Below are 72,089 nucleotides of genomic sequence, written 5' to 3'. Positions count from 1 at the left end.
TATCCTAGGTACTTTAGAAAAAATGTCCAAGCAGTGTACATAATTGAAAGCTGCTTATTTCCAAGCATTCGTTGTTCAGTCACCAAGTGCTGGCCATTGTTTAGATCCTGGGATAAGCGGAATGTTTGTTGCTTAAGAATGTGGAGTTAGACTACTTGATTGCGGTCTGTGTAAGGTGCAGGGCAATGGGAATATTTGTGTAAAACTTTAAGTTTATTTCTGCAGTCAGAAATGTGTTCCTCCAGCCGGGCGCGGTGGCTCATGCCTGTAATCCCAGCGCTTTGGGAGGCCGAGGCGGGTGGATCACGAGGTCAAGGGATCGAGACCATCCTGGTCAACATAGTGAAACCCCATCTCTATTAAAAACACAAAAAATTAGCTGGGCATGGTGGCGCGTGCCTGTAATCTCAGCTACTCAAGAGGCTGAGGCAGGAGAATTGCCTGAACCCAGGAGGCGGAGGTTGCAGTGAGCTGAGATTGCGCCATCGCACCCCAGCCTGGGTAACAAGAGAAACTCCGTCTGGAAAAAAAAAGTTTCTCCATTGGAAATCATTTCTTATTTTTAGAGGAAGTGAGAGAGATGTGGAAAATGTAGATAGAAAATTTTAGTATGATTGCTAAAAATAATTCTCCTGGAAGACCGCACCACTGCACTCCAGCCTGGCACCTGGCAACAAAGCGAGACTCTGTCTCAAAAAATAAAAATAAAAAAATTCTCCCAGAAAGCCATTTCAAGTAGAAAATGGTGTTATATGGTCAGGTTGGGGCAAGAAAAATGAAATACATCAAGATTCTGAAGAGAGCTGAACAGGAAAGATGAGCCACGATTCTTTGCAGCAATAGGAGGTGCTGGAAGTGTCCTGTTGTGGTCACTTTGTTTTTTGTGTTAATTCCACATCCCCCTGCACCTCCTGTCCCCTCCCACAGTTGCTCAACTCAGGAGCCCTCAGACGGGACTCAGTGTCTTCTGGCAGCTCTTCCCTCACTGCTGAGTGGCACCTTGCAGCACTGGCTGGCTCCTGAGCAGCTTCCTCCTGTCAGCTGTTGGCAAATGCTGCCCTTTGAGCAGGACTCACCTTCCTGCAGCGTGGGAACCGGGGGTGATGTCACCAACTGCTGGACTGTGACAACTGGCATGGCCAAGATTATAGACAGTATCCCCTGCCCTGTCCTGCTCTGCCCTTTAAGCCTGAGCATTTCCTCTGTTCTCCATCGTCCAAGGTCAAAGGAAGGGCTGGTTGACTCTCGGCAGTGGGATTCTTTGCCTGCCTGGGTACCATCCCAGCCCAGCGTCCTTCTAGGAGGTTGGAAACAGGCCCTGATGAGCCTGGTACCATGTCTTCATGGGAGTTGCTTGTGTGGTACACCAAGCCCAGGTATAAGAGAGGGACCAGAAATGTCAACCGTTTTCTCGGTCCAGGGTTTCTCCTTTGCAGTATCTGAAGGATTCTTTTATTTATTCTTTACTTTTTCTATTGAGATGTAACAAGCATAAAATGCCTAAAATGCAGTTGGGAGTGTACGGTCCTTCTATACCTGTACAACTAATAACCAGATCAAGATTTGGAACCCTGCTAGTATTCCAGAAGATTCCCTAGTTTCTTCTCTCAGTCAATAATTCCACAGGCAACTACCATTCTGACCTCTATATTCATCAGTGAGTTTTTCCTGTTTTTGCCATCCTATGAATGGAATCATGTTATACCCTTTTGTGTCTGGCTTCTGTGCTACTATGAACACTCTTGTATATCCTTTTGTATGGTGTGAACTCTCTCTTGGGTGCATTCTAAGAGTAGAATCACTGGGCCGTAGGTTCAAAGAATTTATTTTGATTATATTAACTTAAGCATGTTTGAGCTGGCGCAACCAATAACATAGCTATAAATAAAAACAGCTATAAATAAAACATAAGTGAGTGTCCCAGGTTTCAACCAGCTGCACATCCAAATGGAAGTGAATTCATGTCAAGGAAAGGTGACCGCTACAGGAAAGGTGACCGCTACCGATTGCCTGGCTTTAACTTTTTGCTCTGCCACTTCCCTGCTCTGCCACTGGGGAAGGCCACATCAGCCCACTATGCCTCAGTTTCCTCATCTGTAAAATGCTGATACTGTGGTAATACCCATTTCCTAGCAGCAGAGCTGCCTATTTGACATCCAGCCATTATTTCAACACATCCTCCTCTGTAGGATAAAAAGATTCAATATTAACTGTGCAGTAATAAAAAAATAACAAATTATTTGTTCAGTAGTTTTAAAGCAATTAATTTAAAAAGAAGAATTAAAATGCAATTTTAAAGATATCATTCAAGTTTGGTGAAACACTTTATGTATGAATTAAAATTTTTACTTATTAAGCAAAATAAGTATGCCTTGCCCTTTGCATTTGGTTTTGCTGTTTTAAATCTTAAACATAAAATCTCCAAGTGGTCACATGGGATTGAAGTGACTCAAATTCTGTCTTGGTCTTCACAATCACTGTGCTGTCCATATTAAAGTCATTTGTTTATGCACGGGCATTGGAGACACACACTGAGCTTCACGGCCCAAACATGAAGGATTCTGAATAATTAAGAACTTACTCCTGGAGTGAACCTGTCTCACTAATTCTGCATGTATCTGAGGCCAACTCTGTTATTGGGAATTCTCTAAATTAACTTCCATGTAGAATATAATGTTTATTAATGGAGAAGTAATGAGAATGTACCAATTTAAAGCTTACTTGTGTATTGCCAAAATGACGTAGCAATTACAGTAGTTATTTTTAACATAGTCCAACGTTTGAGTATTTTTTCACGGATGTTCAAAATCTCTGGTTCCTGGTAATGATTTGAGAGGAAGATGAACTCCTCATTGGTTTTCTTACTGACAGTGCATCTGCTGACTTTCTGCACTCGGGGTGGCGTGCTCCACTTCCCTCTTCCTGTCACCTTCCTGCTCCTTCGGGTTGCTTTGGAGTCATCCACAAATATCTGCTGAGTGCAACCATGTGCAGGGCGGCACTCCCGACAAGGAGGCTGGGGAAGTGAACAAAGCAGACTCCCTGACCTCATGGGACTTATGTTCTAGGGAGAGGAGCAGAGAAAATAACAAAGAATTGTGTCCTATGTCAGGGAGCAACAGGTGCTCTGGAGAATAGGAATACAGGTTAGGGAGGACAGGGAGGCGGAGGTGACAGTGTCATATGGATGGTCAGGAAAGGCTTCCCTGAAAAAACAACCTGCCAGCACAGACCTGGAGGAAGTGGAGGAGTGAGCCACGCAGACCTCCAGGTAAACAGAAGCCCAGGCTGAGGGTGCCCCGAGGAGAGGCTGGTGTGACTGGACCAAGGTGAGAGCAGAGAGGAGGAGGAGAGGGCCTCAGGTACGGGGGCGTGCCAGGAGGGCTAGGGCTTGCTGGCACAGTGAGGACGCTGCATGCGACCCTAAGGATGATGTGGACTCACTGGGGGCTGCATTTTGAGCAGAGGAAGGACAAGCTCTGAAATATCTTAGTGGAATCACTCTGGCTGCTGAGTCAAAGATAGATTTATGGTAGGATGGAGAGCAGGCAAGGGTAGCTACGGGAGAGGGCAACATGACAGCAACCCAAATGAGAGACGGAGGTGGCTCGGACCAGGCACTAATCAGGGAGGTGAGAGAAGTGGTGAGATTCAGGGAGAGTCAGCTGAGCTGCTGGAGTGTGTGCGTGTGTGTGTGTGTGTGTGTCTATGAAAGACACACACACACACACAGAGAGAGAGAGAGAGAGAGAGAGAGAGAGAGAGAGACAGAGACAGACAGAATGAATAGTTGAGGATGACCACCTGTAAGAGCGTTGGCCCGGCATCTGGGGAGTACTGGTGAGGAGCAGGTTTAGAAAGAAATCACAAGCTCAGTTTGTTGCACCTGGTTTGAAGTGCCTATTCGCATCCCAGCAGGGAGAGATCTGGGTTGGAGGTAAGAATTCAGCAGTTGTTACTGTGTACATTGTATTCAAACCCTCAGCTCAGCTGAGGTCATCTTGGAAGTGATGGGAAGAATGAAGAGCCTGGGGTCTGATGGAATGTGTAATGGACTGAGTGTTTGTATACAGCAAAATTCCTATAGTGAAATCCTCACCCCTGATGGGATGGTATTAGGTGAGAAGTCTCTTTGGAGGTGATTAGGTCACCAGAGTTGGGCCCTCATGAATGGGGCGAGTACCCTTAGGAAAGAGACCCAAGTGAGCCCTCTAGCTCTTTCTGCCGTGTGAGGATACACAAAGTCAGGAGGCTCAGCCTGCAAGAGGACCAGCACCAGAGCCCAGCCAACCTGGCACCCGGGCCTCAGACCGCCAGCCTCCAGAACTGAGAAATAAATTTCTGTTGTTTAAGTCCCCACCCTATGGCACTTTGTTAAAGCAGCCTAAGCCGACTAAGGCACGGAGACTACCCATTAGAGAATTAGGGAGGTGGGGAGAAACCCTTCGATGCAGGCAACTTAGAAGGAGCAGCCCGGAGATCGTGCTGTCCTGGAAGCCAGGGAAGGAAGGTTCCTCGGAGAGGAAGGTACGATCTCTGTGCTGTATGCGCTGATGGACTGGGAAGGATAGAGCGGGGAACTGGCCAAGGGACTCCTGAAGATGAAAGATATTCATGTACCTAGAGCAGGGCCTGGCCCCAGGAGCACTCAATGCAATAATCATCACCATCACCAGTATTGGTTGATACGTTTTATTGTTCTTAATATTAACTTTCTAACTAGTAATATGAAAATATTACTTCTTATTTACCAGCTCTGGGATATCAGAAGGCTGCTGGCTCTCAGGCAGCTGATTAAAAATCTTTCAACATTTTAAGCAGGAGAGAAGAATTTTGATTTTTTTCTTTGTGGGGCTTATTTCCAGTTTCATGTTGCACCCTCTCACTACCCCACTCCACTCCAAGTGCAGCTGCTGGTGTTGAAAGAACTTGTTTTCCGCCTTTCTAGGATGCTGTTGTTTAACCCTTCTATGTCCTGTTATGTAAAGGCACCGTGTGAGCACATTCTCGCGCTCTTTCAGTGTTGTAACAAATGCAGTGATGACGCACTCACCTTGGCAAACTGCCAAGTGCACTTGTCTTTCTGCTTTTTTCCTCAGCCACATCCTCTCAGCTCTGATTTCTCCTGCTAGATGAATAAGTTCATTTTTATTCGAGGATATTGACTAAGCTGGAGAATAACAGGAAGGAGAAAGTTTAGCCCTGTATGTAACCCTGACAAAAAATACCCAGGTGTCAATGACACGCATCACACAAATACTCCAAGGGCAACACCCCTCTGAGGGTCTAAGTTCCTTGTTTACATTGGACGAAGTTGCTCCTGATGCCTCACACCTTCAGGGCCAGAGAATGAACAGCCTGTGGCCAGTTATTTCTATCTGTCTGGAGCCGTAGGCAGGAGTGTGGCATAAAAGTGCGACCCGACATTGCTGCTGTTTTCTTTTGAATACTACGCACTTCCCTGCTTGGCTCTGCCTGTTCTCTCCAGCCGGTGTTCTAGCCACCACCTGTGCTTGGCAGCATCTCCATTACTGCACACTGAGGACAAAGAAGACAGATGAAGCTCATATTCACCTGGAGTCCTGGGACAGCCTAGAGGAAGGTGTGACACCTGGACTTTTGAATACAGTCCTCGGAGATGAACCATAGGCTTCGTGGCTAATTGAAAGTTGGCTGTGGTAGAACTTAGTTATTTGAGACAGAGGGACAGAAACATTGACTAATTTGAACCCAGTGTTGCAACAAAGAGAAGCTTCATGTTGTTTATCTGCTCATGTGTGCCTCCTGCACATAAAATGAACCTTCGAAATGCCTGGACCTCTCACTAAATACGACTTAATATCCAAATACCTGCAAGACATCCCGACTTGGATGTTAAATAATCATCTCAAAACAGACATGTTTGTCTTATTATGTTCAGGCTTCTATAACAAAATACCATAGACTGGATGGCTTGTAAGCAACAGAAATTTATTTCTTATAGTTCTGGAGACTGGGAAGTCCCAAATGAAGGTGCCAGCAAATTTGGTGTCTGGTGAGGGGCCCCTTCCTGGTTTACAGCTGGTGCCTCATTGCTTTGTCTTTAGATGGCCGAGAGAGCTGTCCAGGGCCTCTTTTATGAGGGCACTGATCTCATTCATGAGAGTTCCAACCTCATAGCCTAATCACATCTGAAAGACCTCACCTCCAAATACTCTCACATGGGGGATTATATTTCAACAGATGCATTTTGAAGGGGATGTAAACATTTAGTCAATAACAATATCTGAAACCAAACTTGTGATCTCCTCTACCCCCAAAATTCTCTTTTTGCAGCAACGCCTGGCTCAGTAAATGGCAATGTCATCTTTTCATTGGCTTATATGCCAAAACTCGGAGTCAAATTTTGACTCCTTTATCATTTTTATGTCCCACAAAAATAAATCCATAATCCAATCATTTCTCAAGACCTCCACTTACTGCTGGGTCTGGGCTGCCTTTCTCTCTCATCTGGAACTTTTGGTGGAAGGATGACTGCTCTCCTAACTTCCACCCTTGTGCCTGCCCCTCTCCGCACGCCACAGTCTATTCTCAGAAGCAGGAGTGATTCCTCCCAATATAACAGGCCATATCCATTCCCTGCTCAAAACTCTCTGGTAACTCCCATCTCACTTAGACAGCGTCCAAAGTCCTCAGCCTGGCCTCAAGGCCCTGTACCACCTGACCCTCTTACTCCCCATCTCTATTTCTTCCCCTTTCCCCTCATCAACCCTGCTCTGGCGGCCCTGGCCTCTTTAGTATTCCTGGAGAATGTCAAGCACAGCCGGCCTTGGGGCCTCTGCTCCTGCCACTCCTTGCTGGAGGAACTCCTCCCCACTACTCACGTGGCTCTCTCCCTCTCTTCCAGTGCCATCTTCTCAGTAAGGACTTCCCTTACCACCCAGTGTGAAATCCAGCCTCCCAGCCCCCTTCCCCTCATTACCTGCACTCCTTTCATCTCCCTGCTTTGTTTTCCGCTGTCAGGCTTACACTCACTCATCTGACATTCTGCAGCATGGAGCAAAATGATTAACAGCAGAGGTCCCCAACCACCGGGCCACGGACCAGTCCCAGTCATGGCCTGTTAGGAAACAGGGCACACAGCAGGAGGTGAGAGGTAGGCAAGCAGGCAAACCTTCATCTGTATTTGCACCACTCCCCATTGCTTGCATTACCACGTAAGCTCCACCTCCTGACAGATCAGCAGCGGCATTAGATTCTCATAGGAACACAAATGCTCTTGTGAACCGCACGTGTGAGGAATCTAGGCTGCGTTCTCCTTATGAGAATCTAATGCCTGGTCTGAGATGGAGCTGAGGCAGTGATGCTAGAGCCGTGGAGTGGCTGCAGATACAGATGAACATTAGCAGAGAGGTTTGACTGCACAGAGCTCATAACAGATCAGTTGCTTGCAGATTCATATCAAAACCCTATCAGTGAATGGCAAGTGACAGTTAAGCTGCATCTGGGCTGCCTTTATAATGGCAGACTTTATAATGGCGGGTGAGTTGACATACTTCAGTTGTACAGTTGCATCTGGGGCTTTAAGTCAGAATTCAATGTTTATTTTAGTCTGCGTGTGGCCTGCCCGTTATTTCACTTAGCACTTCCATCCGCACCTCTTTCCTGCACTGTGCACTTGTCTCAGTGACGATTTTGGAAATTCCAAAGCTAACCCAAGCCAAAGTGAGTAAAAAACGAACATCATTAGAGAGCTTCTTTGTAAAGGGGGAAAGGCCCAATGATGAGACAGCAGAAGACTCTTAGACTGCCAACAAAAAGAAAGCTGCATTTGAAAGAAAATATTGAGACCTACTTAAATTACAGGCTCAATGCAACAGGCGATTCACATTCTCCATGCTCACTTTGTATAATATGTGGCAACCAGCTGTCCAATGAAGTCCTGAGACCTTCAAAACTGCTTCACCACATAGAGACCAAGCACTCTGGGTTAAAAGACAAGTCTTTGGAGTTAAAAAAAAGAAACTCAAACTTGAAGAACAGAAGCGATTATTGAAGGCCATCACTTCACCCACTGCGTCTGCGCTGAGAACACCATTCTCAGTGGCCAACCACATTGTTAAAGCTAAGAAGCCCTTTACTGTTGGTGAAGAGCTGAGCCTGCCTGCTGCTAAGGACATGTGTTGTGAACTTTTAGGAGATACTGCAGTTCAAAAAGTGGCATGTGTCCCTCTTTCAGCTAGCACCGTAACTAGAAGAATTGGTGAAAATAGTGAGGCACAATTGTTAGAGAGGATTAAGGAATCATCATGGTATGCAATCCAGGTTGATGAGTCTACCAATGTTCACAACCAAGCAACAATACTTGCTTTTATGCAATAGATTTTTCAGGAGGTTGTGCATGAGGATATGTTATGTGCATTTTTGTTGCCAACCAACACCACAGCTGCAGAACTATCCAAGTCTTTAAATGATTACATATGAGGAAAACCGAATTGGTCATTTTGTGCTGATATATGCACAAAGCAGCAGCCATGACTGAATGGCTTTCTGGTTTCACTACTACAGTCAAAGAGGTTGCTTCTAAAAGTGAGTCTATGTACTGTATCATCCATAGAGAAATGCTCGCTTGCCAAAAAATGTCCCCTGAACTTAATAACGTTTGCAGAAAGTGATTAAAATTATCAACCACATTAAAATACACACCTTTAACTCACATGTGCTCACACAGCTCTGTGAGGAGCTGGACACAGCATATACATATTCTTTCGTACCTAGAAGTGAGATGACTTTTTAAAGGTAGATCACTGGCCAGAGTTTTTGAGTTACAGGAGCTGCTCCAGAGATTCCTTTTACAAAAACGGTCACCACTGGCAGCACATTTCACTGATGCAGAGTGGGTCACAGAACAGTGGTATGAAGTATTCAACCTGCTCAAAGAAGTCAGTCTGTCACTTCAGGGGAGAACGAGAGTGGCAGGTGTGTTCCAGTCAGCAGACAAAGTGGCTGCCTTTAAAGCCAAACTGGAATGATGAGGGTAACAAATGAACATTGGGATTTCTGATGTGTTTCAAACATTAGCAGAGATTTTGAAAGAGAGTGAACCAGGGCTTCTTTCTCCCAGCTGGTGCATGATCACCTATTTCAGCTTCCAAAAGAGCTTGAGCATTTCTTTCCAACAACAAAGGACCCCCAAACTGGGAAGGAATGGAGCCATGACCCATTTGTGAATAAGCCAGGGGAATCGATTTTGTCCATACTGGAAGAAGATCAACTGCTTGTGATTGCAAATGATGGTGGCCTTAAAAGTATGTTTGAGAAAACTTCAAATCTCCTTACGTTCTTGATGAAAGTCAAGAGTCAAGGCAGAATATCCTGACATGGCCAGAAAAGCACTGAATAGCCTGCTTCCATTTCCAACATCCTATCTTTGTGAAGCAGGATTTTCTGCGGTGATAGCAACCAAAATGAGATTACAGAGTAGACTGGACATAAGCAACACATTCGGGTGTCACGTCTCCATAACCCCCCAGATGGGACTGTCTAGTTGCAGGAAACAAGCTCAGGAATTCCGCTGATTTTACATTATGTTGAGTTATATAATTACTTCATTATATATTACAGCGTAACAATAGTAGAAATAAAGTGCACAATAAATGTAATGTAGTTGAAACACCCTGAGACCTGAAATCACACCCCACCCTACTAGTCCATGGAAAAATTGTCTTCCTCAAAACTGGTCCCTGGTGCCAAAAAGGTTGAGGACCACTGATTAACAGCATGGACCCTGGAGGTAAACCAGTGCAGTGGTTGAGTGACCTTCGGAAAGTCGCTTAACGTTCTGTGCCTCAATTTCCTCATCTGTAAAATGGAGATAGTAGAGCCTGCTTCATAGTGAATTAATAGATATAAATAGTGTTATGCCAGTATTGAGTAATATTATTATTATCTGCATGGCCTATTCCTACTCATTAGAGTGTAAAATACCATGAAGGCAGATAATACTGTCTATTTTGTTCATGACTGAATTCTTAATGCCTAAAATAATACCTGTTACTTAGTTGGCGTTCAATTAATATGTGAGGAATAAATAAATGATGAAAAATGCAGCCCTCCTCTGTTACTTCGAAAATAAGAGTCTACTTTAAGGATGTGTTTTTCATGCTTTTAAAAACTCCAAGTAATAAGAGTAGAACATTCTAATTGAAACGCAATTCAGAAAAATGAACAATACATGTATGTTTTTTGCAGCACTAGTCACAATAGCAAAGACTTGGAGCCAACCCAAATGTCTATCAATGATAGACTGGATAAAGAAAACGTAGCACATATACACCATAGGATACTATGCAGCCATAAAAAAAGGGTGAATTCATGTTCTTTGTGGGGACTTGGATGAAGCTGAAAACCATCATTCTCAGCAAACTAACACAGGAACAGAAAACCAAACACAGTATATGTTCTCACTCATCAGTCGGAGTCGAGCAATGAGAACACGTGGACACAGGGAGGAAAACATCACACATGGGGCCTGTTGGGGATGGGGGACAGGGGAGAGACAGCATTAGGAGAAATACCTAATGTAGATGGCAGGTTGATGGGTGTGGCAAACCACCATGGCATGTGTATATCTCTGTAACAAACCTGCACATTCTGCACATGTACCCCAGAACTTAAAGTTCAATTTTAAAAATTATAGCTGGGCATGGTAATGTACAGCTGTGGTCGAGCTACTTGGCAGGCTGAGGTGAGAGGATCGTTTGAGCCCAGGAGGTCGAGGCTGTAGTGAACTGTGATTGTACTGCTGCACTCCAACCTGGGCAACAGATAAAAATTATTTCTATGCTCTCCCCATGCTTTTTCTAGAGGTATGTTTTGTTAAGTTTGCTATCAGTTTTGAGACTTTTTATTTAATTACATATGTCGCAAATGAATTTCGTTCCATTTTAGATTTAATGGTACACTATAAGACTTTTAGTCTTTATGTAGTCAAATATTTCAGTTATTTCCTTTACAGCACTGGAGACTTGTGTCTTGCATAAGAAGTTCCTTACAGCCTTTATATTCTCATTTTTAATATGTTTTTGTAATTGAGAGCTTTTGGAGTTTTTTCTTTATCTTAAAGTTTAGCAATTCATCAACATAGGCCTGTGTGTGATTTTACAGTTATCTTTACTAGTTTTTTTAACATCTCAAGATGCATGACTTTCTTCAGTACAGATCAATTCACGTATCTTTGATTATCTCTGCCTTTCCCTTTTTCCTGATCCTTCCTTTTGGATAGCCTGTCAGAGCAATGTTATTCCTTCTCCATGTGTCCTACAAGTTCCTTAATGCTTCTCTTGTAACTCCCGTCTTGCCTGTCATGTCTTTATTTTGGTTGGAGAGCATCCGATAAAGATAGTCAGTCAGGAAATAGAAACATTGTTTTGCAACATGGGCTATCTGCTCACATACAATGAGTATGCACTTATTGAAGCAAATGGTCATCTCTTCATCACACATAAACCTTATAACAGCTGGGGCCTCCTGACCCTTCAAACATATATAAAATTTCCTTGAATCTCAGTCCAAGTTTGTGACTTGCTGAAGTCACAAACCTACCCTGAGATGTCTGTGAGTTCCAGAAATGCTCAGTGCTGATGGTCTCCCTGATCTGGGGTCAATTGCTTTGATGCATAAAGTATTTTTCCTCTATGTGTTTTTTCAGATGAGAAAATCTCTAGTTCAGTTTAAAAGTTATCTTCAAGCAAAATACTGTGAGGTGTAACTAAAGATCTGGAAAGAGATTGTCTAATGGATCACATAAGAATCAGCTTGATCCTTCATATATTAATCCCTTCGCTTCTAAGTCTTTAAAAAAATTTTTTTTTGAAATGGAGTCTTGCTCTTGTTGCTGGCTATAGTGCAATGGTGCGATCTCAGCTAACTGCAACCTCCGCCTCCCGGGTTCAAGCAATTCTGCTTCCTCAGCCTCCCGGGTAGCTGTGATCACAGGTGCCTGCCACCATGCCTAGCTAATTGTTTGTATTTTTAGTAGAGATGGGGTTTCACCATGTTGGCCAGGCTCCAGGCTGGTCTTGAACTCCTGATCTCAGGTGATCCACCTGACTCTACCTCCCAAAGTGCTGAGATTACAGCCATAAGCCACCGCATCCGGCCTGTTTTTTATCCTTACTGTATTTTCCAATGAATTTTTACTTTCGTCATCAGAAAAAAAAGACATTTAAAAAACAGGAAAAAAGCAGCAAAATCCCTGCTCATCATTTTGAACCTACCCTCTCTTCTTACGGCACGCAGAGCATTCCACTGTGAATTAGCATTGAGCCTCAGTCCAGATTCCTCTTCAGTGCTGGGTTTGGGCTCCTTAATGGTGGAACCCACGTCTTGGTTCTTTCTGACCCCTGCCTTGTACATACTTGGAATCTGATGCACACTTGTTGAGTTGAGCTGCGGTGCACCACCCAGGTCTGACACAAAGGGCCACAGCAGGAATAGAAATGGAGAACAAAAAAGAGCTGAGAAGTCACTCTAAAGAAGATGTGCAGGCAGGACGTGGAGAGTTCTGCTTGACTTCTTCATGTCTCCTTTATTCATTCGTGACATGAAGATTCACAAATCTTCTGAAGTTAAGCATTTATTAAACTTTAAATTTCTGGCTGGACACGGTGGCTCACGCCTGTAATTCCAGGACTTTGAGAGTCTGAGGCAGGTGGCTCATGAGGTCAGGAGATCGAGACCAGCCTGGCCAACATGGTGAAACTCCATCTCTATTAAAGATACAAAAAATTAGCAGGGCATGGTGACATGCACCTGTGATCCCAGCAACTCAGGAGGCTGAGGCAGGAAAATCGCTTGAACCTGGGAGGCCGAGGTTTGCATGAGCCGAGATCACACCATTGCACTCCAGCCTGGGAGACAGGGCAAGACTCTTGTCTCAAAAAAAAAAAAAAGAAAAAAAAAAGGCTCTATATTTCCTTCAATACATTTCACCTGGCAGATACTAAATAAAACATACTTAATTAACTTTAAAATAAAATAATGTGTTTATTTCTCTTCCCAGGTGCCCTGACTCATTTTTCTTTTTAAATCATCGTGTTTACTCCAATTTAGATGTCCTCTGCTCTTTTTGGAGCCAGTTCCTAGAGAGAGGCATCCTTAGCTTTATCCTGCCTTTGGGAATGAAGCTGAGGATGCTTTTCTCTAGGAACTGGAAAGACAGAGCTCTGGAAATGGAAGGAGATACCATGGGTCTCAGCACATGGCAGTGCAGTAGTAAAGACATACTCCGACTCACATCCCCTGTTAGGGTCTCCTCACTGCTGTGCCCCAGAAACGAATGTTCAAGGTTGACAGGAAGGGGTGCACTTTGCATTTGCCATTTCCAGGGATGTGTGGGTGGATAACCCATGCGTGTGCTCAGCTCCTGGGCACCCTGCAATGTTCCAGTGGATGATTATTTATTTATCATTACATTCACCCACAGTTTCAGGCGGCTCAGGTTGCCCCAGTTTGTTGGCAGGTAGGGGACTGAAGCCAGTTTTTAAATTATTCATAGTTCTAGAGTTCTATTCACGTTACTCTCAGAGTAAGAGTGAGGAGGAGGCCCACATGCACCTCAGAGCTGAGGGAATCAGCGGATGCAAGGGTGGTGGCCTCGCTGGGAGGTTGGACACACCCATCTCTGCACCCGGCACCAGGCTCTGCACTGGGCACCTGGCTCTGCCGCATGGCTCCGCTGGAAGGCTCCAGCTGATGCAAGGCTCCTCGCCGGCTCTCCCACCTGAAAACCCGCCCAACAACCCGCCAACCAATAGCGACCCGCCCCGTCTCAATCCCGCTCCCCTGGAGTCAGTCAGAGCACCCAGCTGTTGCTCCTTCCTCCTAGCCATAAAAACCCCACGGCCCAGGAAGTTGGCACGACTTCCCCGGCCGCTTTTCCCGGGGACCATGGAACCTCGCCCGGAGTTAAATAAATTGACATTTAATTTTCTTATGCTGGTCTCAGTTTCCTCATTTTAAAACTCAGCAATAATCCTTACAGTGCCCATCCCTTAGGGACCAGCGCTCAACCCTAGGGAACATAAATCGCCATTTGGGAGGTGTTCCGAATCACAGGGCTGGCCCCAAATTCGAATTCTGTCTATGGAAGTCACTTGCTGGGTTACATTAGTTAATGAGTTAACTCCATCCACTCTCTTGGTCTGAAGGGTGTCCGATGGCAAAGGGAGAAGCCAGTGGGCTGCCACCTGGACCTGGGGTCTTCCCCGGGGGGCCAGGTGACAATTCACGTGGAAATGACTGCTGGCGTTTTTCAGGTGTAAATGCTAATCGGCAGTAAGCAGTTGCAGCCCTGAGGTAGGAGCCTCAGGAGAAAGCTTCCTGTTTAATCTGCAAGTAAGGCTTTTGGTGTTTGTTGGGGGCTGGCCCTTGGTAATGGTGCTGGAGCATGTGACTTCTGGCTTTGGGCTCGCAGGCTGCCTTTTCCTGTCCCTCTTCAAAAGAAGAGGGATGCTAGCGGCAGGGCTCAGAAGTGATTTTTTAAATTAAAAACCTTATTTATATGTCCTCCAGAACGATCCATTCCCTTCAGGAGGAGAAGCAATGCTCTCTGTTTTGCTAGTGAGTCAGAGGAAACAAAAACCACATTATGGGTAATATCCCTGAAGCCACATTACATTATTTACCTCCACATGTTAACTTGACGTGGGTAATTATCGGCGCTTAGAAAATGGAAGAGAGGGTTCAACGAACAGCCACCTGTGCATTGTGAGCAATATTGTTCCAACAGAAACAAAAGTTGAGGGGGAGGATTGAGGGAGGAGGGAAAAGAAGGTGGTACTGGAACTGCCTTAGGAGAGGAAGGAGAGAGGGGGAGTTGCTATTGTGTGGGCAAGACTTCAAAGGCATGGCCTGGCGCCTGGGATCTCCCTTATCCAACCCATTGGTGATGGGACGGTGTTGAACAAGTGAATCATCATTCCCCCCTCCGAACTAGCACTGGTTTTCCGAGTGATCTATCAAGGATAAGGAGAGAACAGATTCAACACAGTGAGACAAGGTCAGTGAGCATCCAGCATCCAATGGAAAGAATTAAGGTTAACTCTGCGGAAGGCACCACCATGGCCTTGGTGACTGGCCCAAGTTCAGCTGGGCTGGGCTGTGCCCGTCGCAGCACAGACGCAGAGCTTTGCCCGCACATCCCCCGTCCTGATGAGCTTTCATTCCCAGCAGCCAGCACCTCTGCCTCTCTTGTGGTAGGGTACTGCCAGTGGTTAAAGGCACAAAGAGATTCAGACGGCCCTGGGGATTTAACTCCTCCAGGAGCTTTCTTGACCAACAACAGACGGGTGTAGGAGTGTAGACAGTCCAGCTCTGTTACCTTGCTGTACCCCTGCCCTAAAATACTCTTCAAGTGCATAACTGATCATACTTTTTTTTTTTTTTTTTTTGAGTTGGAGTTTCGCTCTTGATGCCCAGGCTGGAGTGCAATGTTGTGATCTCAGCTCATGGCAACCTCCACCTCCCAGGTTCAGGTGACTCTCCTGCCTCAGCCTCCTGAGTAGTTGGGATTACAGGCACCCGCCACCATGCCCAGCTAATTTTTTTTTGGTAGGGACAAGGTTTCACTATGTGAGTCAGACTGGTCTCGAACTCCTGACCTCAGGAGATCTACCTGCCTCGGCCTCCCAAAGTGCTGGGATTATAGGCATGGGCCACCCAGCCATAACTGACCATACTTTGTATATAATCCTGATGTTTGTCTCTGCATGGTAGAATTGCTGGCTGTGGGAGGTCATGGATTTCTCACAATCCTTAACGTGGCAGAGTTTGTGATTCCACTTTTGGCTGCACACTGGCATCCCTGGGGTCTTCAGAGAATACTAATATGGAGCCCTACCTCCAGAGACTCTGGTTTGAATGGTCTAGGGGTTGGCCAGGGGCTGGAATTTTCAGATTTTAAAGGGAACTCATGGCCTACTATTAAGAAGTGGGACTTGGCCAGGTGCAATGACTTATGCCTATAATCCCAGCACTTTGGGAGGCTGAGGTGCACAGATCACTTGAGGTCAGGAGTTCGAGACCAGCCTGACTAACATGGTGAAATCCCTTCTCTACTGGAAATACAACATTAGCTGGGGATGGTGGCGCATGCCTGTAATCCCAGCTGCTCGGGAGGCTGAAGAGGGAGAATTGCTTGAACTGGGAGACAGAAGTTGCAGTGAGCCAAGATCATGCCATTGAGACGGTGAGTCTCCGTCTCAAAAGAAAGAAGTGGAACTTGCTATGCTAACTCGTTTTGAGGGCAGCTTTTAATTTTAGGTGGCGAGAGACTTTAGGCAGCTTGGGGTCTCATTACCACTTTGTTGATGGCTTTTGAGTCCCGCATGACCCTTATAGTCAAAGTTGTCCTGGAAGAAATGACTCAGGCCTGAGTTTCTAGAAGCACCTACCACGTCCCCCCAACCCTCTCCCACCAGATCAACTTCTGGAATCTTGAGAGTATCCATTCTTTTCTGGCTGGCCACACAGAGGACAGGATTTATAGAAAAGAAGCTCCCAATGACCCAGTTTTCAGAAGAGACTCTGCCCTAGCTCCAAGCAGTTAACAAAAGAATGATGGTGACTCAGGGTATTAGCAACCAGGGGACCTATTAAACCAAGGCAATGGCCGTGTGCATATATCCCCAGAAGAAGAAACCTAGTTGCTCTAAGTTTTGACAGTGTATAAATGACTGATCTTTAACTCTGGTTTGAGTATGGATTTAAAAAATAATATTGCCTTAAGACATTGTCATCAGGACAGTGCCGTCAGAGAACTATGAATTTTTGCTGCTCTACCCTCGTTTCATACTTCATCCCATTTCTTGAAAGCAGGCCCTGAGAACAGAGGATCTAAAATTCTAACAAAGCCTAGAGATTAGGCTCGTTTCTCTCTGATTGGAAACTGATAATGCTGCCTGTGAGAGAGAGAGAGAGAGAGAGAGAGAGAGAGAGAGAGAGAGAGAGAGAGAGATGGGGAGGATATGGTCTCTTAAAGGCAAACCCAGCTAATGCTTGATGAAGCTCGGTCCCCAATCATCTTAGGATGCTGCCCTGGGTGGCAGACTGTAGTTTTCACACTTGTCTTGCTTCCCAGCTTTGCAGTTAACAGCTGGTTGGCATAGCCCACTTGGGGCTTACCCACAATGCCCGGCCTCTCAAGACCCAGCTGCTGGGCATGATTCTAACTGCTGAAGTGGGCATGTAGCAGCTCATGAGAAGCAACTGTTAAATATTCAGGAAATCATGAGCTAGTTGTTAAACACAGCCATTATTATTCATTAAATTATATAAAGTTAGTTATAATTAAATACACTGTATTATAAATACATAAATAGTATGATTCATCACTTCCTTGTTATTTTACTACATTTTCCTGTTTTCTGTGATTATTTATTGTCCTTTGTCTTTATAGAGTGGAAATACTACACAGTATACGGTATGCTACCCCACACCCCCTCCCAACTGTGACATCACTTTTACGTCTTGAAATTCACCACAGTGGGAGTATTTATACTTGAATATAGGAAGTGCTATAAATCAAGGTATTTTTGTCTTCTCAGGGTGCTGGTTGTTAAACTCTGAGTTGGGATGATTAATTGCTCCAAGTGTACACTTGGGAAATGCCCATGACCAGGGTCAGTATGACACAGTGGCCTGGCCTTATGGGCAGTCAGAGGCTACAGAAGTGGGTAGCAGGTATGTCTAAGCCTGGCATCAGATCAGAAACCAGGCAGTTAGAAAGTGCACAGAGGGTCGAGGTCAAAGCAAAAAAAAAAAAAAGAGGAAAAACCAATCAGGAGGACAGCCAATCAAAAGTGCCCACTCCAGGGAGACATCTAGCCAAGACAACCGTGGTGGATGCGATGCTGCGGGCATCCCTCCCGTGTCTGCCCACTGTCCCACAGGTGCTGACTCATCCTGTGATGACTACCTGCAGCCCTCACCCAGAAGTGCCGGGAAGTTAGTGTTCCTGGTATCAGCTGGTGATGGACAGGAGTTGGAGGATAAACACCCTCACTTTGGTGCTGTACCTGAGATAAATTCCACCATCTTCCAGGGGTTCTCTGGCTGTATATTTAGAGAAACAGCACTTCAAAAATAGTTGATATATCCAGCAAGAGAGAGACCCATTGTCCACTCCTGTAATCTGTTCTCTAGCACACCTTCCATTGGTTTTTTTCTTCTTCTTGTACTTCCCTACTTACCTGTTGACGTTTCCCGGGTTTACACCTAAAATAAAGCATTTGCACTCAAATCCTTGTCTTAGTAAGACCAGGAAAAGTCTTACCTGCTCCTGCTGAGGCCAGGGTCCCTCCTGGCATGGCTGGCTAGGAGGCGCAGGGCAGATCTGCTGATGTGCCAGGGACAATGGTTCGGAGAGGAAGCGTGAGCAGATCTGGCCACGGAGCCACCCTGAGGCAAACCTCCTTGTCCTCATCCTGTGCTCTGGGAAAAACCTTGCTCATGGGCCTTGCAGGTGACATTTCAAGTGGTAAGTGGGGGAGGCGCCCATCCTGAAATCCTGGCCCTTTCCAGTTCACCAGGAGGTAAAGGCACCACTGCACTCCCTTGTTGGCTTAATCTGGAATCACTCCCCCACTTGAGAGCCCTGCACGGTTACTTGATTCTTTGGCTGTTTCAGCAGTTCATGGTGCTGCTTGTACTGGCTGTATATTTAGAGAAACAGCACTTCCAAAATATCTGATTGTTCTCTTTATCTCCTGCAGAGGCATCAGGTTTTCATAAATGAAGGATCTACTAATTGCCACAAGAATTCAACTGTTAAATATAGAAAATTGATAAATGCAGGTCCAGAGATACTATGGCTTCATATTCTTCTCATATACACACACGTGTACGTATATATAAAATATGTGTGTGTATATAATACACACATATATGTATTTTGTATATATATACATAAGCATGTAATATATATAAATGCATATATATACATGTATATGTACATATATAAATATTGCATGCTATGTAATATAATATACTATATGTTATATGTACAGTATATAATATTTAGTATAATGTAGTATAGTATGATATATAGCATAGTATATTATATAGTATAGTATAGTACAGTATATAATATATAGTACAATATATAATGCTATGCTATATATACATTATTTATATATACTATTATATAGTATATTATATATACACGTGTGTGTTTATGTGTGTGTATTTATTTTTAAAGTTTGATTGAAAGAACAAGTGATAAGTGGTGTGTCTCAGAGGACTGTTGCCTTTGCCTTGAACAGATGTCTGCTTCGCCCATGGAGTTGTGCCAAGCTCAGTTCCACATCTGCAGAATCCAAGCTGACTTGCTGAGCAATGGCCCGGTGGGCATGTGCATAGTGACTCAGCAAAGTGTCCCAGTGTATGATTATTGTATGATTCTTCTTTTCATGGTCTGCAGTGTTTTTGTGCTGTGTTCTTGCACACATTGTTTTTGGATATATTAGGGTATACATAAATTTAGCATCGGTACCATTGACAGTAGTAACAATAATGGTGTTTAAGTAACCAGAGCCAGGCTGAAGCAAAACTGTTACTGGCAAATTGTTCAAACTCATAAAGTCAGGGGTCAGTCCTCAAGTCAGAAATTATTCTGAGTCTTTCAGTGAGAGAATATTTAGTACAGGGAATTAGTGGCACATGTGACAGAGGCCAAGAGACCACACAGCCTGTGAGGCAGCCTGGAGGAAGGTGAGACCCTCATCCTCGGACTATAGGAGAGAGGAGGAGAAGGTCAGTACCCAGAAGCTAGGACTGCCCATGGGTGGTGGGACCATGAAGAAGATGCAGGGAGGGCAGGAGGGAGAGAGACAGAGACAGAGACAGAGACAGAGAGAGACAGAGAGAGAAGAGGGAGGGAGGAGAAAAGGAGTGGAGAAACAGCACATTACCTTGTCTTCATTCTCTCTTCTGACCTTCCACCAGGGCTATCACTGACAAAATCTATCTGAGAAACCATTCCCAGCAATACAGGGTGGGTCAGGGCAAGGGCAGAAGATGGGCACGGCAGAAATCTGGCAGTTAATCAGCATGAGCTGCTTTCTTTACACATAGACACAAATACCTATCTTTTCTTTGCTCCCCACCGACTTCCAGTCTTTCTGCTTCTGCAATTTTTTTCTTTCATTTCAATTTACTCTCCCTGTGAAGGCTTGTAGTGTTTTCCACTCCTCTTGTCAGTCAGGAAGGTTACTCTGATAATCCTCCCACACCAAGGTGGTAGATGCATCCCATGCTTAATTTTGGGGGTGGTGGTCCTTGGCCACAAATAAATCAGAAACCCACAGAAAAAGACTTTATTAGAGGAAGTGGATGTTCCCATAAGCTACACACAGACAAGAAAGCAAGGTTTGGGGCGCCTCCCCAAGGAGGACACCCAAGTGGCACCACAACCCCACTGCCATGCAGACAAGCTTCTGCAGGAGTGCCAGCTCTGGGCTCCAGCCCTAGATGTCCGCTGCTGACTCTCCTGGAAATGGCCGTATTTGCCTTTGCTCTTGCCAGTTTGAGTTCCAAGCACAGCCTGACTCTCTGTGTGGCTGTCATTCAACCCATGGTCCCAGGAGGGCGAGTCTGCTCTGGAGCCCAATCACATGATGTACCTTAGCATAAAGGAAGCTGGAATGTGGGATTCAGAACTCATCCTGGGGAGGCAGGAACTCTTACCAAATTCCCCTAATGCACTGGCAAGTGATTAGCTGTGTTAAACATTGACAAATTCAACACATATACCATATCGCCTATTGAGTTTAAAAATATAGATAAACTGCTATTTAATATGGAATCTGAGGCTAGAAGGCAGTGAGTGAGGGAGGTGAGAAGAGATATTTTGGGTTACAAAGGGAGCTTCTGGGGGCTCCTCAATGTCCCTGCATGGAAGACATCCTTCTTCACCAGCCCCCGATCTGCCCCTGTGAAATATCATGGATTTCAACAAACCTCAAGGTCTGGTCTGTGAAACTTCCATCTGTGCTAATTTGCAAGTAGGCAGGAAGGAAGCACCTTGGCACTTTTTATAATAGGCTTTGGGCAATTATTTGTTTGCTTGTTTCTTTTTTTCTTTTTAGTTTTAAATTATTTGCATTAAAAAAAAATATTCTTTAATGTTTCTACTTTGGCCCAGATCACCACAATTTGCAAAGCCACTGCTCTTCTACCATCTCCTTTCACCCTGACAACAGCCTGGCTGTGAGCAGACCAGGTGTGGCCTCCACTTTGCAGAGGAGGAAACTGAAGCTCTTAGTGTTACACAGATGACTGTGGCCGAGACGAAACCCAAATCCGACCTTTGACTCCTTCCCAAGTGGCCCTTCCATACCCTCAGAGTTCTGAGAGACAGGGAGTTCACAGAGGTGGCCCTGGAAGGTCTCTGACCAGCCAGAGCTTGCTGCCTTTGGGGCAGGTGATGTGTGTTCAGAGCGCCTAAAGGCTGAAGCCAAGGTAGACGGAAAGCATTCTGCTTGCTGCTGGCTGGTCTCTGAGCTCACTGTGGGCAGGGCCACAGCTCACCTTCTGCCCCCGCACTGGCCCTAGCTCAGGGTAAGTGTGCATTAGCTGCTGACTGAATGACCGATGAGCATGTGCTGACAGAATGTCAAAACTAGAAGCTTCCCCGAAGGCTGAGGTTCCAGGGACAGCATTTTCTGGCTTTAGAGTGACTTACGATCAAATTAATAGAAATTCTACATTGCCTGTGACTTCAGAACCCTCTGCTGTTTGCTGTGTCCTGAGACTTCAGAAGCCTCTGTCACACGCTACCCAAGAACTTTTCTTACTTCTCATCTCTCAAGAAGCATCAGGCACAGACAGCTTTCAGAAATGTCCAGACTGGCAAGGTTCGGTGAGCACAATCCTTCAATGAGTTTGGCCTGAGCTTCTTTGCCCATTGTTGCTGATACCAGGGCAACTACTAAGGGAGGCGCCAGGGGCCGAGGGAGGGTGTCCAGAAACGTGGGGCTTGGTAGGGCAGGAAGCACAGAGTCAGATTGCAAGTCACTTCCCAAGAACGTTTCTACTTTCGGGTGGGGCGTGTGTCTTTACCGTGAGCCAGGTGGGTTCCTGCAGGCTTTATTCAAGTCTTCTCATTTAAGGAGATAAGAAGGTAAGTAACATTTTAATCTCTATTTTATGGATGAGGAAGCTGAGGTTTAGAGGTTGAGGCCAGGCATCTCAGAAATGGCAGAGTTTGTATTTTAACTTAGCCCTGTTCCTTCAGAGTCCTTGCTCCTGCAGCTCCCAGGGGTTTTTGGGGTTTTGCTTGCCCCTCTTTGGACATCGTATCACTGAGTCCTCACCTAAAACCACTGACAGTGGTTCTTATTTTGCTTACTGTACAAGAAAGGAATTGAGTTTCCAATTGGTTGGGTTTTATGGATGACGCCGGTTAATTTTCCATAACGATGACAAGGCAGTGGCACTCTAGGGATGGGGGGACAGAGACACAGGGAGGAAGTGCCATTTGCTAAGGAAGAACTGAGTCTCCTGAATCACAAGCCAGGCCTCCATGTCCAACACCCCAAAGGTTCCCTGACTTGTGGGAAAGATGAAAACAGCCAGAAACCCTGCACAAGCAAATCCAGCAGGAAGGCGGTTACCTAAACAAGAGAGCAGGTTCACAAGAGTCAGGGGCCATGCCATGTGGCCAGCCTTAGCAGCTGGGCCGTGTGCTCTGTGAATGCTTTAACTTGTCCTAACTTAGTAAGATCCTACACACTGCCCTGGCCTCTTTGTGTTGCCTTAAGCTAGTGCCTTTCAACTTGGGATGATTTAACACCCCAGAGGACATTGGAAAGTGTCTGGAGGCATTTTGGGGACATGCTACTAGCATTTTGTGGGTAGACACTGACACGATGAATCATCCTACATTGCACATAGTAGCCCCACTACAAGGAATTAACCAGCTCCAAATGTCATTAGTGCCACTGCTTTAATTAGTGCCCTAGTGCCATTAGAGTAGTGTTAAGAAACACTGAGCTAAGCAAAGCAGATGACACAGGGTCAGCCCACTTATCCACAGACCATGAGCAGGGAAAGAAGGTCCAGCCCAGAGCATAAAAGAAAGCAGCTTGAAGCAGAACTACAATTTCTGAGTTGTCCCACTGGGCAGATCAGAGGTGTGTTCCTCACTAGGGGAGTATTTTCAGAAGTGCAAAAGTCATTTATAGCCCAATCACCATGCCCCATTCTTTATCCTTTCCCAATAAAAGGCACATAAGTTCTTAATATCCAGTTTCTTTGACAAAGCCAGAAGCAAAATCTGGATATATTTCAAACTTCTTCAAGTAAAATCCCATTGAGTGTGGAGCTGTTGGTCACTGTGGGGAGCTGGTCAGGGCCACCCCACTGGACAGCTCTATGGAGGTATCTCCAGTATAGTGCTTTGGCGACACAGGCACTGTCACGTGGGTCTTAAACAGCTCAAACTTCAGGTTGTCATCTGCAAACTTGGCCCCTAAATCTCAGCCTTGGAGATCTTTTCATGAAACTCTAATTCAAATTTTAATAACAAACCTAGATTTTTAAAAATCACAGTGCCAAGCACATGGCCTATCTGACACATAGCAGGTGCTCAGTAACTACTTGAATGAATAAATGAATGAGTGATTGAATGAGTGAATGAAGCCCAGAAATAAAAGGTGACTTTCCCCGCGTCACACAGTGAAATAGCAAAGTGGTCCTACTCTCCCTCCTTCTGTTCTCTGGTGGTACTTAATTTGGGGTTGATAGTCTTTCAGCACTGACCTCTCTTGTCGGCAATAAGTATCTGTAAGAGGTGATTTATCTTTCCTGTTAGATTATACACTCCTCAAGGACAGGTGTGTGCTGTAACACCGCTTAAGGAACTTAGCCAAGAGACTTGCACACAATAGGAAGTCAATAATTTGTGATAAACAGTGTGTTCTCTCTAATGCTGCATGTTCTGGGTCTTCGAGTTGGTGTATAGGGCTTCTTGCAGCTTCCTTCATTGTGTCGCTATAAGTTGTCAAGTTTTGCTCTTACTGGTGCTTGCTTAATCTGTGGCTTTCTAATTTGTGTCTTCAAAGTTGGCATAGGCAAGGAATCAAAATCAAAACTGAGTATGTACACACAAACACCATACACACACAGAGAGTTGATGCTTATTATTTAAGGTACTTATGTTCTATAAAGTCATTGCAAACACTGAATTGGTTGATGCTAGACCATTGTCCTGGAGCAAATACAGGGTTAAATTCCTGCAAACCTCTGATTTCAACACAGAGCAATCCAGAGCAAGGGGCAAGGGATGGGAGCAGGGAGCCAGGGTCTGAGTCCTGACCACTTTGTCCAACCCCGTTCTATCCTTAGACATTCTAAATTTGCAAGCCAGCAAACCAAACCAGTTGGAGTCACCTTTTTGCCATTTTCATGTGAACAAGTTCTAATTAACTTATTTGTTCAATAAAAAATGTCTTTTATTATATTTTAGAAATGAAATACAACTGATGCCACCTTATTTCCCATGACAGAAAATTCTTTATTTAGTGAGGCACTTTACAGTGTTTGTAAAAACACTTCCCGGACACACAGACATATGGAAACATTCGTTAAACACCAATGCTGTCCCAGACGATAAGTGGGCTTTGGAGATTACAAATGCATATGGCAGTCTAAACCTTCAGTGTCTTCATAGGTTAAACTCTTTTCAACTTTAATGAAAGTATTCCTTGTAATGGGGGAAAAATAACTTTCTTCTTAGTTTTTTTTTTTTTTTTTAAACAAACTTACTTTTGTTATAATAATACTGTGTAAAAAACAACTAAAAACTCTCAGTGGCATGCAAGAGCATGCACAAGGGCTGGGTGGCATGGAGGTTCTCAACTGGGCTCACTCTCCGGTCTGGGGTTGGCTGGGGTTTGGCTGATCTGGACTGTGTACGACTGGGTGGCTCAGCTTACTGTTCCACGTGTGCAGGTTGACTGAGATGGGGTAGCATCAGGCTGTGATGCTAGAGTGTCTGTTCCCCATATTCTCATACTGCTTATACCAGTGGGCTAGCCAGGCATATTCTTCTCACAGTCATAGTGGAGCTGTAGCAAGACAAAAGGAAATATGTGAGGTCTTCTGAGGCAAAGGCTAATTTCTACCTCATTCTGTTGGCTAAAGCAAGTCACATGGACCAGCCCAAAGTCAAAGGGCTAGGGAAATGATTGCCTCTTTCTGTGAGAGATTGCAAAGTCGTGTAGTAAAGGACATGAATACAGAGAGGGATGAAGAATTAGGGTCAATAATCCAATCTTCTACATCATGCATTGGCCTTCGGTCCACCTTCTGGAAATCCACTCTAGCTAAACACAAGAAACAATCACTATCTTAAAGATTACTTCTACTTCTGTTTTTGGTTGCTCAACTGGACTTGGGCATCTCACCATGGGGATCTCAACAGTTTTCTCTTATCCACATGCTCCATTTGGCAAATGAATCTTTCTCCCCTCTGGACCTCACTTTCCTCAAATGGGGTGCATGGTAGGGGCCATCTGTCTATGGAAGGGCCCAGAAAGCTGGAGTTGGTACTTAAATGTTGTGCTTTATTCATGAGCTCTCTGGAGGCAAGGCTCTGTAACATTCCAAGTTGCACTCTGCAAATTGCTAAGTTCCAGGGAAGCCAATATTAATGGCAATGCATTAGAAATGAGGTTATCTTGAATTTGTGTACCTGTTCCCAAAACTACCCTGAGAAACTGTTTGCATTCAGGCTAATTTTGTTCATTCCTTTTGTAGTAACATGTTCTGGTAATAGAATTCAACAAGCTATGATATTTCCTTTAATGCCTTAATGCCTTGCTAGAGAAAGATTGATTTTCTCCATGCAGAGTACAATACATCCCTTCTATTAAACAAATTAAACTGCTTAGGTCAAAAAGGCTACAAGAAGGAGCAGTGGTGTGCTGATAAATGTTTAACAATCATCACTCTGGAAGAAAATGTCTTGATTTGTAGTATTTGACAACTTCCATGGCATAAACATTGCCATCATGGCAGACTTTAAGCTGCCGACGTGATGATGTCTCCAAATGAAGATTCAGAAGAAGTGCACCTGTATGAGCCTGCTTTACTACCCTCTGCCCATGCTGCTGTCCTGTTGAGAAGGATTCACTTGCTGAGTATTCCTAGGGGAGAGGGCATGACAATTATGTGCTACATAGAGTTTCTTAGAAGTTCTAATCAGCACCGGATCAATCAGGATGAATCCAAAGTGCTAATGGAAAGGACTTTCTCTGGGACGGTGCTGTTTAAAAGTAATAATAACACTAGCTACCTTTCCCCTCTATGGTTACTCCATGCCAGGCCCTTTTTTCAGTATTTAACATGCATTGACTTAATTACATCTTACCCACACTCTGCGATTAGGCTCTATTGGCATGAATAGTTGAATAGCGAGTTTTGGGCTACTCTATACATAGTTAAATAATGAGACTGAGATTTGAACCTAGATGTTTTGGCCCAAAGCCCATGACTTCAAAGTCATGAAGCTATCCTGATACCCACTCAGAACCAGGGGAGTTCAAAATTAAGATCAGTATCCCTACTCATTCCCATATGAACAGCTTCCCCGAACAGTTTTCTCTTACCCACATGCTCCATTTGGCAAATGAATCCCCTACAAGATGCAGCAATGAGCATCCCTGTCCCCACAGCTGAGTGTGTCCCACCTACCTGTGTGATGACGCACACTGAGGCCCCAGTCAGAGGCTCCATCCAGCGATGGGCAAGCCTGGCTTTTACTGGTTAAGAGCTGTTTTTAAAAATCTTCAGGAATTTCACAAGCCATTATTAAAAATTAAATTGTAAGGACTTACAACTAAATCTATCATATTGAAAATAAAGGACATAAATACTCATCACTCACTACTTCCTAATTATTCTACTATATTCTGTGCTCTTGGGGTTGTCTATGGCACCTGTATGGTGGAAATATCTATGTGATGGTGACCACTGAGCTTCTTTTCCCATCTTCATCACATCAGAAGTTTGAAATCATCCATGGTGGGACTATTTATACCATGAAAATCAGCAAATGCTGCAAAACAGATTTTGATTTATTGTTTTGTTGATTAGCTAGACATAAGAAAATGCCAATAAGGCATATTAAACTTAGAAGTCCAACATGTCTGTATTTGTTACATTGCAACTAGCACAAAACTTAAACATATTCCCAATATTTAAAAACTATTATTCAAGTGAGCAAAGAAATCTCTCATTGATGAACACAATATGCCAACATATAGCTTTGTGTCACTTTTGTCTCACTTGTTAATGTAAACAAAATTATCAATCAACATTCATAAGAGAGGTACACTCGTTTGCCAATTACAATCACCAGTTGGCTACAACCGTCAGAGGAAAATCAATGAAAGCAACTTCCAGTCTCAGCTAAGATGGACTAGATTTCCCCTGCCACCTGAAACAACTACAAAAATAGATATAATATGAAAAATGCTTCTCAAGGCATTGGACACCAGGAAAGGCTGGAAATAGATACAGTGAGATCCGTTCTTACCCCAGCTTACTGCCTGAAGAAAGTTTCAAGGCAGCAAAACCAAGGAAGGAGTCACTCTGAAGGATGAGGGATGGCTGGAAAGTTGGGAGACAGACAGACAGTCCGGTAGACTCCCAGAGTTGAAGAGATGAGGCTGGAAGTCTACAGAGATCAAAGTGGCCATAGCATCACAGCAGAGTATCAGAGAAGAGACAGCTGCTCAGACGGAACACTTTAGAGCTCTTCAGAAGTCCCCCGTATTCAGCTGAGTAGTCATCAGCATGATAGCTGTGCATTACCTGCTCTTTACCCACCTCCATCAGGTTAAAGCCTGCAGGGTTATATATAAATAACTGTTACAGATCAGATTTATGCATCAGTAGGCACCCCTTTAAATTAATTCACCTGGACAATGAAAGAACGAGACTTGATTTATTCACAGCACGTCTAGGGTGAAGCATTATTAAGGTGGGGAGATAGAATGGCATGCAATGCTTTGCAATGTACCAACAGCTAATGGAACTCTGCAAGTGGCTGTATACATACAGATGCAGATGTCAGCGTGGGTCAGGCAGCTGGAGCTCAAGTTGCTACATCCTCAGGATTCAGAGTCGTGGGCAAGCTGGAGGGAATTACTATTTCTTCATGGCCTAATTTTTTAAAAGCATTTATTGAGATGTGTGATGATGAAGTCAGTGTGCTATTACCAGGCTGGGTGGTGGGGTGGACAGGAATGGACACCACCGCTCAGGTTGGAAACACAGAATCCCAGTGCGGCAGCATGAGCATGAGAGGGAAAAAGCTGACTTTTTCATTTAGCCAAGGTATCACTCTGGGTGCCTGGCTGCTAGAAATTGTACTAGCAGCCAGTACAATAATGCCTCTAAATGCCAGTCATCAAACTTGTGTATGAAGCCACAGAGGTACACAGGGTGGACCTGGGTATTCCAATGTGGAGAAAATCCTCAACCTACTGGTACTGCTACTAAAACTACCTTTCACTTGGGATTAACTACATGTCAACTGTGCTACAAGCCTTTACACACATCATCTCACTTAACAGGGGCTGGGGATTTCCTCGGATGAAAATGTGGGCTCAGAGATAAAGCTATTTCCCAAGGTCTCCCGAGACTTCCCAGAGACGTTTGGTTTTCTCCAAAGCTTGCTTGCATTTTAACCTTACATGTTACAAAATGGTTCTTCAGGAACCATACTATAAAACATAATTGTTCATAGGGTGCCCATGTCTTTCTTAGTTTTTAAATTTTAAATGTAAATAAATGCAAAATAATTTTTACAATAAGAAGAACGACAAATGCATGAGATCCTATATGCACCACCCAGATTCAGAATTGGAATATTATCATTTCCTCTGCAGCCCCTGTGGGCCTCCACTCCCTGCTGTGATCCCCAGGATCTACTTCCACCCACAGTTAACTACTGTTTTGGACATCGTGTTTATTGTGATCTTGCTTTCATTTATAGGTTGTTTACATATGTGTGTGTCCCTCATTAGCATGCTCAGTCCTGTTCAGTTCAGTGCCAATGCATCCTAACCATACCCCTGGATGGCTGATTGCAATAGGCAGAATATCGTCTATGAGGTTGTGCTGTGTACAGAGGAGACACATGCTAACTTTAACATTTGATTCCTACTTGACATATGCTTTGGGTCTTACTTTTCCCCTCAGCATTGTTTTTTGAGAGTCTCCCATTTTGTTCGAGTGGCTGCAGTTCATTCGTTTGTGTGGCTGTATGGTTGTCTGCTGTTGACGATGCCATCTACAACCTAATGTCATGGATACCGCTTGTCCGGTCTTTCTTTCTTGATCTTTTGTTGCATTTTTTCCTGTATTGCTTTTCTTCATCTTTTAAAAAATTCCTCCAATTGCTTTGGAAGTTTTACACTCTATTTCTTCTCATTTTAGTGTACATTACAGAAATGTTGATTAACGTACTTAGTGAACTTTAAAATGTCTGAAATTAATCAATATCTTTACTTCATCTGGAGCAACACTAGACTTTAAACATGTTAACTCTGCTTATCCCATTCTCTCTTAGATGCACTTAATTTCTAGTATTTTAATTCAGTCTTGATTTTTAGTCCTCCAAAATTGGAGATTTGAAAAAAAATCATTATTTCATGCAGTGTTTGACTTGATTTACCCACATTTTCATCACATTTGTCCACTATCCCTTTGTATACTCCAGACCTTTGTTCTGGAATCTTCTGCCTAAAGCATGCCTCAAGGGTTTCTTGTATTTATTTATTTTTTACTGTACTTTAGGTTCTGGGGTACATGTGCTGATCATGCAGGTTGCTGGATAGGTACATACTTGGCCAGGTGGTTTGCTTCCTGCATCCCCCTGTCACCTGCAACTGGCATTTCTCCCCATGTTATCACTCCCAGCCTCTCCTCCCCCTGCTGTCCCTCCCTCAGCCCCCGCAACAGACCCCAGTGTGTGATGCTCCTCTCCCTGTATCCATGTGTTCTCACTGTTCAACACCCACCTATGAGTGAGAACATGTGGTGTTCGGTTTTCTGGTCTTGTGTCAGTTTGCTGAGAATGATGCTTTCCAGATTAATCTATGTACCTACAAAGGTCATGAACTTGTCGTTTTTTATGGCTGCGTAGTATTCCATGGTGTAAAGGTGCCACATTTTCTTCATCTAGTCTATAATTGATGGGAATTTGGGTTGGTTCCAAGTTTTTGCTATTGTAAACAGTGCCGCAGTGAACATATGTGTGCATATGTCTTTATTGTAGAACAATTTATAATCCTTTGGGTATATACTCAGTTTAGTGAATGTTTACTAGGTGTCTGTGGTCCTGAAAATGTCTTTATTTGGATCTTATTCTTGAACTATTGCTTCACTATACACACAATTTTAGGTAGACTTTTTTTTTCTAGGCATATGGGAAAGTTTTTTTTTTTTTATCATTTAGTTGATGATGTGAAGTTAAACTTCAGTTTACAGGTGATTTCTCGTTTCTTCCTGAATAATTTATTTTCTTCTCTATGTCTTGGATGGTTCTGCAACTATGCCATCATGAGTGATTTTCTTGTTATTAATTTCTGCTTGGAATTTATTCTCCCTTCTTTCTTCGTGGATTCTGGAAATGTTCGGTTGTATCTTCTCTGTCCTCCCCCGGTGGGGCTGAGACTAAGCTCGAGCACTTGCTTTGGGCACAGAATTGAGGAGCAGCCAAAACACTCAGTAATTAAGATAAATCATATTTTAAATATTTTTTAAAACAAAAATCTAATGCAAAGAAACTTGTGACCAACAAAATATCAAAATTTTCAACAAAGAGAGGATCTGGCAGTGCCGTGTTGAGATATTTAGAGCCTGAGGCAAAAGAAAAATCTGCACTGTGATGATTTTTTTCTATAACATTAGTATTTTTCTAGAATATTAAAGTAGTTGAGAAATATAAAAAATTGAAAGTAGGTGTATTAAAACTTGACATTTTAAATTTAAATGTTTCATTTATACCCAAATCAGAATTTATTATGAGTTTACTTTTCTAGTTCTAACGGAAGCAAACACATCAAAAATATTTGTATTAAGACCACTAGCCATTTAAAAAATACATAACAATCTGTATATGGGTGCATATTTTTCTTTTGTAAACTGTATTTTCTCTACTCGGTGTTATTTTCCACTGCAGATTATTATATTTTTAAATAGTAGTAATGATGGTGATGATGATGAAACATAGTTAGATTTGTCTAAAACTCTTCTGCTGGTTAAAGGCAGAGTTAGGCCTAGAATTCTGATCTTTCCTTTTGAGCAGTGCTTTTTCCAATCATATTCCACTTACTGAAGCTGATATTCTCATCTTATGACCAAAATCTCTATAAGAGGTGAGGCCACATCAGGACCCTTAGGCCAGGCAAATGTTGGAGAAGTGACATGCCCACTAGAGTGAATGAGCAATTTCTGGGTGTTTAACTGCTGAGTAGGGATATGACATGTGGGCACTGTGTTTATGTCAGGTCACTGGTTCTCAGACCTATCAAGGGGCATGGCACTAGGAAATTGTACCAGTCTTTGTGGTTCACTATAACATGTTGAAATATTACTTTATCCTTTGGTTCCAAATCCAATGCCATCTTATATTAGATTCAAGTTGAAATAAACGTGGCATATATCATACATTTAAGAAACATTTCTAAGAGAAAACCCTAAAATTGAGACAATCTTACTCATTAACTTAGCCTTTTTCCTATGAGTCCTATTATTTCGTTTTAGTAGCCGAATGCCAAGTCTAACTGGAGTTCCCTGGAGGCCTAGCTTGAAATTGACGGCCAGGTATCTCCTTCAGGGTAACTCTTTGATGAGAAGTAAAGCAGCTTTGCTGGCTGCCTGAGTGGAAATTTGATCCCCAAGGCTTACATCCCCATAAAAATCTTTTGTGTGGTCTCAGAATAACAACTCTCTATTATGTCTCAGCTGCCAAATGTATTGGTGTGCCTGTGGCAGGGGGGTGATAGTCAACTTTGTATAGATTATCTTCAATACCCCCGATTTAAAATTTTAAGGATGCTTGTACAAAATAGCCAACTATTAGCCTTCTTGGCAATTGGTTCTGTGGGAATATTCCTCCCATACTGGAAAATCATGTGAACCATGGCTTACACGAAATCCTCAGCTATAGCTTTTGTGGTTACTGATGTATGCACCGCAGATGACTAGAATCTGCTTGAGTTAGGAAGTGGCCCACCATTTTACTACCGACTTGGAAAGAAGGCTCCACCAACCCCCAGACCAAGGATAATACTTTATGTTTTCTTTTTTCTGTGAGATTCACGGTTTATGAGATACTTTGTATGCATTAGGAGTTCAGAAGCCAGTTGGGATGGAGAGAGGAAGGTGTTACTACACAGAAGGAAAATCAGACAGTGGTAAAACATCGTTTCTGGACACAGGGCCAAGTTTTAGAGAAACTATTGTGAGTCTTGGTCGCGTTCACCTCTCCTATTGCATCTGGATCTTCCAAATAAGCTCCCACAGTCTAAGATTTTATATTGTTGGCTACAATAAGCAAATGAACTTCCCTTCAACTTCTTTGCCTTCCTAAGTAAAGAAACACAAACTCTCTCAAGCAGTTGCTTGAGAGAATTTCTAGACTGCTATCTCTTGAAAAGTTAACCTGTAGCTCCTAGTGGGAAGGAAGTTGGGCAAATTTACTGGTGATATGTGCTCTAAATGGTGATAATTCATATCCATGTCTCCTCAGTTAGTTCTTCAAGCAAGATGATAGGTCGCCAGGGATGTTGTTCACCCCGACGTTGAAAACAGGTCCACTTTGGATTTCTTAGTCTATCTTACCTAGTACTTGTCCGATCTAGAGCCACACTGCCTGATTAAAATATTACATTGAAAAAAGTCTAGATATGTCTTTTCTGATACTGTGGTCAGTAGCCACATATAGCTGTTTAAATTTAAGTATAATTCAACATTCAGTTCCTGAGTAGCACTAGCCACTTTTCAAGTCCTCAGCAGTCACCTGTGGCTAGTGCCTGCCATATTGAATCGGGCAGATATGAAGCATTCCATCATAACATAAAGTTCAACGGAGCAGTGCTTGTCTCTGGAGCACATAGTATTTCTACCAGTTTCAGGCAGTGGAAACAATATTTTGAAGTTCTGATTTTCTGGCCTTGGGCTCTTACAAAGTTATTGCTTATCCTCATTTAATACAGTTATGATAATAACTTTATGTGTTATATCTTCTTTTACTAAGTAATTATCATATCTTTTATTCCTTCTAGGTCTGACACCCAAAATTTTCTGAAGATCTGCTGTGACTTTGGTATTTTTACTTCTTTGGTGAAAATCATAACTTTAGCATCTCTGAGATTTTTTTTTAATGGAATGTATCCTACAGCTAGTTTAGATAATGTTGGATGAATTTCCAAATCCCTGGGTTTGGGTTTTATAAATAGCCACAGTGAGTCCTGCCAGTTGGCAGAGGAACGTCCAGGGCTGGCACTAGGTGCCAAGCAGGTGCCGTGGTCCTCAGCTGTGTTGGTTGTGAGGTGATGGGGAAAGGAGTGCTGCTGCCTGGGCGCCCCTTTGGTGATACAGATAGCTGATCATGCCTGGTTTCCTAGAGTCATTGTATAGGTTGTATACAGTGCTGTTGTATACAATCCCATTGTATACAACAACTGTTATTGTATAGATTGATTGATTACAATAAGGGGCAGAGACTTTTGAAAATTAGCTGGTGGTAGTTTTGAAAAAGGGCTACAGAATTAATTGGCACTCCTCTGATTGAGAGTTGGGGATCTATGTTCCCTGCCCTTGCATCTTGGTAGGCTCCTGTGTGAGTTTTCTTTCTATTGCTATGAAACAAATTACCATCAACTCAAGAGCTTAAAACAATACGCATTTGTTAGGTCTTAGGTCTGGAAACTCTGAAGTCCAGCACTGCTTGGCTAGATTTTCTGCTCAGGGTATTACAAGGCTAAAATCAAGATGTTGGCCAGAATGCATTCTCGTCTGAAGGCTCTGGGGAGAAATCTGCTCCAAGATCCTTCAGGCTTTCGTAGGATTCAGTTCCTTGTGGTTGCAGGACTAGGGTTTCTGTCTCCTTACTGGCTGTGAGCTGGAGCCCTCTTTCAGTTACCAAAGACCACGCATTCCTTTTTTCATGTGGCTTCATCCATCCTCCAGCTAGCAGTTGTGCATTGAACCTCCCTTGTTCTTCAAATTTGCATGACTACCTCTTCTTCCATTAGCCAGAGAAGGCGCTCTGCTTTGAAGGACTCATATAATTAGATCATGTCCACCCGGACAATCTTCTGATCTTAAGGTCGCTTCTGCTATAGAACGGCACATTATCATGGATACTCATAAGTTCTGTGGATTAGAGCGGAGAGCCTTGGGGTGGCACTTTAGAAACTATGCCACAGCTCGTGACAGTTTAACTGATAGAATAGGTAGGAATGACTCTGTAGATTCTGAGGCTGGGTCATAACAGGTGACACATCTTTGTGCACTGGAACACTGCTGCTTGAAGCCACGCCATGCCATAGAAGTCAACTACTCTGAGGCCATCATGCTGTGAGGAAGCCCAGATGCACATAGCAGCCACAGACAAGCACTCTGGTTGTCAGTCCTACACTCTGAGTTAGCCTTGACCAGGCTTCAGACCTGAGAGTGAACTGACCTTAGATGATTCTAGCCCCGGCTGTGGGGTCACTCCCAGCCTGCAAGTCTTTCAGTTGAAGGCCCAATCACGGAATGGGAAACAGGCCATTCCCACTGTGCGTTCCCTGTTCAAATTCCCAACCATGATCTAGGCCTCTACATTTCAAGGTAATCTGTTATGCAGCAGTAGTAACTGGGGCAACTCTGAAGGTAAAAAAGAGTGAACATTTTTTCACTGATATTTTTTGAAGGTCTCAGGTGGAGGTGGAATGGTGGGATCTGCTAACCACCCCTGCCCCAAGGAGTTCTAATAGGTGATAAAAAAACATGAAGAATCAAATTAATTCTAAAAATATTTATTGTTCATACTTATCCTATGCAAAACACTAGGCTGAATGCTGGGGACATGGGTGCCGAATAAGGGGATAACATCCCTCCCTTCAAGGAGCTTAGAGGCTAAGGAGAGTGAATTCCAAACACATGTCGTGGACTGTCCGGGACGGGTAGGCACGTCTGCCGGGGGTCTCTCGACCTGCAAGAGGGTCCTAATACCTGGAAGAGGGAGTGCGCCTGGAAAAATAATAAAGACAGAGAGAGAGAGAGAAAGCGAGGCGTCCGGAGGGCTGATAGGCTGTGCCTAAACAGCAAATTTTATTTTTCAAAGGCCAGGAATAAATACACTTTCTTGGCTCTGGTTTATGTCATAGCAAGAGGAAATGCAAATGTATGCCTCACATGGCCTATACAATAAAGAAGTCAGATATGCAATCAGTGGTTGTAAAAAGTAACAGAATTTCCTGTAATCACAAAGCTTGTTTGCATCCAAACATTATTCACAAAGCTTGTTTACATCCAAACATTATTCACAAAGCTTGTTTACATCCAAACATTATTCCTCTTGGCTGCAGGTATCTCTGGTTTGACCTTGTTTTAGAACTGAGATGTGAAAAGATTTTCTGGTTTTGCTCATCAGAATATCTTTTAATCAGATTTTCCTTTGTCTGCTCCTGACTCAACTTAACTCAACTTCCCCATTCAGGAATCTCTGAGTCAGGAATCAAAGCCATCCCTTATGGTGGCATTTGCTTTGCAAATATTGACAGTTAAACCATTATCTAGGGTACAAGGCAGTCAGGTAAGGTTTAAGGCTTATTCTTAAAGAGTCATAAAAAGGTTAAAAGCAGGAACCGGTTGCAGGGGGTCACTCGGTCTAGGGACAACGCATAGTTTTAGGCCCAAACAATATTGTGGTTGATATTAGAAACTGATCATTCATCTTTAAGTTCCTATTTTTCCGGATAGCTCAACTGCCTCCAGTAGGAAACTGTTTGGGATCAAACTCACCGTATAGTGAGACTCACGCCTTTTGGGGGTCTCACACGGGAATGTTCCCCACAAACACATACATATGCAAAATAATTTTAGATAAAGATAACTCTTACAGGGAAAATAAAACGGTATTGAGTTGGAGCCCGATGGTGGTAGAGGAGAGGCCATTCCTGACTGGTCCCAAGTGAGTCCTGTCTAGAGTGGTAGCAGCTGAAATCTGAATTGCAGTCAGTTCTGCTCGCATGCTTGTTTTGAAAATGTGAATTTGTTCCAAGGAGATTGCTATGTTAGGAAACAAGTTTTGCATTTGCTTATGCATGATTTCATCTGTAAAAACACTAGGTAAACAGAAAACTGCACCCAGCTGAACTGAGCTGTTTAGGAATACACAAAAGGCACACGCAGGGCCTCACACATCTACCCGTGACCTCAGCTCACCATGAGTGTTATGAGACACCCCTGTGCCTCCAGTGACACAACCTTTGCCTAACTTCAGATCACCTCCTGTTGCAGTCATCATATTTCACAAGCTGCAACCCCTCAGATGTCCACTTCCACAAGCAAGCTTAAGACCTTTTCAAGGCCAAGTGACACATTTATTGTCATATTTATTTCTTTTTCATTCACCTGGATAAAATTCTGCTACCATTTTTATTAGGTTCCTGTTTTTTTTTTTTTTTTTTTTTTTTTAATGTGTCACATGTTTTTGAATGCTGGGCCCCTACCCTCATTTTCCTTATGAGTCCTATCATTTTTATTGCACAATTCTGCATGTCATGGTGATTTTTAGAAACACATAGCAATGGACTGTTCAAGATCTTGTGAACCATCCCAAGCGATCAGTTAATCACACATTAGACTTTGTTTCCAGTCCCAGCTTTGCCACTGCGAACATATTCTCATACCATCCCAGAGGCAGAAATTCTATGTCGCCACCCAAATTCACCTTGAATTGTAAAAAGGTGACATTACTACCTTGAAATGATCCCTACGTGTCAAGGGCCAGGTGTAGATAATTGAGTCATGGGGGCAGTTTCCCCCATACTGTTCTCATTATAGTGAATGAGTTCTCACGAGATATGATGGTTTTATAAGCATCTGGCATTTCCCCTGCTGGTACAGTCTCTCTTGACTGCTGTGATGTAAGACATGCCTTCCACCTTCCATTGTCCTTTTCCAACTTCTGCCTTTTACCTTCCATGATTGTGAGTCCGCTACAGCCATGTGGAACTGTGAGTCTATTAAACCTCTTTTTTTCTTAAATGGTACTTTAGGTTCTGGGGTACATACACAGGTCATGTAGTGTTGTTGCATAGGCACATACTATATCTGGCATTTCTCCCCATGTTATCCCTTCCCACCCTCCCCACCCCCTACTGTCCCTCCCCTAGCACCCCCCAACTGCCCCCAGTGTGTGACGCCCCTCTTCCTGAGTCCACGTGTTCTCATTGTTCAACACCTGCCTGTGAGTGAGAACATGCGTAAACCTCTTTTTCTTTTCAATCTTGGGTATGTCTTTATAAGCACTATGAAAACGGACTAAAACAATGTGTCTGAGGAACTGTGTGGCCACCTGAACATGGCAGAGGTCCCAGAAGGAGGGAGGAGAGAAAGCCATGAAAGCTAGGTCACCTGGGGCCTGATAGTAAGGAGTTTAAATGGAATACCATGGAGGGAGTAACATATAGCATTGCCTCATTAACGGCGGAGTTGGACTGCAAAGGAGCAACAGAGGGGAAGAAGAGGCCATGGTTCTCTCCTATGCTGCCTGCTATGGTTTGGTGAGCAGAAGTGCCCAGAGAAGCTTAAGGATGCAAAATGGGTTTCCTCCAACTTAACTCATGTTCTTTTACGTTGCACCAGGCTGTAGCACAGCACTGGGGAAGGCTAGGAGAAATGTGAGGTTTGTCCTGGAAGGTACCTTCACCATTCCCTCATTTCCTCTCACCCTGGAGGGGAATGCAGTGTTGCGTTGTGTTGTGGAGTGTTATAGTGTTGTATGAGAATATGTTCACAGTGGCAAAGCTGGGACTGGAAACCAAGTTTAATGTATGATTGATCGATTGGCAGTAGATGAAAGCACATGGTTTCAATCTCTTGGGGAGCATATGCCTTACATTCTTAGATACTTAACAATACTCACATGGAAGGGATTTAAAGAACTTGTCTTTTTTCCTACCAGTTGTGTTCACAAGCATCATGAACTTCCTTGCCTGCACAATGGAAACTCTTTATTGTGACATTAGTGCTACGCAGAAATTTTTGAGCCATTGACTTTCTAATGCTTCCAAGGACAAAGTATTACTGCCCTCTCTGACCTCCCTTTGATTCCTCAGCAATTCTGGGAGGCTTTTTCTTGGTATCAGGATGAGGTTTTAACAGGGCTGATGTGTAAGTAGTGAGGGAACTTCAGTTGATCTGCACATGATGTAAGAGAAACAACACTGGGTATATTCTACAGGGAAGGAAACTGAGGCAAGGGGGCGGTACACTGTAACACAGTAGAGCTCCAGGTGTCCTCATATGGCTCAAACTTAATGTATTACACCCCTATTCTCTTTTGTTAAGTCAGAGTCCCACTGTGTCACCCAGGCTGGAGCACAGTGGCACTGTCTCAGCTCACTGCAACCTCTGCCTCTGGGGTTCAAGCGATCCTCCTGCTTCAGCCTCCAGAGTAGATGGGACTACAGGCCTGCACCACCACACCCAGCTAATTTCTGTGTTTTTAGTAGTGACAGGGTTTCACCATGTTGGCCAGGCTGGTCTCAAACTCCTGACCTCAAGTGATCCACCTGCTTCGGCTTCCCAAAGTGCTGGATTACAGGCGTGAGCCACCACACCCCACCTATACCCTTAGTCTTTTCTCCCACCACCTCACTTCCTCTGCTACTCCTTACCTAACTGCAAAGAGGCCAGTGTCCTCCAGGCCTTAGCTAGTGGTCCAGGAGAGCTGGTGGTGGTACTAAGTGTGCTCCCTTGGGCATTTCATTTCCTCACGTTCTGTGGCCACTCTTTAGAGATTATCTGTTGACATGAAAGCTCTCTTGGTCTTTCTTAAGGCTTTCCTCCTTGAGTGTCAATTACCCTCCCTCTTCAGAAAGGGACTTGATATGGGAATTCACCAGGATCTTCCCTCAGACTTGCCAGGCTTACTCCCCCATCTTTCACCGTTTACCCTCACCACCATCATCGAATATTCCTCTGATTATTCTGGCATTTACCAAGCCCTCCTCTCCTATCTATGTGTTCCTGTAGCTTTTACATGTCTATGGCTTGTACAGAATCTATACATTTCAGTATCCTTTAATTGGACTGACCAATTACCGTAGCCTTGGATTCCCAGTCCAAGTCGGGAACCTTTTATTTGTAAAGTATATACTGACAGAGGAGTTCACGTTAGGAAGACCAAATGAAGGTGGTGTATGGAAAAATTTACTCAAGAATAGAGAAAGGTCTAGAATGACTGAATAACTAGGCTTCTGGTTAGAATGGATTGGTCAGTTCCAAGAGTGGAGCTGGCCTCTGCTGAACGTCCAGCTAACACCATCATTCTTGTTGACGCTGTCTATCTCCTTCTTTGCTTCTCTCTGCTATTTTAATCCTGTCTTTCTTTCCAAACCTGCATCCTCTGGGCTTTTTCTTCATTTAGTGTGCAAAATGGCCCCAAATGGCCCTCCTGTCCTCCACTGTCTATGCTCACTGGCACCCAGAGCTGACCCAAACCTTTTCTTTCTGCCTCTTAGTTCTAATTCCTGGATTATGAAGACTTTGGTGGACCCATTCACCCTTTTGAACCACGGCACATGAACCATAGGTCTAGCCAACTAATGGGTGAACTCTCCTTGGGCCTCCTGTTCACCATGGCCCAAGCAACTGTGACCGAAAAGTTGAGATAGGGTTGGACCCGGCATAGTGACTCATGCCTGTATTCTCAGCACTTTGTGAGACTGAGGTGGGCAGATCTCTTGAGCTCAGGACCAGCAACCAGCAGAGAGAGAGAGAGACATACATAAATACATACATTAGTGGATATAGATACATATATATATACATACATTATTTTATATATTATATATAATTATATATATAATTTTCTATGTATATAAAATAAAAAATAGGTAGTATATTTATAGTTCAAAAATATAGAGAGAGTTCAAAAACCTCTTTCTAGAAGCAGAAGTATTTTTCCTGCTCTAAAGATCTATGAATTTATAAAAACAATGCAGAATTATACCCATTTAATGGAAATATAAAAAGAGGTTCAGTTGATGATCTTATTGTAACAATAAAGGATTTATATGTTTAGAAACGAGGTAAGGTGACATCCTTTGGTGCCCATTCATCTGGGGTGCATGAATGGAGGTCTCATTAAAGGCATGCTGGCAGGACAAATTAAAAATGGGCATCTTTAATACAACTTATGTTCATTTCCAGAGTTTAATACTTAATCGTCCTCGTGGTACTTCAGGCGTTTGAATCTTGTCTCCTTCATGAGATGGACCTCTGCTGGCCATCTGCCAAACAGTTTCTATTTGGCCACCTTCTCCAACAATTTCCTGTTGGGAAGATCAAAAGAACCAGTGTCTGTGATGGTGATGGTGCTTTAAAAATTAAATGTTAGCTTGAGTGTCCAGCGATGTGCAATTAATTCGATAATGACACGACTGTGCAAGGGAACGCTATTTCACCATTAAAATGAAGTTGTAGCAGAATATTTATGTGGCAAGATGTTTAAGACGTTGCTAAACAAAAAAAGTGAATTCCAAGCAGTATACACATTATGATTCTGTTTTTGAGCACACAAACACATATTCCTTCTTGTATTTGGAAAGATGTTACCAAAATATCAGCAGCAATACAACCTGCATGACAAGGTTATTGATGATATAAATGTTATCCTGATTTTTGAGCTATAAATTCTACATTTTCTGCAATAAGCATTTATCACTTTTAAAACAAGAAAAAGAAATAAATTTTACTAGGAAAAAAACCCCTAAAATGTAACGCAAGGCTGTAATTTCCTTTTTTTTAGATCCCACTGCACTAAGCATATATAAATGTTCAAGAAATCATTTTTGGCTCCCTTAAATCCTGTGTGAAAAGGATGTGTGTAAATGCACAGGTGTCCTTGCCTGCATATGTGACCATGGGAAGACGTGATTACCTGTCTCATGTAATGAAGTGGCTTTCTTAGGTTGAGCTCTCTTTATCTGAGAAGTGATCCCAGGAAGTACCAATCTGAGATCAGGGAAATGAGACAGAGAGTGGAGGAAAGCCGCTGCTAGGTCACCGGGGCTTCATCCCACTGGGACCTCTGTGAGAAAGAGAAACAAGCTGCATTATTCTCCCTGAGGAGCGAGGGAGTTGGGGGTATTTCTCCACCATCTGCCATTGGTTTAAGGATGATCCCAAAGGGTGTCAACTCTGACATTTCCAGACTCCATGCCCAGGCTGAGCAGGCTCCAGGGACCTGAGAAGCTCCTTACCTTGGCAAAAACAGAGTACTTGCCACTGGAAGGCACCGGGTTGACACACACAAGTGTGATGAGTGTAGAGGGGATATGGGCCAGGTAACAATAACACCTACCGCCATAGCATTCTGCTTTTCTTATTAAGCACCGCCCACCAAGCTTACCAGTGATTCTGTCCTGGTAGGGCTGGGACTGTGGCGGGAAGGGAGCCCGAATGGTAGGTCCCTAAGGGAAATCCTGTGACTGGGCTTGTTGTTATCTTGTTTCCCATCAAATGCCCTAATGTTCATTTAGAAGGCTGACCCTGCCTGGTGACTCTGGGAATATTTAAAACAAAAGTTGTGAAATCCAGGTTTCAACATTAACCCAGTATGACCAGAGGAATTGAAGAATGTACCATGAACACATGATATCAAAACTCAGAGATGTTTATTTATGAGTTTGGCAAGGTTTTAATTTTTTTATGATGCGTTTGAGTTCTTCTGCATACAAGGCAAAATTCCATCAACCCGACAAGCCTATAAAATCCCTCACAAATCGTTTTATGATGTGTTTGAAATACCTCAGGCTGAGTTATTTGTTGACAATTTGTCCTTTATTTTTGACACCTTGACTGGGGATTATCTTCCTCAAAATAGAATTGCTAACTTCTTGGAGACCTGTGACCACTATTTGCTAGAAACATCAGTCTACCAGGTACATAAATATTCATTTATTGGTGTCAAGCAGGTAGCAACAGAGTTCTGGACCTTACTTGCTGTAGAAGGAACAAAGACTTTAAGAACTAGAATCACAAATTTTTAATTTTATAGTTGAAGAAATTGAGGCCCAGGGTCACCCAGTCAACTGGATGTGGAGCTGGAGCAAAACTCCACCGTCTCGTCTCATGAAGCAGCACAAGGTTGATTGGCAGCCTGTTCTGGTTGGCTGATGAAGGACACTTGTTCTGTAATTCAGCAGTTCATTCTAAGTGCCAGATCAGGCTCCCCGTGGTGGGATTTGATAGACTCTCCCTCTTATTGGCTACTGAGTGCTTGGCAGTAATTTCACCCCTTATGGCTTTCCTGGGCCTTTCAGTTTCTTAGATTCTAGATTGGTCAGGACTGTGTGCTTCAGAAAAGACTGACCAATTATCTAAAAATATTGCCAATCAGCTAGAATGAATGGTCATGAGATCCTAATATAATATTTTGGAGTGTCAGGCACAGAGAGAATTGATGGCTGGGAGCTGGCACACTTAAGTTCTCTGACCTGGTCCTCTTCGCATCCTGGTGGAAGCAATTCTGAGAAAAAATTAAATAAAGTATGTGAGCAAATCGCCCTATGGTGTGGTTAGGTCATTAGGGATTAAATGCTCAGAGGGAAAAAGGAAAGTTGGTTTCTTTGAGGATTCAAAAAGAACATCAGCTGAAGTCAAAGTACAACATGCTAGGACTATCTGCTGGCTGATGGAGGAAGGCATGGCTTTCCCACCGGGCAAGGGCAAGACAGACAGGTCATTACAGTGTGTGCTTTGGCAGTGCCTGTGCAAACAGGGCTGAGAACTTGTAGGTTATCAAGCCAAGAAATAACTTCTCTGCCTCCATGCGTTTATTAGTAAAATTGGAATAATTTTAATTTCCTTTTTATTTTTTGGAAAGATTAATTAGGATAAAATAGAAAAAGCAGTAGATATTATCTATATATCTGTCATCTATCTATCTTATATACCTATCCATCCCATCTATCATCTATCCATCCTATCTTATCTATCTATTTGTCTTTCTGTCTATCTGAGACAGAGTGGAAGAAATTATCTATCTATCTCATCTATTATCTATGTATCTATCAATCTCATCTGTCATCTATCTATCCATCCTATCTGATCTATCTATCTATCTATCTATCTGAGACAGAGTGGAAGAAATTATCTATCTATCTCATCTATTATCTATCTATCTATCATCTATCTATCTATCTCATCTGTCATCTATCTATCCACCCTATCTGATCTATCTATCTATGTATCATCACCATCAATGATAACAACAGATTCACGACCAATAAACATAGCCACCTATTCATCTCCTTCCTGAAGCTTTGTGGTTTTATCTTCACATCTGCCTCTGTGCTCTTGCTTTGGAAGACATTTTGAGCCCAGTTATTGCTTACCTTCCTTCAATGACTCTACACCGATGTAAACATGGGGCTCGATCCTTTTACGTCAGTTTCCAACACTCATACAAGGTTTTTGGATGCAGATGTTACTGAAGGTTCTTAGAGGTTTAACAGGTCCGTGCTACAGCAGCACTGTGGCAGATCCACTTTATTCCTATTCAACTGCCACTCCCCCTTTTCTGTTAGTTACAGAACCCTGTGGTGGCCACAGAATTAGTTAAAAATAGTCACTCCTGCAGATTTTCTTGTAGCTAGGAGTGTGACATTATTTTTTTCTAACAGGGTAAGCCTTTGCTTTCCTAATGCAGACATTACCTCCTTTCTCCTTTGCTATTCTGTCTTATTCCTATCTGGAAGGTAAACATGATGCTTGGAGAAACGACAGCCACCTTGTGACCACTGTGAAAAAAGGCACATGCCGAGGAGGACAGACTCTTTGTTCTTGATGACATTGTAAAACAGCCAGATCATGCCTGAATTTCCAACTCTGGATTTACTGTCAGGTGAGAGAAAAAACAAAAACAAAATGCTCTATCTGTTTAGGCTTAAGTCAAATGTTGCCCTACCATGAAAACAGACAAACGATAGCAAACACTGAAGACTCAATTACATGTTTCGTTGCATGAGTCCCGGGCTATTCCTACTGTTGTGGGGTCCAGTTTCCAGCTGCTTCCCTCGCCTTCTTTGACCAACCCTTCCTGATCAACCACTCGAACATTTCCTCGCTCTTTGTTATCCAGATAAATTCGGCTTTTTTTTCTTTTACATTTTATCTCTTTTTAAAAATTTTTTATTTTTTTAATATATGTGCAGGTTATAGATAGACACAAGTTTACCTAAACAAAATACAGCTCTATACAAGATAGAGCATTTTGTTTTTGTTTTTTCTCTCACCTGAAAATAAATCCAAAGTTGGTAAACTTGTGCTTACCTATACAACCAACCTGCACATACCTAAAAAATAAAAATTCGGGGGTTTATTTTTCAGATTATTTCATCACTCACTTCTTACATCTTCATTCCCAGTTTTAAAGTAAAGGAGCCATCCTGTCATGAATTAGGGCACTTAATTTAGAAGAGATAATTGATTTAAATTCAGTATTATTTTACATTACACAAATTATATTAATATAATAATATATAAATATAAACTAGTAAGGTAATTTTTTGCACATATATTTTAAATGTTTAAATAAACTTAAATTTTAAATAAACTTGCTCCCTGATTGGCTATTCAGTGTGTATGGAAGGAAAGGTAATTTGGATTCAAAGAAAGGAAATAGGGAGATGTTCCGGTCCTTAGCTTTGATAAATTATAAAGTGAATTAAAAGAGTGTTCTTAAAAGAAAAAGAAAAACCAGTATTTTCTTGAGCAGAGTTTAATAATTGTTGTGTTTTAAAACCGAAACACATTCAGGGGTCTATACAACTTTAGACATTACTTAACTCAGCCTTCACTTTGCATATAATAAATTACAGAGTTATCAATGTATACGACTGTTTTAAAGTAAAGATTTGCAGTTCTCTAAATTCTTTATGGATTATATATCTACTTCCCCTAATCCTACACTTCAAAAAGTCCAGTCTAATTTCTGGACACAGGCATGGTAGGAGACACCTCCAGTTTCAGGATTAGAGGATTCCTGGGAGTATGGAGGAATGTGGGGTCGGGGGGCCCTGCTCCCTCCACGGGACCAGCTCTAGCTCCATTTGCTGATGAGTCCTCATCACAGGCATGGTGATGTGGAAGGCAGGCTCTGTGTGGCTCCTCAGTCTGATGGCCTCACAGCCCTTGCCTTTTAGTGTTAGTGATAATAGTTGACTTTTCCTGAGCACCCACTCTGTGCCAGGCACTGTGATCTCAGGGACTGTACACAAGGCCTCCCTGCCTCCCCGCACTGCACTCACACACAGAAAGCACCATCTGTACTGAGGACTCAGACCCCGGAAAGGGTGAGTTCTCTCATCCAGGCCACAGAGTCAGTCATGGGTAGAGGGGCCCCAACCCAGTGCATCTGATTCCAAAGCCTTTTAATTGCCATGGTGTGTGATTTATCTGTTTCACTTTGTCTTGATCCGTTGGGGCTGCTATAACAAAACGCCATAGACTGGGTGGCTCATAAACAACAGAAATTTCTTTCTCACAGTTCTGGAGGCTGGGAAGTCCAAGATCAAGGTGCTGACAGATTCAGTTCCTGATGAGGCTTGTAGACAGCCTTCTTCTCACTGAGTCCCCACATGGGAGACGCAGGGGAGCTTTCTTCTATCTCCTCTTGTAAAAGCACTGATTCCATCATGAAGATGCCATCCTCTTAGCCTAATTACCTCCCAAACACCCATCTCCTAATATGATCACACTGGGGACTAGTGATTCAACTGTGAATTTTGGGAGGACAAAAACATTCAGTCCATAACAACTTTTATTTATTGAAGATCATTTTATTTTGGAATACTGTATTTTCTCCAGCTCTATCAAGGCAAATAAAATTATATTTATTTAAGCTGTACAACATGATGTTTTAATATACATGTTAGTAAAAGAATTACCACATCAAGTTAATTAACCTATCTATTGACTTACATAGTTACCATTTTGTTTTGTGTTAAGAACATTTAGAATCTACTCTCTTATTTAATGTGTGTGTATATATATACAATGTGTGTGTGTGTATATATATATGTAAAATGTGTATATATATTTGTGTATATATATAATGTGTGTGTGAATATACATTACATATGTGTATACACATACATTATGTATACATGAATATACATTACATATATGTATACACACATTATATATATATGCACAATTAAATATAAGGTAAAAGAAAATGTAAGGTATATTCACACACATTTAAAAGAAAATGTAAGGGATATTCACACACACACACACATTATATATATAATCTATTTCATTGATTTCTGCTCTTATTTTCATTATTTGCTTCCTTTTTCTAACTCTGGGCTTAGTTTGTTCTGCTATTTCTAGTTTCTTGTGGTGTAAAATTTGGTTGTTTATTTGAGATCTTTTTTCTTAAAGTAGATGTTTATTGCCATAAAATTCCTTCTTTGAAATACTTTTGCTATATCCCATAAATTTTGGTAAGGTGTATTTTTATTCTCATTTGTCTCAAGATATTTCTTTGTTTTCTTTCTGAATTATTCTTTTGCTCATTGACGGTTCAGGAACATTTTCAGGAGTGAAGTTGCAGGGTTCACAGGAGCTGGCCCAGTGCTGGGGTCCATGGCACCTGAGTCCTCAGGAGATGGCCTGGAGTCTGGGTCTGTCGGGGCTGGATTCACTGGGGAAGGCCTGGTGCTGGGGTCCGTGGTGAAGTTGGGTGCTCACCACTTCACTGAGCTCAGTGAGGGTATCTCTCTTGCACTGGGCAGGCATGGAGGAGGTGTTGCTTAGTTAATGTGAAATTGTCCTTCCTACCCTCTTCAATGTGTCTTTTCCTATTTCTGTGCTAGCCAGGTGCTATAATCTTTTACCTGAATTTCTTATCTCTAGTGAAGATTGCTTTGTGTGTGTGAGTAGTGTTTCAAATTGATTTTCTATGAAAGGATGAGCTTTGAAATCTCCCATTCTGCCATCTTGCTTTGAAACAATTTTAAATGTGCAGAAATGCAATGGAGATAAGTTTCCATATGTCCCTCACTATCCAGCTTACACCTTTTTTAGCATTTTACATTGCCATTGTTTCCCTTTTTAAAATTTCTTCGGATTTTAGATTTTGCATTTACGGGCTATGAAAAAAAAATTCCCTGCTTTTCCTTTTTTCTTTAACTGTAACCTGCCTTATCCCCTTCTTTTGCAGATAATCAGAACTTGAACTAGGGTGAACTGATCTTTCAGAGAAGATGAATTCACTCTGGCCTAGGGACAGAGAAGGGAGATGAGACACCCTGCTGAGCCAGACAGCCAGCCTCCTGCTGGTGCTTCCAGTATCCTCACCAGCTGGGCACCAGCTGACCTGGCACACAGACGTCTCTGCCATCAGGAAGACCTGTGGGGAGTTTTCCACTGTGAATGCCAACAAGAGTCTGCCTTTCTTTAACAAATCTGTTTGCTTTAGACTATTTGTACCAGCTTTTCAGTTGAAGACAAAGATGTGGTTATGAGCACTAAAGTAAAACCACTTTGTTTCTGTGCTGTTTATTTAAGATGGCAAAGTATGTTAACGGCATAGAGATGCTTGATCTTCTGCTGATGGAAACATTTATATGACCCTGAGTGGTGTGCCCAACCCTTTGTTCAACAAACTCAGAGAGAAGGTAGAGAACAGACCCGAGCACATCTTCCTGGCTGCAGATGCAGCTCACATGATGTAAGTGGAGAGAAGCCAGGGGTACCGTTTCACCAAAGTGTCCAATTCTCCCCCATCCCCACTCCCTTGCCATATGTCAGTTACTCTCCCATGTGTCAGTTACCCTTCCCAGCTAGGGCTCTACCTTCTCACCAGATTGAATTTCATACATTCACACAGGAGTCTTGGGGTGAACCAGGATGGTGGTGAGCACTGGCAGAGTTGCTTTGATTCCGGTGCAGATTGAATCCATCCTATAGCCAGAAAAGTAATTCACCTCCTTGTGCCTTGACCTGGTATCCAGCTTCCCCACTCCAGTGGATCACCCCTAAACCTTGTGTGTCCATGCTAATCCAAGTGGGGTGGAGGAAAGGAGTGTTATGAGATCTACCGGCCCATGCAGGGCCTGGGAGTGGGCATGCTTACAGGAAGGGGTATGGAAAGGGCATATACAATCTTGAGATTCTTAAAAATGTGTATGTTTAAGGCACAAAAACACTTTCACAGAAAAAGCAAATCTTAGGCTTATCTGTAGGGCATTATAGGACTGTACATAGAGCAATGAATCTCAGAGGGCATTCATTTAGGAACAGTAAGACATTTGGGGGGTTATCCAATGTATTTTCCCTTTCCCAATTACACTGAAATGCTTCCAGAGTGATTTAAAAGTCTTATTGTTTTAAAATCCTGCCAATGAATGGATCCCACCCCCTCTCCCCAACCCACTTTGTGGTAGTTAGCAGTTCACCCAAGAGCAGCTAAAGCTTTCACTGAGGTAAAGAAGAGAACTCAGTCTCTACAGGGGATGTGGGCAATTCTCATGATTCGTAGTACGTAGTAGACTTTAACCAGCATCTTCCTCTTTCTTCTGAAAATCAAACTTGTCCATTGAATAAGTAGCATTAACAACTCCAGGGAATCCTCCTACCTCGGTTCCCACAGTGCTGCTTGTGCTCTGAAGCAGGTGTAAAGTTTAACCTCGAGATGAGCTTCCAAGACGGTCACCAGGGAAGGTTTCACCTGGTTGCACTAGTTTTAAACTAGGCTATCAGATAATGAACGTGTGTGTGTGTGTGTGTGTGTGTGTGCAGGTGTGCACATATGGTGCCCACCTCCAAATGATGTTTGTTTCAGTCAGGTCATATGCAGAGGCAGCAAGACGATTTTGTGCTTTGCAGGGACATCCTGGGCTTGGGATTATATGTACTCAATATTGGCATTCAGTTGTGGTCGTTCGGTCTTTACGGTTTGGGGGCTTCCTGTTTAGTTGATTTTCCTTTTCTCCCACTCTCCTTCTGTCTCCCTCTCCCTCTTGCTCTCCCTCCCTCCCTTGCTCTCTGTTGCTCCTTAAGGGTTTTAGGTCAGCCTCTGAAAAATAATTATGCTGACCATCACTTACAGAGACTCTGCCACATGCTAGGAGCTTTACATCAGTAGTTGGAATCTTCACAACAGACGAACAGAGTAGGCATTGGTGGCAAGGGATATTTGAGGAGACACTCCTGTCAGTACTTCACCATGGCCCCTAGGATTTTATCATTTTTGTGCATACTCAGCGTGCATTTGCCTCTAACAGCCAACCCCCATGTCTCTGCTGGAGGATGGACCTGAGGCCTCTGGGGCACACTCTGCCTGCACTTGGAGACCTAGAAGTCCTTGGAGAATGTGTTTTATTTTGAAATCAAACTAACAAGAAATGGGTAGATTTGATAGGAAGGCAATTCAGTGAGAAACCATATATTATATACATAATATGCATATATATATAATCTCAAATTGTATTATGTACTGTATATAATTTGTTGTTGTGATGAAGTCTTCTTCTGTCGCCCAGGCTGGTGTGCAGTGGCATGATCTCGGCTCACTGCAAGCTCTGCCTCCTGGGTTCGAGTGATTCTCCTGCCTCAGCCTCCTATGTAATTGATATTGAATGCAATCTGCAGGCCTTGACCTTTGCCTAATGTATACACCTATGTAACTCCCACTCCTACCAAAATAATGAACATTTTCATCATCAGAAAACCTTTCTTTGGACCTTTTCCCAATTAATTCCGACCCCTCCAAGACCACAGTCAACCACTTTCTGATTTATATGAACATCATTTAATTTTCCCTGTTTTAGAACTTTTTGTAACTAGAATCATAATTTTGTACTCTTTTGTTTACTTTTTCCTTCAATGTTATGTTGCATGGAGCAATAATTCCATCATTCTTGTTGTTGCATAATATTCTGTCCTATGAATACAGTTTGTTTATCCATTCCTCTGTTAAGGGACACTTAGGTTGCGTATAGTTTGGGGCTACTATGAATAAAACTTCTGTGAACATTTATGTACAAGTCTTTCTATAGAACAAATATTTTCTTCCAGATATTTTTTCCTCCTCTCTGATCCACTGCATTTAAGCATCCACTTTATTTTGTACTTGGGGCTATTTTTTGACAGGTTTAAAGCAGAGAAAGGGAGTTTTATGATTAATTTGAATGGTGCATGTTTTCACAAAGTAGCATACTGAAATGTTTGAGTCTTAGAAGAGACAGGACTTCTGCCCTGACTACCAAAGACTCTCTTGGATAGATTCGGTGAGGAGAGATGGAGGGGGAGAGAGATAATTATGAGGTCAGAGGACCCCAGGGAAGACAGACAAGACTTCGGGTCCAGAAATGAGAGAAATGTGAGCAAAGGATCATGTAACTGGCTCGGAGTCTTGGTTAGAAACAGAAACTAAGTTCAGTTAAATTAAGCAGTGGAAGAATGTATGGACTGGGTAAAAGGTAGCTGATACAATCAAGAGAAAAGCTATGGAACCATGATCAAAAAAACATGAAGAAGTTTAAGGAACTGAGCAGGTTAGAAGAGTAAACAAGGTCATGGTGAAGGAGTAGCCAGATTAGGATGAGATGCAGGTCATGAATGCAGCAGATGACACCACAGCAAGGCCACCCTAGGCCTTGAATGTGCACATGATACCACGGCCACAACCACCATAGACCTTGAATACTACAGATGACACCAGAGCCATGGCCACCGGAGACCTTGAATGCTTTAGGCAACCCTGCTAGTGTTGCCTCTAGAGACTGGATGCAGAAACTGACACTGTCACATTGTCATCTGTGTGGACCGTGGATGCAGGAGCTGATGTCAGGTTCATTGCCATCCCGAAGCCCTGAACACTGAGGCTGGCACCACCCTGGCCAACCCCTGAGGCTGTGGATGCTGGAGCTCTCATCTGGAACTGCCACTAGCATTAGAATCATGTTGACAGCTATCCCCTCCCCTGCTTCCACAAGAGATTCTAAACAATCCCTGCCTCCTGATCCACTAGTTTCAGATTCTAGGACAGGCTTTTCTGAGGCCAAGCCCACATTCCACTCACTGGAGAGAATGGGCCTCTAGTCTTCTATAATTTATCTATTGGAGACAAATGCTGTTTCCTTGCAAGGTTCACGTTGTGTAGTTCCCAAGCAGAGTGAGGAGGGGCAGATACTGGTCAGAGTGAAGCACCCTCATGCCCAGCACAGTCACCCCCAGTGGGACTTGTTCAAACATCAGGATTCATGTGCTGTCACTTTAGTAACCACATATGCCTGACTCCATTCAACAGGCACCATCCATCAACTGCTATGTGGCTTTGTCATCTGTCCTTGGGTTTCCAGCAAGGGCTTTCTTTCAGCAATAGCTGGCCAAGCACTGTTGATAAGGACTGATGACTGCTATGCCTGAAGTTCTTCTCAGTGCCCACCTAACTTAGACCACATGGCCCTGTCTCCACCTCTAAACTCAAGAGAAGGCAGTGGGGCCTAGGAGTCCTAATCAAGAAGTGGTAATGGGAAGGGGAATCTCTTTCATCCGAGTCAGGGAGATTTGCCTGAGCAGACTAGCGAAAATGTTTTAACTTTTTATTATAGAGAATCTTGAAGATACAATGGCTTCCAATCCATGGACAATTCTGCTCTTTCACAGCCCTTTCTGTATACCCCAGGCATCCCATCAATTCATTTCACTTATAAATAGTTCAGTGTGTATCTGTGGTGTTTGAGGGCACACAATACACACAAGACCATTCTCACTTCTGACACCTACTGCAAAATTAGAGAGGGGCTCCACAAAGAACTCACTGATAGCTATTATGCTAATCGTTATGGTTTATTACAGGCAAAGAATACAAATGAAATTCAACCAAGGGCAGGAGCACCTAGGGTGTGGCCTACAGTGTTTCAGCCACAGAGCTTCTGTTGTCTTCTCCCCATGGAGTCATGGGCAGCACTACTTTTCTGGTATTGGTGTGTGTTACAGATTGAAAGTTTGTTCCCCTTGTCAATCCATATGGTGAAGTCCTAACCCTCAATATGATGATATTAGGAAGTAAGGCCTTTGGGAGAAAATTAAGTTAGGTGAGGTCATGAGGGTGAAGCCTCAATGATCTTAGTGTCTTCATAAGAAGAGGAAGAGACCAGAAACACTTTCTCTCCATAATGTAAAACTCAGCAAGAAGGCAACTGTCTGCAAGTCAGGAAGAGAGCCCTCCCAGAACCAGATGATGCTGGCTCCCTGATATCAAACGTCCAGCCTCCAGAACCATGAAAAATAAATTTCTATTGTATACCCAAATTTCTATTGTATACCCAATCTGATATTTTATACGGAAGCCCAAGCACACTACTGCAATGTGTAACAATATGCACAGAGTCTTGGCAACCTAAGAAACTCACCTGAGCTTTGGTGTTCACCTTCTTTACTGGGGATCCATGATCAATTGCCCATGTGGCTGACCTCAGACTCAGCCCCTCCAGAGATCAAATTAATATTACAGAACTCAAGGCCACCATCATAAATCACAATTTTAGACTTTCTGGTGTGACCAACCCTAACCTTGAACTAAGACCATCCTATTAGGCATGATATTCCAAGGGTTTAGATTATCTCCCAGAAGTTTGGGGCAAAAGCCAGACCCTCTCTTAAGGCAAAGTTAGATTATTTACAATATACTATCTCTGAATAAATAGAACTGTTTTAATAAGCATAACTACTCTACAATTATCACAACTAAAATATTTACAAAAATCTTTTAATGTCATCAAATATCTAGTCAGTGTTCAAATTTCCACTCATTTCCTAAGTGTCATAAGATTCACCTTTTCTCTGTTTGTGTGTTTGTTTGTTTGTTTGAATTGGAATCGAAATCAGCTCTGCATGTTAATTGATATACTGCATGTTAATTGATTGTTAATAGAGTATCTTATTTTATAAGATCCCTCTCATACTTTTTCTTTGCCGTTTATTTTGTTAAATAAACTGGTTGTTTAATTTGTAGGATTTTCCATAATCTGGATTTCACTGATTGCCTCCCCAATGTGTGTATTAATATGTTCCTCTGTTCCCTGTATTTCTTTGTAAATTGGCACCTGGTTCTAAAGACTCAGCCAGACTGATGCTTAATTGGTTCAGGCAGTACTACTTCATCTGTGGTGGTATCCACTCTCTTGGAGAAGCCCTGCTACCTGGAATCTCTATTTATGTGATTTTGGGAGCCACTGATGATCATTGCTTAGATATATTAGTTCACTAGGGGTTGAGGAATGAACTGGATACAATTAATCCTGAACTGGGCATGTGATCACACAGAGCTCTCCACTCCTTCCCATCTCCACATTTTCCATCTTACAACTCAGGTGTAGGAGGATCCTATGTTTCCGTCTGTGAAAATGTTCCATTACCAATTTGTTGGGGACAATGATACTCAGTTTTATTTTCTCATGTCATGGGAGATGCTTTCTACCTCTGCAGATCCACAGGTCTCTCCACTGCTGCTAAGATGGGACTCCACTTCGTAGCTCTTAGTGTGGTGGGGCAGAGGATCACAGACCCTGGTCTTTGTTGGAGGCTCCAACAGTTGAAATTTCTTTACCCACTACGTCTCCCTTTACGTGATTTCCCCAGAGAAACCCACAGTGGGTCATGCTTCAGTTGCGTAACTTTGTGAACTGAAGGGTTGGAAAGAAGCAATAATAGGACAGTTAGGGAGAACAGAGGGGGCTTCTCCCCTCCCTCACCCTATGCTAGGGCCTTGCAGACCCAGTCTTTAGGCAAATCTAAAGACTTGGGTTTATGGCTTTTTTTTTTTTTTTTTTTGGTATATGGCTGCACCTCTCCCAACTTCCTTTCCACCTTGCAGTCCCACCAGTCAAACCACACAGTCCTAATGTCACATCTCCTTCTGTTGGGAGATTTCAGCTCTTCTCTCCTTGCTAACATCCCCAACCTTACTGGGATAGGGCTCATTTGGGCCACAGTGGCCTTCTCTCATTCCTGTGGGATCTGTACTCCCAGCCTCAGTGAGATTTCAGCCCCACTACGGAAGAGAAGAGTTCTATCTCCTCACACTGCTGTTTATAGCTGAGAAACCTAAGAGGAAGAGAAGTTAAGTAATTTGCCTGAGGTTGCACAGCTGGAAAAAAGTGAAGTCAGAATTTAAACTCAGGTGCACCTCATCCCAAAGTCCGCACTTTTCCCATCCCATATCTTATGTTATAAGCTATTAATACCTGGAGCTAAGAAGACTGAAATTTCAGGTCAAAAGTCTTTGAGAACAGGTGTGGTGGCTCATGTCTGTAATCCTAGTACTTTGGGAGGCCGAGACGGGTAGAGTGCTTGAGGGCAGGAGTTTGAGATCAGCATGGCCAACGTAGGAACACCCCATCGGCACTAAAATCACACAAAAATTAGCTGGCCATGGTGGCACATGCCTGTGGTCCCGTCTACTCCGGGGCTGAGACACGAGAGTTGTTTGAACCTAGGAGGTGGAGGTTGCAGTAAGCCGAGATTGCACCACTACACTTCAGCCTGGGTGACAGAATGAGACTCTGTCTCAAAAAGAAAATCTTTGACTAGATGCTTTTTATGTATAATTACAGTAAAAGGCAGGCAGGCTCAGGGCACAGGGGCTCATGTGGGAGAAAATATAAATGACTGAACTTGGTGCCACGGGGGGATGCTTCTCAGGGTGAATGACGGGAGAGGGCAGTGATGCACAGCAGGGTAACCCTAGAAACGTTCTACAGATGCACACATGGCTAGAGAGAGAAAGGGAGGGTGAATGTTTTATTCAGTTTTAGTCTTGTAAAAAATACATTAAAAAAATTATAGACTAGGAGAACGCAACACAGATCAGCTGGAAATTCGGAATTATTGCGGGGTGGTGGACCTTTCCTGTGCCACCTAGTGACAAAATGAAAGAAGGCATAATTGAACATTAGACTGATTTAATTGTACTCACAAAATGCTGACCTTTGGAACTATCAGACTCTCTGGGCTTTGGGAATACCTCAAAAATATCCTCAAACACTTCAGTATACTCCTCTGCAGGCCCTCTTGTTTACTCTTTCCCCCACGTGGAGATGAACCATCACTCTGGGAACATGACTGGCCTGCAATGCTGTGGGCAGCATGGCAGGGTCCTCTGAGAAGAGGGTGAGCAGGTAGAGACAGCCCAGCTGCTGGGGACTGCAGCACCACCTGAAGTGGCTGTACAGGTGCAGCCCCTGCAGCACTGCCTGGTCAGAGCCTATGGTGAATGCGTTAGGGGTCAGTGTGTGTTTGTGGGGGAATGCTAAGAAATGTTATATTTATTACAGTAAAAGTATTGAGAGGAATCAATAATTCTTTCTATAGTAAAAGAGGATCTTCTGTTCAAGATTTATTGTCATATTTATGCTTTTGGTAGAATAATAATTTGAAAGTGTAAAATAAACCATGATTTTTAAAAAATGTATATTTCTTGTACGTTACACAGCGGCCATTTTGCAAAAATTATCAGGTAAGGGGGAGGTGGAGATGCCCTCTCAGGAAAGAGCCTTTGATGAAAAGAAAGTCCTGGATGACACGAAGTAGGAAGTTCCAGGGAACTGTGGCGAGGAGGAGTGGTTATGGGGAAGATGGTGAGCTGATCCTCTCCAACCTGGGTCAGGGGAAACGTAGAGGCAGAGGGACACTGGCTGTATTAGTCTGTACTCATGCTGCTATGAAGAAATACCCAAGACTTGATAATTTATCATGGAAAGAGGCTTAATTGACTCTCAGTTCCACATTGCTGAGGACACCTCAGGAAACTTACAATCATGGCAGAAGGCAAAAGAGGAATAGGCACCTTCTTTACCGTGGCAAGATGGAGGGAGTGCAAGCAGGAGAAATGCCAGACGCTTATAAAACCATCAGATCTCATGAGACTCACTCACTCACTCACTCACTCGCTGCAGGGGGAAACCAGCGCATGGGGGAAACCACCCCCATGATTCAATTATCTCCACCTGGTTCCACCCTTGACACATGGGTATAGGGATTACAATTCAAGGTGAGATTTGGGTGGGGACACAGAGCCAAAACATATCCTTCCACTCCTGGACCCTCCCAAATCTTATGACCTCACATTTCAAAACACAATCAAGCCTATCCAACAGTCCCTCCAAATCTTAACTACTTCCAGCATTAACCCAAAAGTCCAAGTCCAAAGTCTCATCTGAGACAAGGCTCTGCCTATGAGCCTGTAAAATTGAAAGCAAGTTAGTTACTTCCTAGATACAATGGGGGTACAGGCATCGGGTAAGTACACTTATTCCAAATGGGAGAGATTGACAAAAATAAAAGGGTTACAGGCCCCATGCAAGTCCAAAATGCAATAGGGCCGTCATTAAACCTTAAACTTCCAAAATGATCTCCTTTGACTCCATGTCTCACGTCCAAGAAGATTTCTGCATGACAGTGTTGGGATGGGAGGCCAAGTCAAAGGAGAGGATTCCAGACTCTGATGGGGCCAACAATCTGGAACACAAGTTTTCCAGGCACAACTGCAACTTCGGAGAAAACAGGCACCTTGAGAACAGACGGATGAGGGCCTCTGCAAGGAGGCCAGAGGAGCCACAGCTGTGCAAGACCTGCAGGCAACCTGAGTTTCACTGTTAATATTTTAGAATTTTTAAGGTATATAGTGTATAAATAATTTTTAAAACTATTTGCTGTTAGGCAATACCTTGTTTTTGTATTTGTTTTTTTTATGAGTTATTTTGAAACTCCAAGAGGCTTGGGGGGCATGAGAAGCTCGAATTACCTTAGGAAAGAATCAGTTAATATTAAAAGTCCCTCCAAAAGAGGGATGAGCTCACAGCCTGAAATTTTAGTCCAGCATTTTTATTTACCAGGAGACATGGGGCATGAGACTTTTTTACAGGTATTTAAATTACAGTATTTCTCTGTTGATTCCTGAATGCAATAAAAGGCAGAAAGATAATCACCAAGAAAAACATTAGAATTGTGTATAAAAGGCTCTCAAGATCAGAGAGACCAACTGGCAAATACCAACGGTGCTTTTTTCAAGCACTGAGGTTGCCTTGAGTTCTGTGGGCTGTCAAGACCCAGGTTTCAAACTACTCAGAGAGGGACACAATGACTCTTGAGACTTTGGGTCTCTTCCTCTTTGAAGAGAAGGCTAGACTATGTGGGTTATGTGAAAAGCAGCTGCGTCTTCTCAGCTGGAGACACAGAGGTATTGAGTTAATAAGAGTGTGTGCAGGAGATATGTGTGGGTGCTGAGTAACTGGAGAGGTGAACGTGCCAGGAACGTGTTGTCTCTCCACCTCCCACTCATTCTTCCATGCTCTTCCTCATGGGCTGGGGCTGGGACTCATGTCTGCTCTGCCAGCTGTTCTGCAGATCTCCATCTGTAGGGGCAAAGAGGAAGACCACAAGGCGGGAAGAAGGGTCTGCTTTTTCTCACTTGCCTCTTGTTCCTGTCTGCAGTTCCCCCTGCTTGCTTCTCCACGCCAGCGGTGACTGTCCCTACAGCAGCAGCTGAATCTAGCTTGCCGTTTTCCCAACAGTAACGAAACCAGCTTTTTCATGCTCCCTTCCAGACACCAGCACCAGCTGGCCTGTGCAGCCCCCTCAGATGTCTTTATCCAGCCCCACAGGACCACGCCTCTGAGCTCAGAGGCACCAACACAAGCTGCCTGATGTCCCCTCCTTAGTGGTGATACTGATAGTTTTACCTACGTGGGACCCTTCCTGTAAGCATCTATGTTTTAATAATTCTACCTCTTCTCGGTGCTCCTCCAGTCTTAGGAGGGAGCACTACTTCCCGCTGTTGCTGCAGCCATGACGACTTCGTGTTTTCTTTTTGCCTTTCCACTGCTCCATCCCTAGGTAACAATTCTTTATGCTAAGTTCTCTTTGTGATGAGAACTGTCTCCTGACTGGGTCATAACTGATAAGATGAGCATCTAGAGGTAAAGGAGGGATGTGGCATTGCTTGTACTTAACACTCCTATGTGAGTCTACACCCAGTGACATCTGGCTCCAGTGCACGTCCATCGTTAGGGACTCTGACAGGTGTTCCCTGCCTTGCTTCCCATCTGCTGCCAATCTTAAGGAGCCAGCTCATTTCTTCCTTTTGGAAATGCCCTCTGGCTTCTGCTCAGCATTCAGGCACAGCCGACCACATGGTCCTAGAAGGGGAAGACATTCTTCTGCTCATCCCAGTGTAAGGCCTGCTTTCCCAGGCAATATATTGCATCCACTGTAGATGTCTTCCCAGTGGCTTAGACAAAACACTCTCTCTACTTGGAGTGTGTTTGCTGTCTGCCTCTCACAGGTCAATTCTTCTAGAACAAAGGATACCAGCATCTGAACACATTGGGTTATCCAGGCTTTGAAATACCCAGGGATAGAAAGACTACCCAGAATGTGTTGGGCTGCCAGCTCAGTTAATTTTCAATATTGTCCTCAGAATGCGGTACAAACCAGCCTCCATCACTACATTCAACCTCTAGTCTGCTCACAGAATTTACACATAACTCCTTAAGTACAAGCAATAACATGGGCAGTTTAAAACCGTGATCAGAATATACACGTTTTTCCCAATTAAGCAACAAATCCTATAGGCATAACTGTGGTAGAACACATGACTTTATGTTTCCCCCAAAAATCCCAGTGCCTGAATCCCAACATGAGTCCCCCAAAGAATACTGGGTGTGTCTTTGATTTATATGTGCCCAACCTAAAGGGCCATTATGTAGATTTTCTCCTAAGAGTAAAATAGATGCTACTTCTTCTGAGTTAGAGAATGACTGACACCTTTAAGTCACTTTTTATGGTCATCAGAAGAAGAAAAGTGTTATTCTTACTTAGCTTAGGAAAAAGGCAGAATCCCTTTAGGGGAAGAGGTATTCTGTAATTTAGTTTAGTAATCATAATGGGTGCTTATGCTGGATTGAATACGACCCCTCCCCAAATTCATGTTCATTCAGAACCTCAAAATGTGACTTTATTTGGAATATGGCCTGTGCAGATAAAATTTGTTACTATGAGGTCGTTTTGGATTGGGGTGGGTCTTACTCCAACAACTGATGACCTTATGAGAAGACAGAGACACACAGGAAGAACACCATGTGATGATTGATGTGTCTACAGACCTAGGAATGCCACAGATCACTGTGGCAACCCACAGAAGCTAGAAAGGAAGGAAGAATCCTTCCCCCATAAGCCAGAGGGAGAGTGGCCTTGCCAATACCTTGATATTGGATTTCTAGCCTTCAGAGCTATAAGAAAATAAATTTCTCTTGTTACATGCCACCAGTTTCTGGTGATTTGTTGCAGCAGCCCTATGAAATTAACAAGGTGCATTTGATTTTGAAAGATGAGAAACCCTTGAGAAGAGTCAAATGGGTAAAGTTTTTTTTTTTTTTTTTTTTTTTTTTTGAATTACAGCTATGGATAATAGTCTATGGCATAGTAGAAAATTTTAAGGTTTCTTTGGCAGCTGATTCAGTGAGGAAGGTGAGAGAGAATTCGGGCAGAGGAGAATTTGTAGAAGCTAGTGACAATCCCAGGAAAATTATTGGAATTCCCACTACATGTGGTTTAAGATCTGGGACATTTTATTGGGACGCTAAAGGACAGTGTGACTCCAGAAAAATGCAGGGCTTGAGACCATCTCATTACATGTGTTTAGGAAATTTTACTTCCCCCTGGAGAACTCAAGGAAATTAAAACATCATTATAAAAGTAATGCTTTTCTGTTAATGAGGTAAAAGAGGGAGAGGAGGAGTTGGATTTTTTTTAAAGCATAGTAGAGTCTTTTGCCAGTGAACAGAATCAAGTGTATACTATAGAAAGAAAACTGAAAAATCAGAGTTACAAACTCAATGTATTTTGGGACCACGTACTACACAACCATGTCCAGAGGAGGAAACGTGTGGTCAAACCGCCTCCATTCCTTCTGTTTGGCTTAATGTGTTTTCTGTGGGACAGGAGAAGCTACTAGACAAGTGAACCAAAAATACAGGGCATGACTCACTCACTCTCCAGCTCTTTTTCTGTGCACTTCTCAGATATTCCACCAGAGAGCCTCTGCTCTTCTCCAAACAGGTGGGATAACACCCCCTTCCCTAAAGATGTCCACAATCTGATCCCTAGAGACTGTGAATGTCACCTTACTTGACAAAGGAGGCTGTGCTGTTGTGATTAAGGCTGATAACCTTGATGTGGGTAAATTATCTTCTATGCCAGTGGGCCCAATCTAATCACACAAATTCTTGAAAGCGGGGGACCTTGTCTAATTGTGGTCAGAGAGACGCAGCATTGCTGGCTTTGAAGTTCCAGAGGAAGGGCCATGAGCTAACAAATGCAGGCAGCCTCTAGAAGGTAGAAAAGGAGAGAAAATGAATTCTCCCAGAGTCTACAGAAAGAAGTGTAGCCCTCCAACATTTTGATTTTAACTCAGTGGGACCCACGTCAAAATAATGACCTACAAAATTGTAAGATAATAAGTTTGTGTTATTTAGCCACTAATTTCATGGTCATTTGTAACAGCAGCAGTAGGAAACTAGTAAAGACCTAGTAGTATCTTTGTATTTAGGACCCTTTCATCATTTCACGGACTGGGATAGTTATGCAAGTTGAACTACTATGTGCCAGACATTGTTCCACATGTGGTGTCTCATCCCTCAGCTCTCAGAAGGGGGCTATGATTATACCTCCCACTAACAAATACTGCAAACCCTTGGAGGGTGAGGACAGTGTTGGTCTTAACTCTGCTGGCCTCCATGGCCTAATCCTGTACCTAAAACATGGTAGATTCTCAATAAAGATTTATCAAATAAAAAAAAAAAAAAAAGGATGTTCAAGGAGGTTATACAACTTTCTCAGGATCAGGGGACAATATGGATGTAAATCAACACCTATCCATTTAAATGAAGGTCATATACTTTCCACTACAAGATATAAGCCACAAAATTATAGTACATTCATATAAAAGCGAAAGTACGTACATTTATTCAGTTTCCAGTGTCCCAGATTTTTTATATACATTGTTTCATTTGGGTCTAATAATGAAGACATTAATTATATGTGTTAGATGGATTAGAAAACCAAAACTCAGAGAGGTTAAGAAATTCTCTCAAGTTTTATGAGTAGTTGTAGCAGAAATGATTTCCAGTCCCAAGTCTGTAAATGTATTATTTAGTTTCATTTTCCTGGGTTTATGAGTTGTTCTATGAAAGCAGAATCTATTATTGTCTTTGAATATTCTAACTACTCACAATAATCATGGTCTTTTTGAAGGTAAAAATCATATCTATTCATTTTCTTTTATTTTCAGAGGCAGCTTATTTTACGTAGCATATCACACACTCAGATTCTATTGACCTATGGCAAAGAATTTACTTAGTTTGACACAGATATCAGAGATACTCTTTTATTAAATAGTGCTATTTAAAAACTATGGAATAATTGAAGTATTTTTTTCCAAAGAGTCACTCTCCCAAGACACATTTTGGTTGCTTGTCATACAGAAGACACCACATTGAGCACAGAACAAAATCCACCCACATGTAGTATTGTCTTGTAGTGAGATGCGTGAGATTTAGTCAGACATGATTGAGTGTGGACCCCTAGACCACCGTTCACTAGCTGTGGGACTTCAGCAAATTATACTCATTTCTTGAACCTCAGTTCTTCATCTATAGCAATAGTTCTTACCTAATAGGTTTTGTGTTTTTTTGTTTGTTTTTTTATATATTTATTTTTAGTTGGTTTTGCTCTTTTTTTAGTAAGGATTAAGTGGAATAAATCTGAGAAGTTTTTAGCATAGTGTCTAGCTACTATAATTATTAGTTCAAAATGGATGTATTTTAATGTGCTTATTAGTGCAGTGTTTAGTATGTAATGAGCACCAACAACTATTCTCTAATACTATTAATAAGATAGGGTCACTGTCATTATGGAGCTTTAATCCAGATAAACGATAAGATGGATTTGCAGATTTAAAAGCCTCAGAGTGAGATTTTTGGTTTCCAGTCTGGCATGTAAAGAGCTTCTAAGTCATCACTCCTGTCCTCACTGCATGGCAAAACCTGAACAGGCTGAACATAAATTCCATCAGAGATTTGAGACCTTAGGGCATATCCTTGCCCCTCAAATTGGAGAGACAGATAGGCAGAAACGGAGAATCACAACTTACTGGACAAAAACTCAGGAATAGAAAACTCCACAGGAACCAGTACTAGAGCAGGAAAACCTGAATGTAATTGATGAATTGCTGGAGGCTCAGTGTGGACAGGTCCTAGAATTTAAAACTCCAGGTCTTAGGGAGGCCCCCAGGCTTCACTGAGTTTTATTTTAAGGAACGCTACTAGTTCCTCGCGGGAAAGATTGGAGAAAAATTTCCTGTGTTTCTACCAGAGCACTATATTCTTCTTAACAAGCACCTGTTCTCGAGAGGAGCAATTTGACCAGAACTGAGCTAACTGGGGTTTTACCAGAACCCCTAAGTAATCTTGTAGAAGGAAAATACTCAATTCTAGCCCCCTCTAGTCTTCCTGTATCACACCAAGGGGGGAAAAGCTGAGGAGCATTTGTGAAAATGTAGGTTCTTCCCAACTTTATCTATAGATTCAATGCAATTTCAATAAAAACATCAGTAAATTATTTTGTGGATATCAGACAAACTGATTCTAAAGTTTATATGAAAAGACAAAAGACCCACAATACCCAACACAGTATTAAAGGAGAAAAATCATGTCGAAAGATTGACACTACCAGACTTCAACACTAAATATAAAGCCCCAGTAATGAAGACAGTTTGGTATTGAAAAAAGAATGGACAAATAGATCATTGGAACATACTAGAAAACCCAGAGAAAGACCTACACAGAGAGAGTCAATTGTTTTATGCAGGAGTAAAGGGAATTCTTTGGAGAATAAATAGTCTTTTTAACAAATATTGCTGGAACAATTAGATGTTCACATCCAAATAAATAAAAATAGGCATTGACCTTATACTTTTTACAAAACGTAACTCAAAATGGTTCATTAATTTAAATGTAAAATATAAAACTACACACTCCCAGGTAATATATGAAAAAATCTAAGTGACTTTGGGTTTGGTGATGACTTTTTGGATACTACATCAGAAGAATAATCCATGAAAAAAAATGATAAGTTGGATTTCATTACATTTAAGAAAAACAACTGTTCTGTTAAGAGGCTGAGAGGACAAGTGAGATTGGGGAAAAAATCTTTGTAAAACATGTATCTGTGAAAGAACTGGTATTCAAAATATAGAAAAAACCTCTTAAAACTCACAAATAAGAAAACAAATAAGCCAATTAAGAAACTGGAAAAGGTCTGACTAGATATCTCACTCAGTAAAATATATTGGATGGCAAATATACATGAAAATATGATCAACATCATATTTCAGTAAAGAATTGCAAATTAAAACAACAATCGGATATCACTACATATGTCTTAGAGTAGCTAACATTCAAAACATTGATAACACCAAGTGCTGTCAAGGATGTGGGGCAACAGGAACTCTTATTAATTGCTGGTAGAAATGAAAAATGGTGTAGGCATTTTGGAAGACAGTTTTCAGTTTCTTAAAAAATTAAACATAGTCTTATTATACAACCCAACAGTTACACTCTTTCATATTTAACCAGTTTGTTGAAAACATATGTCCAGAAAAATCTGCACATGAATTTTATAGCTGCTTTAATCATAATTTCCAAAACTGGAAGCAAGTGAAGTGCTCACTTTAATAAGTGAATGTTAAACAAACTGGGTTTCATCTAGGCAATGGACTATTACTTGGTCCAACAAAAAGCCATGACAAGACATGGAGAAACCTTAAATGCATATTACAAAAGAAAGTAATCAATCCCAAAAGGCTACACACTGTATGATACTTACAGCAGTCTTGACCTGTGAGACTGGTATTAAGGTTATTGTTGGCTCCATTTTATAGATGACTAAATTGAGGCTCAGCATGGTTAAGCACAGAAGTCATACATTAATGGCTGAGCTAGGGTTCAAACCCACGTCTGCTGATTCCAAGTCACGGTTCTTTTTAACTGGGCCAAATCTATATTCATTTCATTCTGTGGCTAGGCTTTCACTACTGCCCAAGCTTCCTGTATTTTCTCCTATTGACTCTCTCTTTCTTGCTCATCAGGATTCTAAGGTTTCCATTTTCCTCAAATGCCACCTACATTATCAGATAAACTTATGATCCTTCTAGAAATCTGGAGGATGACAAAAATCACAGGAGACCTGTCCGCACCTGTTGGGATCTGGGACCTTGGAGGAAACATTACTTCTGGAAAAAATCCACCCGGGCAAATGACAGACCAGGAATGGGAGAAGTGCCCTGGCCTCTCCCCCTTCTGCCTGCCTTCTGCAAATGTCTCTTGCTGGCCATGCTGGCTGGGAATCCAGCTGGCATGGAAGCTGAGACACATGGCTGGCCAGAGAACAATGGAGCTTCCCCTTTCCCTGCCCCAGCTCCAGCTCTCCATGAGAATTTGGATATACTTGTCTTACATTTTTTAGTTTAAAAATTCAAAAAAAAAATTACCTGAAGGTTATTCCAAAAAATTACCTAAAGAAAATCTAGCCCAAACTTGTAGGGAAATTTTGGGTTATCTGCCAAGGTAGCCCTTACATCATATTCTGGAAACTTCCCTCCTCTGTTTCTCCTCTCTCCACCCTGATCTGCATGTTTTATTATCCTGCTCTGGTCCTGTCTTCCAATACAGATGACTGCTTCAACACTGGACACATGACCAAAAGGTCAATTTTGGGCCAAGAGAACTAGAGATATCACCTGCATACTCAGCATTCTGAGTAGAAGTGACCTATGCAAAAACCATGAAATAAATCACACATACCAAAGGACGTATATGATGTGTGTTCATTTTAAAGAACAATACTTATGTTATAAAAGCCAAATATCTGTGCTGGAATCTCTGGAATTTGTCATGTACCTCCCTCACGTGTACCTCCCCACCTCCTGCCATAAGTGACAATCATTTCCTTGCTTTGCTTTTATAGTTTTGCCATATACATGTGTTTTTCTAAACAATACATGAGTTGCTTTTGAACCTTATATACATGGAATCATGTCTTAGGCATTGTGTTAGTCCATTTTCATGCCTTTGTTAAAAACATACCTGAGACTGGATAATTTATAAAGACAAAGAGGTTTAATGGATTCACAGTTCCATGTGGCTGGGGAGGCCACACAATTGTAGCGAAAGGCAAAAGGCATGTTTTATGTGGTGGCAGACAAGAGGGAATGACAGCCAAGTGAAAGGGGAAACCCCTTGCAACCAGCAGATTTCATGAGATTTATTTACTGCTATGAGAACAGTATGGGGGAAACTGCGCCCATGATTCAGTGACCTCCCACAGGTCTCTCCCACAACACATGGGAATTATGGGAGCTTCAATTCAAGATGAGATTTGGGTGGTGACACTGCCAAAACACATCAGGTATATATATATGTGTATATATATATATGTGTGTATATATATATGTGTGTGTGTGTGTATATATATATATAATTATATATATAATATATAATTAATTATATATAATTAATATATATTATTTATTAATTAATATTATTTATTATTTATTAATTTATTATTTATTAATTAATATATATTAATTATATATAATTAATATATATTAATTATATATATAAAATATATATATATTATATATATATAATTATATATATATAATTATATATATATATAAAATTATATATGTGTGTGTGTATATATATATATATATATATATATATAATTTTCTTTTTGTGATGAAGTTTCACTCTTGTTGCCCAGGCTGGAGTGCAATGGCACAATCTCAGCTCATTACAACCTCTACCTCCTGGATTCAAGCGATTCTAATACCTCAGCCTACTGAGTAGCTGGGATTACAGGCATATGCCACCATGCCAGGCTGATTTTGTATTTTTAGTAGAGATGGGATTTCTGCATGTTGGTCAGGCTGATCTTGAACTCCTGACCTCAGATGATCCACCTGTCTCGGCCTCCCAATTACAGGTGTGAGCCACTGTGCCCAGCCACATATCAGGCATCTTTCTAAAAGTTATTTTCTTTTTCCACCATTATCTTCTTGAAATTCAAAAATATTTATGTTTTTAACTATATTGTTTTTCACTTCTTCCCGCTGCATTGTGGAATATACTGAATTTATCGATTCAGCCTACTTTCAGTAGACAACAAGGTTATTTCCAGATTTTTTTTTGATACAATGATGCTATGGAAACATTTTGCACCTTTTACTTGGTGCACACCATTGTTCTTCTAGGGCCAATAACGCAAATATATTAGGGTAGAAATGCTCATTTTGCACGCACACATGCGTGCATGTGCACGCACGCACACACACACACACACACAAACACACACACACACACAGTCATGCATCATTTAATCCCAGGGATGTGTTCTGAGAAATGCATGCATCTTTAGGTGATTTCATCGTTGTGCAAATGTTGCAGAGTGTACTTACACAAACTGAGATTGGCTAGCGTACTGCACACCTTGGCTATATGGTATAGCCTATTGCTCCTTGGCTACAACCTGCACAGCATGTTACTGTATTGAATACTGTAGGCAATTGTAACACAATGGGAAGTATTTGTGTGTTTAAACATAGAAAAGGTACAGTAAAATACTGTAAAAAAGCTAAAAATTGGCACACGTGTATAGGAAACTTAACCGTGAATGTAGCTTACAGGACTGAAAGTGGCTCTGGGTGAGTCAGTGATGAGCGGTGAGTGACTGTGAAGGCTTCGGACATTCCTGTACACTACTGTAGACTTTACAAATACTGTATGCTCAGTCTACAGTAAATTCTTTAAAAATATTTTTCTTTCTTCAATATGAAGTTAACTTTAGCTTATTGTAAGGTTTTTACTTTATAAACTTTTACGTTTTTGAAACTTTTTAACTCTTTTGCAATAACACTTAGCTTAAAACACCAACACATTGTACACCTATACAAAATATTTTACTTATATTCTTATTCTATAAACTTTTTCATATTAAATTCTTTTTTCAACTTTTAAAACAGTTTTTGTTAAAAATCAAGACACAAACACACACATTAGCCTAAGCCTACACAGGGTCAGAATCATCAATATCACTGTCTTCCACCTCCACATCTTGTCCCACTGAAAGGTCTTTCAGGGGCAATCACAGGCGTGGAGCTGTCATCTCCTGTGAAAACAATGCTTCGTTTACAATACCTCCCAAAGGAGCCGTCTCAGGCTGATTTACAATTAACTTTTAAAAATAAGTAGAAGTAAACTCTAAACAAATGATAGAAATTATAGTAGAGTAAATATATAAATTAGTAACAGTAATTTATTATCATTATCAAATATGTACTGTACATACAAAAAATTATATGTGCTAGACTTTTATATGATTGGCAGCAAAGTAAGTCTGTATACACGAGCATCCCCACAAACACATGAATAATGCATTCTTCTATGACATTATGAAGGCTATAACATCACTAGGCAATAAGCATTTTTCAGCTTCAGTATAATTTTATGGGACCACCATTATGTATGTGGCCCATCACTAACTGAAATGTCCTTATGTACCACGTGACTGTACATGAGAAAAGGGAGACAGAGAGAATCAGATTTTCTGCTTAAAGGCAAATTATTTTCCAAAGTAGTTTTAACCCAATTATACAACATAATTAGGTACAAGCATTTCCATTTCTCTAAATCCTCACTGCCACCTGGTATCATCAGACCTTTTCTGTTTTTCATTTTCATTTACCTGGCTACTAATGAACTTGAGGGGGTGTGTGTGTGTGTGTGTGTGTGTATTGGTCATCTGCTTTTACTTCTTAATCAGTCTGGGCTTTTATAACAATCTATCTTAGATTGGGTGCTTATAAACAAAAGTAATTTATTTCTCAAAGTCTGAGATCAGGTGCCAATATGGTCAGGTTCTGGTGAGGGCCCTCTTCCACAATGCAGACTGCTGACTTCGGGTTGTACTCTCAGATGGCAGAAGGCAGATGAGAGTGCTCTCTAGGGGCCCTTTTACAACAACATTAATCCCATGAATGAAGGCTCTACCTTTGTGATCTGATTATCTCCCAAAGGCTTCGCCTCCTAATAGCATCACCTTCGGGGTTAGGATTTCAATGCAGAAATTTTAGGGGAAGATAAACATTCAGTCCATTGCACTCCTCTTTGAAGTGTCTCTTCATGTTTATGAATTTTTCTATTAATGCTATTTGTTTTTTTCTTATGGATTTATAAAAGGTGTTTATATACCTTTGATTCAAATTCTTTACATTGTACATGTAAGGCAAGTGTCTCTTAACTTGTGGCTACCTTTTTGTTTACTGAAATATTTTATTGAACAGAAATTCTTAGTTTTCATATAAGTGAATCAATCTGTCTCTTCCTGATTCTTCCCTGTTTGTGTTTGTTTAAATCATTTTTGTTCCATGGAAGTTGCTTTTAGTGCCCCAGAACACATTCCATCAGTGCAAGGTCTGATTCAGTGTTATTTGTGTTCAGAAAATTCTGTATAAACATGGATACCCTTCAGTAATTTCATTAATAGAGTTTCTACTGTAGATTTAACCTTATGTTCCAGGAATAAATCCACCTTAGTGATGTTATACATATTATTTTCATGCCTGGATTCAGTGTCTAATCTTCTATTTAGCACTTGTGCATTTCTGGTCATGTTGAGGTTGTTTCTAATTTCCCCTTCTCTGTCCCTGTCTGCCTTTTCTATCAGTTATGCTTCTTTGGAGCTCTGAAAGAGTTTGCACAGGAGTAGAATTGTCTATTCCTCGAATGCACAGATGAATCCAACTCTTAAACTGTCTGGGCCTGATATTTTCAGAACATTTTAATTTAATGATTAAACTTTATTAGTTTTTTTTTTTTTTAACAGCATTCAGACATTTCTATTTCTTTGTTATCTATTACTAAGAATGTATCCCTTTCATGGGTTATAATGTCCTCTCATTCCTCTTAATGTTTACAGCATTACTAGTAAGGTGCCTGTTTTCTTTCCTGACATTAGAATTAGTCACAGGTGCCTTCTGAATTTCCCCCTCCCTCCTTCCCCACCTCTCTCTCTCTACTTTCCTTCTTTCATTCTTATCTAATTTTCTTTAGATCCACCAATATTAATCAGCATCTTTTTGCTCTTCTCAGACAATACAATGATCCAGATTTTTTTAACCTCATTTTCCCCACCAGGTGCATCTTCAAATTTCTATTTTCTCTCATTCTGTGGTTTTTCAGTTTCTTGATACTATCCTTTGATGCACAACAGTTTTTAATCTTGACAAAGTCCAATTTATCTATTATTCTTTTGTTGCCTATGCTTTTGGCTTTCTCATACATATGAGAAACCATGACCAAATCCAGTGTCACGCAGATTTGTCCCATGTTTTCTCGTAAGAGCTTTTATGGTTTTAGCTATTATATTTCTATTATTGAGCTATTTTGAGTTGTATCCTGTATGTGGTATGAGGGATAGGTCCATCTTTACTCTTTTACATGTAGATATTCAGTTTTCCCAGCACCATTTGTTGAAAAGACCATTCTTTATCCATTGAAAAGACCTGTCACTCTTGCCAAAAATCAATTGGCCTTGCAAGTACGGATTTATTTATGAACTCTCAATTTTATTCCATTGGTCTCTGTCTATCCTCATGCTAGGACCATATTGTTTTGATTACTATAAGTTTGTAGTAAGTTTGAAATCAAGAAGTGTAAGTTCTTCTAATTTTAAAATTATTTTATAAAGACTCTTTTACTATTTGGGGTCTCTTGCAATTCTGTATGAATTTGAGAATTGGATTTTCCATTTCTGAAAAAATAGCTGTTGGAATTTTGACAGAATTTATGTTGAATATGTAGGTAACTTTGGATACCATTGATATCTTAACAATATTAAGTTTTCTTATTCGCAAATGCAAGATGTTGTTCCATTTATTTAGATCTTAATTTATTTCAATAATATTTTTGAAGTTTTCAATTATTTCACTTCTTTGGGTAAATTTGTTCCTGGGATTTTTAATTTTTTAGATGCTACTATAATTGAAATTCCTTTCTTAGTTTTATTTTTGGATTGTTTATTACAGACATATATAAACTTAAGTTATTTTGTGTGTTTATCTTGTATCATGCAATTTTGATGCATTTATTAGCTCTAGCAGCTTTTTTATTTTGCAGATTCTCTGGTATTTTCTCTATGTAGAATCATCCCATTTGCTAATAGATATAGCTTGACCTCTTCCTTTTTAATTTGGGTCCTTTTACTTCTTTTTCTTTTTAAATTTCTTTGGAAAAAAGACTCCAAAATAATATTGAAAAGAAGTAGTGATTCCTTCTTGGTACTAAGGATATCAATAAGTTGGTATTTTTTGTTTTGTTCCTGTTCTTAGGAAGAAATATTTCAGTCTTTCACCATTGAGTGTGAAGCTGTAAGATTTTCATAAATCCTCTTCATCATGTTGAGAAAGTTCCATTTTATATTAAGTTTCTGAGTGTCTTTATCTTAGGTTGTTGGATTTGCATGAATGCCTTATCTACATCAACTGGCATGATAATGTTTTTTTCTTCATTCTATGAATATAATATATTATATTGATTGATTTTTATAAATTGAACCACCTTTGAATTCCTTAGATAAATTCCATTTGGTTATAGTGTGTTATCTTTTTGATATGCTGTTAGATTCAGTTTTCTAGTATTTTGTTGAGAATTTTTCTGCGTCTATATTCATAAGATATGTAGTACCATATGTAATTTTTTGTGATATCTTTTCTTGGTTTTGTAATGTTACCTTCATAGAATGAATAAGAAATGTTACTTCCTCTATTTTTTTAGAAGAGAATGAGAAAAAATGGTGTTAATTCTTGTTTAAATATTTGATATAATTTACTAGTTGTGAAGCTATCTGGTCCTAGACTTTTCTTTGTTGGGAAGTTTTATTATTATTGTTGTTATTACTGATTCAATCTCTTTGCTTGTTACATTTTCTATTTCTTCTTGAGTCACTTTAGGTGATTTGTATGATTCTAGGAATGTTCCATTTCAACTAGGTTATCTAGCTTGTTGGTGCACAATAGCTTGCAATATTCTTTTATGAACCTTTGTATCTTGTAAGGTTGGTAGTAATAACCTCACCATAATCTCTCCTTTCAGTTATCTATGACTTCTCTCTTTTTATATGTCTGTCAGCTCAGCCAGAAGTTTGTCAGCTCTTTTCACCCTTTCAAGAATCTACTTTTAGTTTTATTGATTCTCTCTATTGCTTTTTATTCTTTATTTTATTTATCTTTTACCTTCATTATTTCTCCTGGCTTTGGGTTTAGTTTGTGGTTTTTTTATATACTTCATCAAGGTGAAAAGTTAGCTTATCGATTTGAGATTTGTCTTCCTTTACAATGTATGCATTTACCACTATAAATTTTCCTATGAGTATTTTCTTCACTGCATTCCATAAGTTATAGCACGTTTTGCTTCCATTTCATTAATCTCTAAGTATGTTCTAGATTTCTTTGTGTATTATTTTTCTTTGTCTTAATGCTCATTTAAGAGTGCTGTTTAATTTTCACATATTTGTGAATTTTCTTGTTTTCAATTCACTATTTCTAACTCTAATCCATTGTGTTCATAGAAGATGCTTTGCATTATTTTAATCTTTTACATTTTTTTTTTAGATTATTTTTG

Source organism: Saimiri boliviensis, chromosome 9 (assembly GCF_048565385.1).
Source record: "Saimiri boliviensis isolate mSaiBol1 chromosome 9, mSaiBol1.pri, whole genome shotgun sequence".
Lineage (NCBI taxonomy): Eukaryota > Metazoa > Chordata > Mammalia > Primates > Cebidae > Saimiri > Saimiri boliviensis.
The sequence above is the reverse complement of the archived record's forward strand: the minus strand, read 5'-3'. Positions refer to the sequence as shown.